The 68,159-nt window shown below is 44.3% G+C and overlaps 14 protein-coding genes across 24 annotated transcripts in view; 12 read left to right on the top strand and 2 right to left on the bottom strand.

Annotated features, from left to right (window-relative positions):
* Positions 1-354, bottom strand: part of LOC128707980 (translin-associated protein X) — a 1,282-nt gene extending 928 nt beyond the window's left edge. Inside the window, exon 1 of the mRNA XM_053802937.1 lies at positions 119-354. Coding sequence (XP_053658912.1) covers positions 119-354 — 236 coding nt within the window. The remainder of the gene's footprint in view (positions 1-118) is intronic.
* Positions 355-2,824: 2,470 nt separating this feature from the next.
* LOC128718126 (calcium permeable stress-gated cation channel 1) lies at positions 2,825-5,077 on the top strand. Its single transcript, XM_053811800.1, has one exon. The coding sequence runs from the start codon at positions 2,825-2,827 to the stop codon at positions 5,075-5,077; it is 2,253 nt and encodes a 750-aa protein (XP_053667775.1).
* Positions 5,078-6,348: 1,271 nt separating this feature from the next.
* LOC128709055 (heat shock protein 70 A1-like) lies at positions 6,349-8,274 on the top strand. 2 transcript variants are annotated; one of them, XM_053804040.1, is made up of 2 exons: positions 6,349-8,194; positions 8,225-8,274. In XM_053804040.1, the coding sequence occupies exons 1-2, from the start codon at positions 6,355-6,357 to the stop codon at positions 8,272-8,274; spliced, it is 1,890 nt and encodes a 629-aa protein (XP_053660015.1). In that variant the 5' UTR covers positions 6,349-6,354. The 2 variants fall into 2 exon arrangements, with proteins under 2 accessions (XP_053660015.1, XP_053660014.1); XM_053804039.1 differs by having other exon boundaries at positions 6,349-8,274.
* A 1,953-nt stretch (positions 8,275-10,227) lies between these two features.
* Positions 10,228-12,153, top strand: LOC128709189 (heat shock protein 70 A1-like). 2 transcript variants are annotated; one of them, XM_053804174.1, is made up of 2 exons: positions 10,228-12,073; positions 12,104-12,153. In XM_053804174.1, the coding sequence occupies exons 1-2, from the start codon at positions 10,234-10,236 to the stop codon at positions 12,151-12,153; spliced, it is 1,890 nt and encodes a 629-aa protein (XP_053660149.1). In that variant the 5' UTR covers positions 10,228-10,233. The 2 variants fall into 2 exon arrangements, with proteins under 2 accessions (XP_053660149.1, XP_053660148.1); XM_053804173.1 differs by having other exon boundaries at positions 10,228-12,153.
* A 1,963-nt stretch (positions 12,154-14,116) lies between these two features.
* On the top strand, positions 14,117-16,042 carry LOC128708844 (heat shock protein 70 A1-like). Of its 2 annotated transcripts, XM_053803826.1 has the most exons (2): positions 14,117-15,962; positions 15,993-16,042. In XM_053803826.1, exons 1-2 carry the CDS (start codon positions 14,123-14,125, stop codon positions 16,040-16,042), a joined length of 1,890 nt encoding a protein of 629 aa, XP_053659801.1. In that variant the 5' UTR covers positions 14,117-14,122. The 2 variants fall into 2 exon arrangements, with proteins under 2 accessions (XP_053659801.1, XP_053659800.1); XM_053803825.1 differs by having other exon boundaries at positions 14,117-16,042.
* A 1,962-nt stretch (positions 16,043-18,004) lies between these two features.
* LOC128708734 (heat shock protein 70 A1) lies at positions 18,005-19,930 on the top strand. Of its 2 annotated transcripts, XM_053803715.1 has the most exons (2): positions 18,005-19,850; positions 19,881-19,930. In XM_053803715.1, the coding sequence occupies exons 1-2, from the start codon at positions 18,011-18,013 to the stop codon at positions 19,928-19,930; spliced, it is 1,890 nt and encodes a 629-aa protein (XP_053659690.1). In that variant the 5' UTR covers positions 18,005-18,010. The 2 variants fall into 2 exon arrangements, with proteins under 2 accessions (XP_053659690.1, XP_053659689.1); XM_053803714.1 differs by having other exon boundaries at positions 18,005-19,930.
* A 1,953-nt stretch (positions 19,931-21,883) lies between these two features.
* On the top strand, positions 21,884-23,809 carry LOC128709323 (heat shock protein 70 A1-like). 2 transcript variants are annotated; one of them, XM_053804311.1, is made up of 2 exons: positions 21,884-23,729; positions 23,760-23,809. In XM_053804311.1, exons 1-2 carry the CDS (start codon positions 21,890-21,892, stop codon positions 23,807-23,809), a joined length of 1,890 nt encoding a protein of 629 aa, XP_053660286.1. In that variant the 5' UTR covers positions 21,884-21,889. The 2 variants fall into 2 exon arrangements, with proteins under 2 accessions (XP_053660286.1, XP_053660285.1); XM_053804310.1 differs by having other exon boundaries at positions 21,884-23,809.
* A 1,963-nt stretch (positions 23,810-25,772) lies between these two features.
* LOC128709274 (heat shock protein 70 A1-like) lies at positions 25,773-27,698 on the top strand. 2 transcript variants are annotated; one of them, XM_053804262.1, is made up of 2 exons: positions 25,773-27,618; positions 27,649-27,698. In XM_053804262.1, the coding sequence occupies exons 1-2, from the start codon at positions 25,779-25,781 to the stop codon at positions 27,696-27,698; spliced, it is 1,890 nt and encodes a 629-aa protein (XP_053660237.1). In that variant the 5' UTR covers positions 25,773-25,778. The 2 variants fall into 2 exon arrangements, with proteins under 2 accessions (XP_053660237.1, XP_053660236.1); XM_053804261.1 differs by having other exon boundaries at positions 25,773-27,698.
* A 1,962-nt stretch (positions 27,699-29,660) lies between these two features.
* Positions 29,661-31,586, top strand: LOC128708951 (heat shock protein 70 A1-like). 2 transcript variants are annotated; one of them, XM_053803933.1, is made up of 2 exons: positions 29,661-31,506; positions 31,537-31,586. In XM_053803933.1, the coding sequence occupies exons 1-2, from the start codon at positions 29,667-29,669 to the stop codon at positions 31,584-31,586; spliced, it is 1,890 nt and encodes a 629-aa protein (XP_053659908.1). In that variant the 5' UTR covers positions 29,661-29,666. The 2 variants fall into 2 exon arrangements, with proteins under 2 accessions (XP_053659908.1, XP_053659907.1); XM_053803932.1 differs by having other exon boundaries at positions 29,661-31,586.
* A 1,962-nt stretch (positions 31,587-33,548) lies between these two features.
* Positions 33,549-35,474, top strand: LOC128709354 (heat shock protein 70 A1-like). 2 transcript variants are annotated; one of them, XM_053804352.1, is made up of 2 exons: positions 33,549-35,394; positions 35,425-35,474. In XM_053804352.1, the coding sequence occupies exons 1-2, from the start codon at positions 33,555-33,557 to the stop codon at positions 35,472-35,474; spliced, it is 1,890 nt and encodes a 629-aa protein (XP_053660327.1). In that variant the 5' UTR covers positions 33,549-33,554. The 2 variants fall into 2 exon arrangements, with proteins under 2 accessions (XP_053660327.1, XP_053660326.1); XM_053804351.1 differs by having other exon boundaries at positions 33,549-35,474.
* Positions 35,475-37,436: 1,962 nt separating this feature from the next.
* Positions 37,437-39,362, top strand: LOC128709133 (heat shock protein 70 A1-like). Of its 2 annotated transcripts, XM_053804118.1 has the most exons (2): positions 37,437-39,282; positions 39,313-39,362. In XM_053804118.1, the coding sequence occupies exons 1-2, from the start codon at positions 37,443-37,445 to the stop codon at positions 39,360-39,362; spliced, it is 1,890 nt and encodes a 629-aa protein (XP_053660093.1). In that variant the 5' UTR covers positions 37,437-37,442. The 2 variants fall into 2 exon arrangements, with proteins under 2 accessions (XP_053660093.1, XP_053660092.1); XM_053804117.1 differs by having other exon boundaries at positions 37,437-39,362.
* A 1,962-nt stretch (positions 39,363-41,324) lies between these two features.
* Positions 41,325-43,250, top strand: LOC128708601 (heat shock protein 70 A1-like). Of its 2 annotated transcripts, XM_053803581.1 has the most exons (2): positions 41,325-43,170; positions 43,201-43,250. In XM_053803581.1, exons 1-2 carry the CDS (start codon positions 41,331-41,333, stop codon positions 43,248-43,250), a joined length of 1,890 nt encoding a protein of 629 aa, XP_053659556.1. In that variant the 5' UTR covers positions 41,325-41,330. The 2 variants fall into 2 exon arrangements, with proteins under 2 accessions (XP_053659556.1, XP_053659555.1); XM_053803580.1 differs by having other exon boundaries at positions 41,325-43,250.
* A 2,019-nt stretch (positions 43,251-45,269) lies between these two features.
* LOC128718125 (transcription factor E4F1-like) lies at positions 45,270-47,517 on the bottom strand. Its single transcript, XM_053811799.1, has 4 exons — positions 47,425-47,517; positions 46,992-47,328; positions 45,863-46,814; positions 45,270-45,687 (listed from the first exon to the last, which is right to left on the bottom strand). Exons 1-4 carry the CDS (start codon positions 47,515-47,517, stop codon positions 45,270-45,272), a joined length of 1,800 nt encoding a protein of 599 aa, XP_053667774.1.
* An 872-nt stretch (positions 47,518-48,389) lies between these two features.
* Positions 48,390-49,387, top strand: LOC128717978 (cyclin-dependent kinase 2). Its single transcript, XM_053811654.1, has 2 exons — positions 48,390-48,550; positions 48,619-49,387. The coding sequence occupies exons 1-2, from the start codon at positions 48,390-48,392 to the stop codon at positions 49,385-49,387; spliced, it is 930 nt and encodes a 309-aa protein (XP_053667629.1).
* Positions 49,388-68,159: the final 18,772 nt, after the last annotated feature.

Genomic DNA, 68,159 nt, shown 5'->3' with positions numbered 1-68,159 from the left:
ATATTACTGATGATACGTAACAGCATAATTGCAAAATTAGCAGTCTCCCTTAACCTTAGTTCAATGATGACACTAACCGGCGTTGCCGTTTTTTGACTATATCTGTACTTAAGCTTACCTAGGATCGATAGTGTGCAGAAGAAAGATGATTCGCTTGGATTCAATGGTGATGTCCCGGCCGATTTTCACAATGCGCTCATATTTATCGTGCTTCGCATCTAAAATGGTCGCGTATTCACGGAAACACTGAATTACGGGATTGTTTTCATCAACTGAAGCATTGTCGTGATCTTTTCCACGACGACCGCCTCCCTTCCCGAAATGTTGACGCTTGTTACCGCGATATGCACTCATTTTATACGAAGCTTTTGGTGAGACAAAAATGAAGTACAGAAACTCAAGATTCTTCCTAATGTTTTCTAAAAACGCACAAACGAGAGATAGCTTTCCCGGCAATTCGCAACCAACTTGTAGCTGTCACGACGGTAGCGGCATGAACAAATGACGATCACATAAACTGGTGATCGGACAAATGCATTGACGGATACGGTTTTTGATATGTGTGGGACAAAAACCAACTTTTTTATTGCCCAAGTTCTGACCGATAAAAAGCGCGAACAACATTTTCAGCTGTTTTGCAGAAAAAACCTTTCATAACATTTGAATCTCGAGTTAATAAGAAATCAGAAGCCGATTTTGTACGTCAATTGCATTAATTTCCCGAAATTATCGAAGTTTGACATCCGACGAACCGTACAATGTTTGAAACGCATTTTCATGCATTTAGGTACACAGAAAGGTGAAATGATGCAGGATGTGCATAATTTTGCATAAAATAAACAGTTTCATAACCGCGATAACCGCGATACCAGTGCAAAAAAACTGATTTATCTTCAACATGACATGCCGTTGACAGTTTTGATAGCGCTTGCGGTATCCTGACAGCCATCCCATTGTGCAGCTGAAAAGATTAGAAAGTCCAAAACAAGTGCTGCAAACAACGTCGGTCGAGCATCGTAACAAACAAAAGTGCCCAAGGGGAAAGTGTTTGGCCACCACCGTAATTACCATCAGCGTCTAGTGTAAATGTGCAGTGAACAGTGAAACCTTAATAATAACGAAGGCGTTAGTGTTATGAACTGGATATGATTTGTAATGCATTTGGTAGCTGCAAACAAAATACAGAACAAGTCTGAGTCCTCATTATTGTTGCCCGAACAACCAAATTCAATTGATGTGAGTGTCCATTCAAGCTAGGAGAAAATAATTAGGTAAAGTGAAATGCAATCATTGAAACGTGTCTTATTGACACACTCACACCGAGAGAGATGCACAATTGCTTGTTGTATTGTTGGCGATTGTTTCCTGACTTGAAAAGAACGTATTTTTTTTTACTTGTACTTCACAAGAGCAATCAACCTCCCTAGAACGGACTTTGGATGTGTGCGATAATCCGTGCCTATTGATGCGTGGCCTGTTCTACGTTTCTCAATCCTTCTTTAAATATTTCTATTGAAGTTAGTCAATGTTGACAAAAAATTAGTGTGATGAGACTATCATGCATTCGGTTGGCTTCAATAAGCAAACTTTGGAGCTCACATACTCGCAAGACACAAAAAGCCAACAACGTGAAGACATTCAAGCAAAAGATTGACGCAATGATTATTTTCACCAGCAATATGTTAGTTTGCATAGGTGACGGGCGCGATGGGAGCGAGAGGTCTAAGCAAATAGATTCGAGTGTCTATCGTGCGGTTAGGCTGATAATAATTCACAATAAATCTAACCAAAGCAATAACTCGTTTTTGGACATTGAGGTTTGTGGTGTCTTTCCAGCTCATCCAGCAAGAAGGAAACGATCGGTATCATTATTAACCTCTCCAAGAGGTTCATCGATTGTTCCGTTGAATAGTTCGTTTTGATGTTCCGTTACTGTGTAAGCTACTCACTGGCTATGGTCAATTGGAGCGTGATGACTCATGTTTGGTTCCGGTAATGTCCATTTATCAGCTTTCCACCATTCACTCGCAGGTGTATTACATTACGATATCGAAAAAGATGGAAACGTGTAATGCTGTGATATTTTGGCAATTCCCAATAAGGGGGAGAGAGTGTATCTGATAACTACTAGCTATCTTTCGTTGTCCAATGTCGATAAGGTGTTATTTATCGGCAAAGTGTAGTGCCTGTAGAGCGTATTGCTGAAATAGCAAAGATATTTTTCATTGAACTCGCCCAGATGCAGTCCGTTTTGGTTGTTAAAAACTCTACGCATTTAAAATTTTTGAAACGTATAAAAACAATCCCAACTTTAAAACATAGCATCTTTTGATAAACCTTTAAATTATTAGCTTCGTACCTTGAAGCAAAATTATCGTACATAAAGAAATTTTAATATCCAGTGGCAATGGTTAAAAACTCGTTAAAATTAATCTCAAACGATAACTAATGGGCTGCGTTATCACAATTTACATTTTTTTAGTAAGGTTCCTATCTCACTTGTACGATTTGGTGACTTTCTTGAAACATTCAAACACAGTTATCAGTGAACGAATGTCACGGTCGGTTGGAAGGCAATAAGCGAATAAACGAGTAAAACAGCACAACCACATAAGTGTTCGAAACATGTAACATATTAAGATTCGTACGTTGATTCAGATGAATCGTAAACATGCTAAAAGTGTTCTAGTAAGCTCATATTGTATATCTCATTTTATATGCTATTTTTTTGTTTTCTGGTTTTAGGTATATCGCAACACTTGCAGGACCTGTGAAACTTGACTAGCCAAATAGTGTGTGAGCACAGTTCTCTGGACAGACCAAAATGGATTATATAAATTTTCCCAACCTGACCAGCGTTTATTCGCCCAACCGTGAGGCGTGTCTAGTGCTAAATAAGACCAAAATCTTGATTAACCTTTACGAAGGTATCCCGGAGACGTTGCTGCTGAATGTGATAGCGTGGTTTTTCTTGATACTGCTGTTCACGCTGCTCCGTCAGCAAGCCTGGGATTATGGACGGCTAGCGCTAGTGAACAGTCACGGTGAGAACAAACGCTGGACGCAACTGTTTTATGCCCATGGTAATGTGCCCGGTGGTGGAGGGGCGATGGGCAGCTCGACGGAAACGTCAGACACACTCAACAGTCTCAGCATCGATCGGGGCTTCTTCTCCTGGATAGTTGCCACGTTTCGTTTAACGAAGGAGCAAATTCTTACACACAGTGGCCCGGATGCAGTGCACTATCTCTCATTTCAGCGACACCTAATCGTGGTGATGGGTATTATGACGGTGATTTCGATCGCTATTATACTTCCGATCAATTTTTCCGGCACGCTCAGTGGTGATAAGAACTCGTTTGGGCACACGACGATTTCGAACCTCGAACCAGATTCACCCTCGATGTGGGCCCACGTCGTGTTTGCTATTGCCTACGTACCGATGGTGGTGTTGGTTATGCGTCGTGCATCTGGTCGCAATGCTTTCAAAACCGCCCCGACGCGCACGATCATGGCGACTAATATATCGCAAGGCGATTGCAGCAAAACCATCATAAGAACTTACCTGCAGCAGCTCTTTCCGGACGTGTCGATCGAAGACATCCAACTGGCCTACAATATATCAAGTTTGATTAAAGCAGCTGAAGAATATGAGCGAACAGTCGAGGCACGCATCTACTGCGAAGCGCACCGAAATCGGGATGCAATCCAAGCTCAACCGTCTTGTTTCAGCTGTGAAAAGGTAGATGCATTGGAGTACTACAAAGATCACGAAGCACAATTGGCTGGAGAGGTTGCTCGGTTGCGTGCTTCGGCACTGAATGAACCGCTCGGTATTGCATTCGTGACGCTCAATTCTGCCCACGAGGCGCAACACGTTATGCTGCATTTTAAGCCGGGAACGTATCGCGAGTGGAATCTTTCGTTTGCCCCGGCTCCATCGGATATCTTCTGGGAAAATCTCAACATCGATACCGCCCAGTGGTACTGCAAGTGGGCAACGGTTAACTTTGCGCTATTTCTGTTTCTATTTTTCCTTACCACCCCCGTCATCATTGTGAATCAGCTGGACACGCTTTCGCTAACGAAAAACACCACCTCGCAGATCAGCAAGATCAGCCCGCTAGTTTCAGAATTCCTGCCCACGTTACTGCTGTGGTCCCTGTCCGCATTGATGCCAGTGATCGTCGCATACTCGGACACGTGGTTGTCGCACTGGACACGTTCGCGACAAAACTATCTGATAATGACAAAAACTTTTGGCTATCTGCTGTTCATGATATTAATCCTACCGTCCCTCGGTTTGACGAGCGCCCAGGCGCTACTGCAATGGACTATTGAGTCGAACGACACGTACCGGTGGGAATGTATCTTTCTGCCGGACAAAGGTGCGTTCTTTGTAAACTATATTATTACTGCGGCGTTCATCGGTACGGCGCTCGAGTTGATACGTTTTCCGGACCTTATTTGCTACATCTGGAAGCTGGCGACGGCAAAATCACGAGCCGAGACACCCTACATACGTAAATCTATCCTTATCACATTCCCGTTTGGTATACACTACGCCTGGATGGTGATGGTGTTTACGACTAGTACAGTTTACAGTTTGGCCTGTCCACTAATCATGCCCTTCGCCATGGTATACATCACGCTGAAACATTTCGTCGACAAGCATAATCTCTTTTTTGCATTCGCACCATCGAACATGATCAGCCAAGGCAGCGGGGGTAAGATTCACAGCACTGCCGTTACTATGACGAAATTTTCGGTTGTCCTGTTGCTGATCATCATGGCAGCGTTGGCAGTGGTGCGCACTGGTACGCTTGAGCTACGTGCGGGTGTACTAATCATGGCCTTGTGCGTAACGCTCGTCATGTTTGCATGCATGTCACCGATTAAACGGTGCACAACATCACCTCTACGCATCGTCGAAATGGATGGACCAGCTCCGATCTACGTAGCGGATGTGTTGATTAACCGACGCATGGTGTCGGACAGCCCGTCCCATCTTAGCTATGGGTCAGATACGACCATGAACATTGTGATGAATGATGCCGGTGTCAGTGTGACTGCATAGAGTACGTCCTCCACTTCCTTCCATACTTTACCCTGCACGCGTCTTATGCTCTCCTCACCCGTGATCGCAAGCATGATCCAAAGTGATATTAAATGTTAAGCCAACTCAATTGCTTACGATACAGTATTCCGCGTCTCAGCTGAATTCATAGAAACGGATCCTAATCAGGGTAGGTTTTCTGTAAGCTTTCTTTGTACATTCTGCGGTATGTAAAGTGGCTTATGCGGCCACACGGCTTTTCAGAACCATTGTGATGGTCTGGACAGGGCGGAAATTTTAAGCAAATGGTTATCACGCGTGAAGAAGTTTTGAGGATAGATGATTTCTTTCTGTTTTCGTTTTTTTGTGTTGTTTGATTCAGTTTCTATTATAAATGCTTTAGAATGTTTCACTTGAATAATGTTTGGAGCCAAACCAAGTAAGATGTAATTTTTACCTTTATAACAATCATGTGTAACAATTATTAGCAGAATTATTAGTCAATGACAATTCCAAGAAAATGTCACTATAAATTATTTAATCATAGCAGTTTGATTTTCCTGTATATCCAATAAATGGAGAGAAAAGAGCCTCCACTCCGTGTAGAAAATGTGATCATGTGCAAATAAACATTTCCTATCTCTTGCGATGGAGAACAATTGTACTGGAGAACAATATGTTTAAACCCGAATTGTGTGTTGTTTATAAGAGATTTATATAAACTTTAGGACCAATAAAATGTAAAATTAACACTGACAACAAAACGATTATTGAGAATTTTTTTTATGAATTTATTTCGTTTACAAAACTATTCAATCATTCGAAATACCTAGTAAATTCAAGTACTGCAAGCTCCAATAGAGCAAAGGTAGAACTGTTTGTTCATTAAATTATTCCTTCCGAGTAGTGGCCGCTTTCCATCAATTCAATTGGGGGTTTAAGCCAAGACACAACGTCAACTCACATCCATGACACACCAGTGGGATCGAGCACTGTCGCGTACGTTCGAGCAGCTGCTCGATTAGTTTCTGGTGGGTTCGAGAAGCTCGCCGATGATTCTAGAAATGGAAATGTTTCATACATATAGCCGCGTTTCGGGCAGCGAGCGTCATTCAAAGAACAACAATCGGAGAGTGAAAAGCAAACGAGCGCCAACGACAGCGTGAGAATCAAGTGTGCAACAATCGGAATTGTGAATTACACGAACTAGCAACACTAACGCGGACTTGTTTTTATCGAAGCGAACCGAAGTGGAAGTGAATTTGAAAATACAAACACCGTACAAGATTGTCGTAGAAATGCCGTCTGCAATTGGAATCGATTTGGGCACGACGTACTCGTGCGTAGGAGTGTTTCAGCATGGAAAGGTGGAAATCATTGCCAACGACCAGGGCAACCGAACGACACCGAGCTATGTTGCTTTCTCGGACACGGAGCGGCTTATTGGTGACGCAGCCAAGAATCAGGCGGCCATGAACCCGACAAACACAGTGTTCGATGCCAAACGATTGATTGGACGCCGGTATGACGACCCGAAGATTCAGACCGATCTTAAGCACTGGCCCTTCACGGTGGTGAACGACTGTGGAAAGCCAAAGATCCAGGCGGAATTCAAAGGAGAACGCAAAACGTTTGCGCCAGAGGAGATCAGTTCGATGGTGTTGACGAAAATGAAGGAAACGGCCGAAGCATACCTGGGACATTCGGTGAAGAACGCGGTCATCACAGTTCCAGCCTACTTCAACGATAGTCAGCGACAGGCTACGAAGGACGCCGGTGCCATCGCGGGTCTGAATGTGATGCGCATCATCAACGAACCGACGGCGGCCGCGCTGGCTTATGGTTTGGACAAGAACCTGAAAGGCGAACGCAACGTGTTGATATTCGATCTGGGCGGAGGGACGTTCGACGTGTCCATTCTGACCATCGACGAGGGCTCGCTGTTCGAGGTACGAGCTACAGCCGGCGATACACACCTGGGCGGGGAAGACTTCGACAACCGAATGGTGGCCCACTTCGTGGAGGAGTTCAAGCGCAAGTTCAAAAAGGACCTATCGAAGAACGCGCGGGCACTGCGGCGCCTGAGGACGGCTTGCGAGAGAGCGAAGCGTACGCTTTCCTCCAGCACGGAGGCAACGATCGAGATCGACGCTCTGATGGATGGCATCGACTACTACACGAAAATCAGCCGGGCGCGCTTCGAGGAGCTTTGCTCGGATCTGTTCCGCTCCACGCTGAACCCGGTGGAGAAAGCCCTCACGGATGCAAAGATGGACAAAGGCTCTATTCACGACATCGTGCTGGTGGGCGGCTCTACTCGCATTCCGAAGGTACAGTCGCTGTTGCAGAACTTCTTCAGCGGCAGATCCTTGAACTTGTCGATCAATCCCGACGAGGCGGTGGCCTATGGTGCGGCGGTCCAAGCAGCAATTCTTAGTGGCGATAAGGACGAGAAGATCCAGGACGTGTTGTTGGTCGATGTGGCTCCGCTTTCTCTGGGAATCGAGACCGCCGGAGGTGTGATGACGAAGCTGATCGAGCGCAACTCACGAATCCCGTGTAAGCAGACGCAGTCCTTTTCGACCTACGCGGACAACCAGCCGGGCGTGTCGATCCAGGTGTTCGAGGGCGAGAGAGCGATGACGAAGGACAACAATCTGCTGGGCCAGTTCGACCTTTCAGGCATTCCGCCGGCACCGCGCGGTGTGCCAAAGATCGAGGTCACGTTCGATCTGGACGCGAACGGCATCCTGAACGTATCGTCGAAGGAAATGAGCACTGGCAAGGAGAAAAACATCACGATCAAGAACGACAAGGGCCGCTTGTCGCAGGCTGACATCGATCGTATGCTGGCTGAGGCGGAAAAGTTCCGCGAGGACGATGAAAAGCAGCGAGAGCGCGTTGCAGCGCGCAACCAGTTGGAGGCGTACTGTTTCAGCCTGAAGCAATCGCTAGAGTCAGCCGGTTCAAAGATAAGCGAAAGCGATCGCAAAACAGTGGAGGACCGGTGCAGCGAGACCCTGCGCTGGATCGACGGTAACGGTATGGCAGAGAAGGAGGAGTACGATCACAAAATGCAGGAGCTATCGCGATCCTGCAGTCCGATCATGACGAAGCTGCATCAGCAGTCAGGAGCCGGTCCATCTCCGACCAGTTGTGGACAGCAAGCTGGCGGGTTCGGTGGACGAACGGGTCCGACAGTAGAGGAAGTAGATTAAGAAGCAGAAAAAGCGGTTAGCTTCAGGAGTAATGCTAGACGTACATGAAGACTGTGTTAATAGCTGTAAATAAATAGGAATAAGTCATTTGTAAGAAATATTGCTCGTTGAATAAAGGATTATATGTGAAAGTAGAACAAAACAGGCTGTATTGAATTTTCATCGTTCTTCATTTTCACATTAAATTTCCCCAAGAATGTGAAAGAATGGTTAGATTTCGAATTTTTGGCACTACAACCACCCGGCTTAAATAACTTGAAGCGGTAAAATAATTTCGAAAAGGTTTAGCTAGAATGCGTTTTTGCAATCGGAAGTAAATTATGTTTATACGACTTGAACCGAACCCTTGGAGCTGGCTAGTCGAGTTTATTGAGCGCTGTAGTATCAACATCCTGCTACCAAATTTGTCGATTAATTTATCTCTCGTTACAGTGTTAACAATGTTAACCCATTATGTCCCAGAGGTACGAAATCTTAATCCGAATTTCTTTCAAATCCATCTAGGAACTTCCTTAAACAGAGGCTGGGGCTTTACTTATTTGTGGGACATATGCAGAAGTGTAGACATCTGCAGAATGAAACATCAATTTTTCCATACAAAATCTTTGCTTTCTTTATTTTTTTCTTCTAATGTTGTGCAAAACACATTTTTACGGTTGTCTATTAACATTTTATCACAAAATAATGCTATATCGCGTCTTCAAACAAGCTAATTTTTAACAATTTTAAGGTTCAAATTACGACTCGAATTTCCCCGTACTTTGCACACTGCAAAACACAACATAATCGAACAGTGACAGTGGCATAATTTAAAACAAGCTGTGTCCTATGGTGTTATAAATACAGATTTTTAAAATAAATAAATATCCTTTGCTATGCATATTGTTATTGAGTGTACCAATGGGATGACGGTAAAGTGTGTAACAAAACTCATGAATGCTGTCAGGATATGGGAACATGCAATTTCTAGAATACCATGCCAATGTTCGAGCTATTTCCGACAATTGCTGAAATATTAATTGTACCTCTTTACCAAGTTTCGTTGAAAAACTTGAAAGAATACTTTTTGTTGTTAGACTAAAATTTGCCCCCAGTTCACATGTAAATGAACTTCGTGCTACCCGACGATAGTATAGGACAGCAATGCCGGCAATATTTTGCTGACAAATAATCGTTTAACTTGTTAGGATAGGACGCTCTTTTGGATAGAGATAGCGCAAATGAATAGCTCACAAAAGTTATTCATATCGTTAGGCCTTTATTCCGTCTTGCGACGGTCGTGCAGTTTTGATGATTGCTGTGTATTTTAGGCTACAATCTTCCAGCATTTCTCAACCCTTAGAATCTGAATTTAGCGTCGCACATGGGTTTGAAAATCGTCTCACCGACGAGACATGAGTAATGAGCAAAGCTATGAAACCTACGGATACTGTAGTATGAATAAACGGATTTTATAAAACGCTTCGCATATGTTTTCAGATCTCTCCTCCAAAACCATTCGCACGCCGGTCCATTCAAGCTACGTAATAGAGAAAACCGAAGAGTGCTGTACTGGCTCGTCTCACCGAAGGGGAAAAGTACATGACGTGCACCCAGATGGTGGATGGTCATCGCTCGCTACAGCCAAGACACAACGTCAACTCACATCGAGCACTGTCGCGTACGTTCGAGCAGCTGCTCGATTAGTTTCTGGTGGGTTCGAGAAGCTCGCCGATGATTCTAGAAATGGAAATGTTTCATACATATAGCCGCGTTTCGGGCAGCGAGCGTCATTCAAAGAACAACAATCGGAGAGTGAAAAGCAAACGAGCGCCAACGACAGCGTGAGAATCAAGTGTGCAACAATCGGAATTGTGAATTACACGAACTAGCAACACTAACGCGGACTTGTTTTTATCGAAGCGAACCGAAGTGGAAGTGAATTTGAAAATACAAACACCGTACAAGATTGTCGTAGAAATGCCGTCTGCAATTGGAATCGATTTGGGCACGACGTACTCGTGCGTAGGAGTGTTTCAGCATGGAAAGGTGGAAATCATTGCCAACGACCAGGGCAACCGAACGACACCGAGCTATGTTGCTTTCTCGGACACGGAGCGGCTTATTGGTGACGCAGCCAAGAATCAGGCGGCCATGAACCCGACAAACACAGTGTTCGATGCCAAACGATTGATTGGACGCCGGTATGACGACCCGAAGATTCAGACCGATCTTAAACACTGGCCCTTCACGGTGGTGAACGACTGTGGAAAGCCAAAGATCCAGGCGGAATTCAAAGGAGAACGCAAAACGTTTGCGCCAGAGGAGATCAGTTCGATGGTGTTGACGAAAATGAAGGAAACGGCCGAAGCATACCTGGGCCATTCGGTGAAGAACGCGGTCATCACAGTTCCAGCCTACTTCAACGATAGTCAGCGACAGGCTACGAAGGACGCCGGTGCCATCGCGGGTCTGAATGTGATGCGCATCATCAACGAACCGACGGCGGCCGCGCTGGCTTATGGTTTGGACAAGAACCTGAAAGGCGAACGCAACGTGTTGATATTCGATCTGGGCGGAGGGACGTTCGACGTGTCCATTCTGACCATCGACGAGGGCTCGCTGTTCGAGGTACGAGCTACAGCCGGCGATACACACCTCGGCGGGGAAGACTTCGACAACCGAATGGTGGCCCACTTCGTGGAGGAGTTCAAGCGCAAGTTCAAAAAGGACCTATCGAAGAACGCGCGGGCACTGCGGCGCCTGAGGACGGCTTGCGAGAGAGCGAAGCGTACGCTTTCCTCCAGCACGGAGGCAACGATCGAGATCGACGCTCTGATGGATGGCATCGACTACTACACGAAGATCAGCCGGGCGCGCTTCGAGGAGCTTTGCTCGGATCTGTTCCGCTCCACGCTGAACCCGGTGGAGAAAGCCCTCACGGATGCAAAGATGGACAAAGGTTCTATTCACGACATCGTGCTGGTGGGCGGCTCTACTCGCATTCCGAAGGTACAGTCGCTGTTGCAGAACTTCTTCAGCGGCAGATCCTTGAACTTGTCGATCAATCCCGACGAGGCGGTGGCCTACGGTGCGGCGGTCCAAGCAGCAATTCTTAGTGGCGATAAGGACGAGAAGATCCAGGACGTGTTGTTGGTCGATGTGGCTCCGCTTTCTCTGGGAATCGAAACCGCCGGAGGTGTGATGACGAAGCTGATCGAGCGCAACTCACGAATCCCGTGTAAGCAGACGCAGTCCTTTTCGACCTACGCGGACAACCAGCCGGGCGTGTCGATCCAGGTGTTCGAGGGCGAGAGAGCGATGACGAAGGACAACAATCTGCTGGGCCAGTTCGACCTTTCAGGCATTCCGCCGGCACCGCGCGGTGTGCCAAAGATCGAGGTCACGTTCGATCTGGACGCGAACGGCATCCTGAACGTATCGGCGAAGGAAATGAGCACTGGCAAGGAGAAAAACATCACGATCAAGAACGACAAGGGCCGCTTGTCGCAGGCTGACATCGATCGTATGCTGGCTGAGGCGGAAAAGTTCCGCGAGGACGATGAAAAGCAGCGAGAGCGCGTTGCAGCGCGCAACCAGTTGGAGGCGTACTGTTTCAGCCTGAAGCAATCGCTAGAGTCAGCCGGTTCGAGGCTAAGCGAAAGCGATCGCAAAACAGTGGAGGACCGGTGCAGCGAGACCCTGCGCTGGATCGACGGTAACGGTATGGCAGAGAAGGAGGAGTACGATCACAAAATGCAGGAGCTATCGCGATCCTGCAGTCCGATCATGACGAAGCTGCATCAGCAGTCAGGAGCCGGTCCATCTCCGACCAGTTGTGGACAGCAAGCTGGCGGGTTCGGTGGACGAACGGGTCCGACAGTAGAGGAAGTAGATTAAGAAGCAGAAAAAGCGGTTAGCTTCAGGAGTAATGCTAGACGTACATGAAGACTGTGTTAATAGCTGTAAATAAATAGGAATAAGTCATTTGCAAGAAATATTGCTCGTTGAATAAAGGATTATATGTGAAAGTAGAACAAAACAGGCTGTATTGAATTTTCATCGTTCTTCATTTTCACATTAAATTTCCCCAAGAATGTGAAAGAATGGTTAGATTTCGATTTTTTGACACTACAACCACCCGGCTTAAATAACTTGAAGCGGTAAAATAATTTCGAAAAGGTTTAGCTAGAATGCGTTTTTGCAATCGGAAGTAAATTATGTTTATACGACTTGAACCGAACCCTTGGAGCTGGCTAGTCGAGTTTATTGAGCGCTGTAGTATCAACATCCTGCTACCAAATTTGTCGATTAATTTATCTCTCGTTACAGTGTTAACAATGTTAACCCATTATGTCCCAGAGGTACGAAATCTTAATCCGAATTTCTTTCAAATCCATCTAGGAACTTCCTTAAACAGAGGCTGGGGCTTTACTTATTTGTGGGACATATGCAGAAGTGTAGACATCTGCAGAATGAAACATCAATTTTTCCATACAAAATCTTTGCTTTCTTTATTTTTTTCTTCTAATGTTGTGCAAAACACATTCTTACGGTTGTCTATTGTCATTTTATCACAAAATAATGCTATATCGCGTCTTCAAACAAGCTAATTTTTAACAATTTTAAGGCTCAAGTTACGACTCGAATTTCCCCGTACTTTGCACACTGCAAAACACAACATAATCGAACACGAAGTAGTGCTGACAGTGGCATAATTTAAAACAAGCTGTGTCCTATGGTGTTATAAATACAGATTTTTAAAATAAATAAAAATCCTTTGCTATGCATATTGTTACTGAGTGTACCAATGTGATGACGGTAAAGTGTGTAACAAAACTCACGAATGCTGTCAGGATATAGGAACATGCAATTTCTAGAATACCATGCCAATGTTCGAGCTATTTCCGACAATTGCTGAAATATTAATTGTACCTCTTTACCAAGTTTCGTTGAAAAACTTGAAAGAATACTTTTTGTTGTTAGACTAAAATTTGCCCCCAGTTCACATGTAAATGAACTTCGTGCTACCCGACGATAGTATAGGACAGCAATGCCAGCAATATTTTGCTGACAAATAATCGTTTAACTTGTTAGGATAGGACGCTCTTTTGGATAGAGATAGCGCAAATGAATAGCTCACAAAAGTTATTCATATCGTTAGGCCTTTATTCCGTCTTGCGACGGTCGTGCAGTTTTGATGATTGCTGTGTATTTTAGGCTACAATCTTCCAGCATTTCTCAACCCTTAGAATCTGAATTTAGCGTCGCACATGGGTTTGAAAATCGTCTCACCGACGAGACATGAGTAATGAGCAAAGCTATGAAACCTACGGATACTGTAGTATGAATAAACGGATTTAATAAAACGCTTCGCATATGTTTTCAGATCTCTCCTCCAAAACCATTCGCACGCCGGTCCATTCAAGCTACGTAATAGAGAAAACCGAAGAGTGCTGTACTGGCTCGTCTCACCGAAGGGGAAAAGTACATGACGTGCACCCAGATGGTGGATGGTCATCGCTCGCTACAGCCAAGACACAACGTCAACTCACATCGAGCACTGTCGCGTACGTTCGAGCAGCTGCTCGATTAGTTTCTGGTGGGTTCGAGAAGCTCGCCGATGATTCTAGAAATGGAAATGTTTCATACATATAGCCGCGTTTCGGGCAGCGAGCGTCATTCAAAGAACAACAATCGGAGAGTGAAAAGCAAACGAGCGCCAACGACAGCGTGAGAATCAAGTGTGCAACAATCGGAATTGTGAATTACACGAACTAGCAACACTAACGCGGACTTGTTTTTATCGAAGCGAACCGAAGTGGAAGTGAATTTGAAAATACAAACACCGTACAAGATTGTCGTAGAAATGCCGTCTGCAATTGGAATCGATTTGGGCACGACGTACTCGTGCGTAGGAGTGTTTCAGCATGGAAAGGTGGAAATCATTGCCAACGACCAGGGCAACCGAACGACACCGAGCTATGTTGCTTTCTCGGACACGGAGCGGCTTATTGGTGACGCAGCCAAGAATCAGGCGGCCATGAACCCGACAAACACAGTGTTCGATGCCAAACGATTGATTGGACGCCGGTATGACGACCCGAAGATTCAGACCGATCTTAAACACTGGCCCTTCACGGTGGTGAACGACTGTGGAAAGCCAAAGATCCAGGCGGAATTCAAAGGAGAACGCAAAACGTTTGCGCCAGAGGAGATCAGTTCGATGGTGTTGACGAAAATGAAGGAAACGGCCGAAGCATACCTGGGCCATTCGGTGAAGAACGCGGTCATCACAGTTCCAGCCTACTTCAACGATAGTCAGCGACAGGCTACGAAGGACGCCGGTGCCATCGCGGGTCTGAATGTGATGCGCATCATCAACGAACCGACGGCGGCCGCGCTGGCTTATGGTTTGGACAAGAACCTGAAAGGCGAACGCAACGTGTTGATATTCGATCTGGGCGGAGGGACGTTCGACGTGTCCATTCTGACCATCGACGAGGGCTCGCTGTTCGAGGTACGAGCTACAGCCGGCGATACACACCTGGGCGGGGAAGACTTCGACAACCGAATGGTGGCCCACTTCGTGGAGGAGTTCAAGCGCAAGTTCAAAAAGGACCTATCGAAGAACGCGCGGGCACTGCGGCGCCTGAGGACGGCTTGCGAGAGAGCGAAGCGTACGCTTTCCTCCAGCACGGAGGCAACGATCGAGATCGACGCTCTGATGGATGGCATCGACTACTACACGAAGATCAGCCGGGCGCGCTTCGAGGAGCTTTGCTCGGATCTGTTCCGCTCCACGCTGAACCCGGTGGAGAAAGCCCTCACGGATGCAAAGATGGACAAAGGTTCTATTCACGACATCGTGCTGGTGGGCGGCTCTACTCGCATTCCGAAGGTACAGTCGCTGTTGCAGAACTTCTTCAGCGGCAGATCCTTGAACTTGTCGATCAATCCCGACGAGGCGGTGGCCTACGGTGCGGCGGTCCAAGCAGCAATTCTTAGTGGCGATAAGGACGAGAAGATCCAGGACGTGTTGTTGGTCGATGTGGCTCCGCTTTCTCTGGGAATCGAGACCGCCGGAGGTGTGATGACGAAGCTGATCGAGCGCAACTCACGAATCCCGTGTAAGCAGACGCAGTCCTTTTCGACCTACGCGGACAACCAGCCGGGCGTGTCGATCCAGGTGTTCGAGGGCGAGAGAGCGATGACGAAGGACAACAATCTGCTGGGCCAGTTCCACCTTTCAGGCATTCCGCCGGCACCGCGCGGTGTGCCAAAGATCGAGGTCACGTTCGATCTGGACGCGAACGGCATCCTGAACGTATCGGCGAAGGAAATGAGCACTGGCAAGGAGAAAAACATCACGATCAAGAACGACAAGGGCCGCTTGTCGCAGGCTGACATCGATCGTATGCTGGCTGAGGCGGAAAAGTTCCGCGAGGACGATGAAAAGCAGCGAGAGCGCGTTGCAGCGCGCAACCAGTTGGAGGCGTACTGTTTCAGCCTGAAGCAATCGCTAGAGTCAGCCGGTTCAAAGATAAGCGAAAGCGATCGCAAAACAGTGGAGGACCGGTGCAGCGAGACCCTGCGCTGGATCGACGGTAACGGTATGGCAGAGAAGGAAGAGTACGATCACAAAATGCAGGAGCTATCGCGATCCTGCAGTCCGATCATGACGAAGCTGCATCAGCAGTCCGGAGCCGGTCCATCTCCGACCAGTTGTGGACAGCAAGCTGGCGGGTTCGGTGGACGAACGGGTCCGACAGTAGAGGAAGTAGATTAAGAAGCAGAAAAAGTGGTTAGCTTCAGGAGTAATGCTAGACGTACATGAAGACTGTGTTAATAGCTGTAAATAAATAGGAATAAGTCATTTGTAAGAAATATTGCTCGTTGAATAAAGGATTATATGTGAAAGTAGAACAAAACAGGCTGTATTGAATTTTCATCGTTCTTGATTTTCACATTAAATTTCCCCAAGAATGTGAAAGAATGGTTAGATTTCGAATTTTTGGCACTACAACCACCCGGCTTAAATAACTTGAAGCGGTAAAATAATTTCGAAAAGGTTTAGCTAGAATGCGTTTTTGGAATCGGAAGTAAATTATGTTTATACGACTTGAACCGAACCCTTGGAGCTGGCTAGTCGAGTTTATTGAGCGCTGTAGTATCAACATCCTGCTACCAAATTTGTCGATTAATTTATCTCTCGTTACAGTGTTAACAATGTTAACCCATTATGTCCCAGAGGTACGAAATCTTAATCCGAATTTCTTTCAAATCCATCTAGGAACTTCCTTAAACAGAGGCTGGGGCTTTACTTATTTGTGGGACATATGCAGAAGTGTAGACATCTGCAGAATGAAAATCAATTTTTCCATACAGAATCTTTGCTTTCTTAATTTTTTTCTTATAATGTTGTGCAAAACACATTCTTACGGTTGTCTATTGTCATTTTATCACAAAATAATGCTATATCGCGTCTTCAAACAAGCTAAATTTTAACAATTTTAAGGTTCAAGTTACGACTCGAATTTCCCCGTACTTTGCACACTGCAAAACACAACATAATCGAACACGAAGTAGTGCTGACAGTGGCATAATTTAAAACAAGCTGTGTCCTATGGTTTTATAAATACAGATTTTTAAAATAAATAAATATCCTTTGCTATGCATATTGTTATTGAGTGTACCAATGGGATGACGGTAAAGTGTGTAACAAAACTCATGAATGCTGTCAGGATATGGGAACATGCAATTTCTAGAATACCATGCCAATGTTCGAGCTATTTCCGACAATTGCTGAAATACTAATTGTACCTCTTTACCAAGTTTCGTTGGAAAACTTGAAAGAATACTTTTTGTTGTTAGACTAAAATTTGCCCCCAGTTCACATGTAAATGAACTTCGTGCTACCCGACGATAGTATAGGACAGCAATGCCAGCAATATTTTGCTGACAAATAATCGTTTAACTTGTTAGGATAGGACGCTCTTTTGGATAGAGATAGCGCAAATGAATAGCTCACAAAAGTTATTCATATCGTTAGGCCTTTATTCCGTCTTGCGACGGTCGTGCAGTTTTGATGATTGCTGTGTATTTTAGGCTACAATCTTCCAGCATTTCTCAACCCTAGGAATCTAAATTTAGCGTCGCACATGGGTTTGAAAATCGTCTCACCGACGAGACATGAGTAATGAGCAAAGCTATGAAACCTACGGATACTGTAGTATGAATAAACGGATTTAATAAAACGCTTCGCATATGTTTTCAGATCTCTCCTCCAAAACTATTCGCACGCCGGTCCATTCAAGCTACGTAATAGAGAAAACCGAAGAGTGCTGTACTGGCTCGTCTCACCGAAGGGGAAAAGTACATGACGTGCACCCAGATGGTGGATGGTCATCGCTCGCTACAGCCAAGACACAACGTCAACTCACATCGAGCACTGTCGCGTACGTTCGAGCAGCTGCTCGATTAGTTTCTGGTGGGTTCGAGAAGCTCGCCGATGATTCTAGAAATGGAAATGTTTCATACATATAGCCGCGTTTCGGGCAGCGAGCGTCATTCAAAGAACAACAATCGGAGAGTGAAAAGCAAACGAGCGCCAACGACAGCGTGAGAATCAAGTGTGCAACAATCGGAATTGTGAATTACACGAACTAGCAACACTAACGCGGACTTGTTTTTATCGAAGCGAACCGAAGTGGAAGTGAATTTGAAAATACAAACACCGTACAAGATTGTCGTAGAAATGCCGTCTGCAATTGGAATCGATTTGGGCACGACGTACTCGTGCGTAGGAGTGTTTCAGCATGGAAAGGTGGAAATCATTGCCAACGACCAGGGCAACCGAACGACACCGAGCTATGTTGCTTTCTCGGACACAGAGCGGCTTATTGGTGACGCAGCCAAGAATCAGGCGGCCATGAACCCGACAAACACAGTGTTCGATGCCAAACGATTGATTGGACGCCGGTATGACGACCCGAAGATTCAGACCGATCTTAAGCACTGGCCCTTCACGGTGGTGAACGACTGTGGAAAGCCAAAGATCCAGGCGGAATTCAAAGGAGAACGCAAAACGTTTGCGCCAGAGGAGATCAGTTCGATGGTGTTGACGAAAATGAAGGAAACGGCCGAAGCATACCTGGGCCATTCGGTGAAGAACGCGGTCATCACAGTTCCAGCCTACTTCAACGATAGTCAGCGACAGGCTACGAAGGACGCCGGTGCCATCGCGGGTCTGAATGTGATGCGCATCATCAACGAACCGACGGCGGCCGCGCTGGCTTATGGTTTGGACAAGAACCTGAAAGGCGAACGCAACGTGTTGATATTCGATCTGGGCGGAGGGACGTTCGACGTGTCCATTCTGACCATCGACGAGGGCTCGCTGTTCGAGGTACGAGCTACAGCCGGCGATACACACCTGGGCGGGGAAGACTTCGACAACCGAATGGTGGCCCACTTCGTGGAGGAGTTCAAGCGCAAGTTCAAAAAGGACCTATCGAAGAACGCGCGGGCACTGCGGCGCCTGAGGACGGCTTGCGAGAGAGCGAAGCGTACGCTTTCCTCCAGCACGGAGGCAACGATCGAGATCGACGCTCTGATGGATGGCATCGACTACTACACGAAGATCAGCCGGGCGCGCTTCGAGGAGCTTTGCTCGGATCTGTTCCGCTCCACGCTGAACCCGGTGGAGAAAGCCCTCACGGATGCAAAGATGGACAAAGGCTCTATTCACGACATCGTGCTGGTGGGCGGCTCTACTCGCATTCCGAAGGTACAGTCGCTGTTGCAGAACTTCTTCAGCGGCAGATCCTTGAACTTGTCGATCAATCCCGACGAGGCGGTGGCCTACGGTGCGGCGGTCCAAGCAGCAATTCTTAGTGGCGATAAGGACGAGAAGATCCAGGACGTGTTGTTGGTCGATGTGGCTCCGCTTTCTCTGGGAATCGAAACCGCCGGAGGTGTGATGACGAAGCTGATCGAGCGCAACTCACGAATCCCGTGTAAACAGACGCAGTCCTTTTCGACCTACGCGGATAACCAGCCGGGCGTGTCGATCCAGGTGTTCGAGGGCGAGAGAGCGATGACGAAGGACAACAATCTGCTGGGCCAGTTCGACCTTTCAGGCATTCCGCCGGCACCGCGCGGTGTGCCAAAGATCGAGGTCACGTTCGATCTGGACGCGAACGGCATCCTGAACGTATCGGCGAAGGAAATGAGCACTGGCAAGGAGAAAAACATCACGATCAAGAACGACAAGGGCCGCTTGTCGCAGGCTGACATCGATCGTATGCTGGCTGAGGCGGAAAAGTTCCGCGAGGACGATGAAAAGCAGCGAGAGCGCGTTGCAGCGCGCAACCAGTTGGAGGCGTACTGTTTCAGCCTGAAGCAATCGCTAGAGTCAGCCGGTTCAAAGATAAGCGAAAGCGATCGCAAAACAGTGGAGGACCGGTGCAGCGAGACCCTGCGCTGGATCGACGGTAACGGTATGGCAGAGAAGGAAGAGTACGATCACAAAATGCAGGAGCTATCGCGATCCTGCAGTCCGATCATGACGAAGCTGCATCAGCAGTCCGGAGCCGGTCCATCTCCGACCAGTTGTGGACAGCAAGCTGGCGGGTTCGGTGGACGAACGGGTCCGACAGTAGAGGAAGTAGATTAAGAAGCAGCAAAAGTGGTTAGCTTCAGGAGTAATGCTAGACGTACATGAAGACTGTGTTAATAGCTGTAAATAAATAGGAATAAGTCATTTGTAAGAAATATTGCTCGTTGAATAAAGGATTATATGTGAAAGTAGAACAAAACAGGCTGTATTGAATTTTCATCGTTCTTGATTTTCACATTAAATTTCCCCAAGAATGTGAAAGAATGGTTAGATTTCGAATTTTTGGCACTACAACCATCCGGCTTAAATAACTTGAAGCGGTAAAATAATTTCGAAAAGGTTTAGCTAGAATGCGTTTTTGGAATCGGAAGTAAATTAAGGTTTTACGACTTTAACCGAACCCTTGGAGGTGGCTAGTCGAGTTTATTGAGCGCTGTAGTATCAATATCCTGCTACCAAACTTGTCGATTAATTTATCTCTCGTTACAGTGTTAACAATGTTAACCCATTATGTCCCAGAGGTACGAAATCTTAATCCGAATTGCTTTGAAATCCATCTAGGAACTTCCTTAAACAGAGGCTGGGGCTTTACTTGTTTGTGGGACATATGCAGAAGTGTAGACATCTGCAGAATGAAACATCAATTTTTCCATACAAAATCTTTGCTTTCTTTATTTTTTTCTTCTAATGTTGTGCAAAACACATTTTTACGGTTGTCTATTAACATTTTATCACAAAATAATGCTATATCGCGTCTTCAAACAAGCTAATTTTTAACAATTTTAAGGTTCAAATTACGACTCGAATTTCCCCGTACTTTGCACACTGCAAAACACAACATAATCGAACAGTGACAGTGGCATAATTTAAAACAAGCTGTGTCCTATGGTTTTATAAATACAGATTTTTAAAATAAATAAATATCCTTTGCTATGCATATTGTTATTGAGTGTACCAATGGGATGACGGTAAAGTGTGTAACAAAACTCATGAATGCTGTCAGGATATGGGAACATGCAATTTCTAGAATACCATGCCAATGTTCGAGCTATTTCCGACAATTGCTGAAATATTAATTGTACCTCTTTACCAAGTTTCGTTGAAAAACTTGAAAGAATACTTTTTGTTGTTAGACTAAAATTTGCCCCCAGTTCACATGTAAATGAACTTCTTGCTACCCGACGATAGTACAGGACAGCAATGCCAGCAATATTTTGCTGACAAATAATCTTTTAACTTGTTAGGATAGGACGCTCGTTTGGATAGAGATAGCGCAAATGAATAGCTCACAAAAGTTATTCATATCGTTTGGCCTTTTATCCGTCTTGCGACGGCCGTGCAGTTTTGATGATTGCTGTGTATTTTAGGCTACAATCTTCCAGCATTTCTCAACCCTAGGAATCTGAATTTAGCGTCGCACATGGGTTTGAAAATCGTCTCACCGACGAGACATGAGTAATGAGCAAAGCTATGAAACCTACGGATACTGTAGTATGAATAAACGGATTTTATAAAACGCTTCGCATATGTTTTCAGATCTCTCCTCCAAAACCATTCGCACGCCGGTCCATTCAAGCTACGTAATAGAGAAAACCGAAGAGTGCTGTACTGGCTCGTCTCACCGAAGGGGAAAAGTACATGACGTGCACCCAGATGGTGGATGGTCATCGCTCGCTACAGCCAAGACACAACGTCAACTCACATCGAGCACTGTCGCGTACGTTCGAGCAGCTGCTCGATTAGTTTCTGGTGGGTTCGAGAAGCTCGCCGATGATTCTAGAAATGGAAATGTTTCATACATATAGCCGCGTTTCGGGCAGCGAGCGTCATTCAAAGAACAACAATCGGAGAGTGAAAAGCAAACGAGCGCCAACGACAGCGTGAGAATCAAGTGTGCAACAATCGGAATTGTGAATTACACGAACTAGCAACACTAACGCGGACTTGTTTTTATCGAAGCGAACCGAAGTGGAAGTGAATTTGAAAATACAAACACCGTACAAGATTGTCGTAGAAATGCCGTCTGCAATTGGAATCGATTTGGGCACGACGTACTCGTGCGTAGGAGTGTTTCAGCATGGAAAGGTGGAAATCATTGCCAACGACCAGGGCAACCGAACGACACCGAGCTATGTTGCTTTCTCGGACACAGAGCGGCTTATTGGTGACGCAGCCAAGAATCAGGCGGCCATGAACCCGACAAACACAGTGTTCGATGCCAAACGATTGATTGGACGCCGGTATGACGACCCGAAGATTCAGACCGATCTTAAGCACTGGCCCTTCACGGTGGTGAACGACTGTGGAAAGCCAAAGATCCAGGCGGAATTCAAAGGAGAACGCAAAACGTTTGCGCCAGAGGAGATCAGTTCGATGGTGTTGACGAAAATGAAGGAAACGGCCGAAGCATACCTGGGCCATTCGGTGAAGAACGCGGTCATCACAGTTCCAGCCTACTTCAACGATAGTCAGCGACAGGCTACGAAGGACGCCGGTGCCATCGCGGGTCTGAATGTGATGCGCATCATCAACGAACCGACGGCGGCCGCGCTGGCTTATGGTTTGGACAAGAACCTGAAAGGCGAACGCAACGTGTTGATATTCGATCTGGGCGGAGGGACGTTCGACGTGTCCATTCTGACCATCGACGAGGGCTCGCTGTTCGAGGTACGAGCTACAGCCGGCGATACACACCTGGGCGGGGAAGACTTCGACAACCGAATGGTGGCCCACTTCGTGGAGGAGTTCAAGCGCAAGTTCAAAAAGGACCTATCGAAGAACGCGCGGGCACTGCGGCGCCTGAGGACGGCTTGCGAGAGAGCGAAGCGTACGCTTTCCTCCAGCACGGAGGCAACGATCGAGATCGACGCTCTGATGGATGGCATCGACTACTACACGAAGATCAGCCGGGCGCGCTTCGAGGAGCTTTGCTCGGATCTGTTCCGCTCCACGCTGAACCCGGTGGAGAAAGCCCTCACGGATGCAAAGATGGACAAAGGCTCTATTCACGACATCGTGCTGGTGGGCGGCTCTACTCGCATTCCGAAGGTACAGTCGCTGTTGCAGAACTTCTTCAGCGGCAGATCCTTGAACTTGTCGATCAATCCCGACGAGGCGGTGGCCTACGGTGCGGCGGTCCAAGCAGCAATTCTTAGTGGCGATAAGGACGAGAAGATCCAGGACGTGTTGTTGGTCGATGTGGCTCCGCTTTCTCTGGGAATCGAGACCGCCGGAGGTGTGATGACGAAGCTGATCGAGCGCAACTCACGAATCCCGTGTAAACAGACGCAGTCCTTTTCGACCTACGCGGATAACCAGCCGGGCGTGTCGATCCAGGTGTTCGAGGGCGAGAGAGCGATGACGAAGGACAACAATCTGCTGGGCCAGTTCGACCTTTCAGGCATTCCGCCGGCACCGCGCGGTGTGCCAAAGATCGAGGTCACGTTCGATCTGGACGCGAACGGCATCCTGAACGTATCGGCGAAGGAAATGAGCACTGGCAAGGAGAAAAACATCACGATCAAGAACGACAAGGGCCGCTTGTCGCAGGCTGACATCGATCGTATGCTGGCTGAGGCGGAAAAGTTCCGCGAGGACGATGAAAAGCAGCGAGAGCGCGTTGCAGCGCGCAACCAGTTGGAGGCGTACTGTTTCAGTCTGAAGCAATCGCTAGAGTCAGCCGGTTCGAGGCTAAGCGAAAGCGATCGCAAAACAGTGGAGGACCGGTGCAGCGAGACCCTGCGCTGGATCGACGGTAACGGTATGGCAGAGAAGGAGGAGTACGATCACAAAATGCAGGAGCTATCGCGATCCTGCAGTCCGATCATGACGAAGCTGCATCAGCAGTCCGGAGCCGGTCCATCTCCGACCAGTTGTGGACAGCAAGCTGGCGGGTTCGGTGGACGAACGGGTCCGACAGTAGAGGAAGTAGATTAAGAAGCAGAAAAAGCGGTTAGCTTCAGGAGTAATGCTAGACGTACATGAAGACTGTGTTAATAGCTGTAAATAAATAGGAATAAGTCATTTGTAAGAAATATTGCTCGTTGAATAAAGGATTATATGTGAAAGTAGAACAAAACAGGCTGTATTGAATTTTCATCGTTCTTGATTTTCACATTAAATTTCCCCAAGAATGTGAAAGAATGGTTAGATTTCGAATTTTTGGCACTACAACCACCCGGCTTAAATAACTTGAAGCGGTAAAATAATTTCGAAAAGGTTTAGCTAGAATGCGTTTTTGGAATCGGAAGTAAATTATGTTTATACGACTTGAACCGAACCCTTGGAGCTGGCTAGTCGAGTTTATTGAGCGCTGTAGTATCAATATCCTGCTACCAAACTTGTCGATTAATTTATCTCTCGTTACAGTGTTAACAATGTTAACCCATTATGTCCCAGAGGTACGAAATCTTAATCCGAATTGCTTTGAAATCCATCTAGGAACTTCCTTAAACAGAGGCTGGGGCTTTACTTATTTGTGGGACATATGCAGAAGTGTAGACATCTGCAGAATGAAACATCAATTTTTCCATACAAAATCTTTGCTTTCTTAATTTTTTTCTTCTAATGTTGTGCAAAACACATTCTTACGGTTGTCTATTGTCATTTTATCACAAAATAATGCTATATCGCGTCTTCAAACAAGCTAATTTTTAACAATTTTAAGGCTCAAGTTACGACTCGAATTTTCCCGTACTTTGCACACTGCAAAACACAACATAATCGAACACGAAGTAGTGCTGACAGTGGCATAATTTAAAACAAGCTGTGTCCTATGGTTTTATAAATACAGATTTTTAAAATAAATAAATATCCTTTGCTATGCATATTGTTACTGAGTGTACCAATGGGATGACGGTAAAGTGTGTAACAAAACTCACGAATGCTGTCAGGATATAGGAACATGCAATTTCTAGAATACCATGCCAATGTTCGAGCTATTTCCGACAATTGCTGAATTATTAATTGTACCTCTTTACCAAGTTTCGTTGAAAAACTTGAAAGAATACTTTTTGTTGTTAGACTAAAATTTGCCCCCAGTTCACATGTAAATGAACTTCGTGCTACCCGACGATAGTACAGGACAGCAATGCCAGCAATATTTTGCTGACAAATAATCTTTTAACTTGTTAGGATAGGACGCTCGTTTGGATAGAGATAGCGCAAATGAATAGCTCACAAAAGTTATTCATATCGTTTGGCCTTTTATCCGTCTTGCGACGGCCGTGCAGTTTTGACGATTGCTGTGTATTTTAGGCTACAATCTTCCAGCATTTCTCAACCCTTAGAATCTAAATTTAGCGTCGCACATGGGTTTGAAAATCGGCTCACTGACGAGACATGAGTAATGCGCAAAGCTATGAAACGTACGGATACTGTAGTATGAATAAACGGATTTTATAAAACGCTTCGCATATGTTTTCAGATCTCTCCTCCAAAACCATTCGCACGCCGGTCCATTCAAGCTACGTAATAGAGAAAACCGAAGAGTGCTGTACTGGCTCGTCTCACCGAAGGGGAAAAGTACATGACGTGCACCCAGATGGTGGATGGTCATCGCTCGCTACAGCCAAGACACAACGTCAACTCACATCGAGCACTGTCGCGTACGTTCGAGCAGCTGCTCGATTAGTTTCTGGTGGGTTCGAGAAGCTCGCCGATGATTCTAGAAATTGAAATGTTTCATACATATAGCCGCGTTTCGGGCAGCGAGCGTCATTCAAAGAACAACAATCGGAGAGTGAAAAGCAAACGAGCGCCAACTACAGCGTGAGAATCAAGTGTGCAACAATCGGAATTGTGAATTACACGAACTAGCAACACTAACGCGGACTTGTTTTTATCGAAGCGAACCGAAGTGGAAGTGAATTTGAAAATACAAACACCGTACAAGATTGTCGTAGAAATGCCGTCTGCAATTGGAATCGATTTGGGCACGACGTACTCGTGCGTAGGAGTGTTTCAGCATGGAAAGGTGGAAATCATTGCCAACGACCAGGGCAACCGAACGACACCGAGCTATGTTGCTTTCTCGGACACAGAGCGGCTTATTGGTGACGCAGCCAAGAATCAGGCGGCCATGAACCCGACAAACACAGTGTTCGATGCCAAACGATTGATTGGACGCCGGTATGACGACCCGAAGATTCAGACCGATCTTAAACACTGGCCCTTCACGGTGGTGAACGACTGTGGAAAGCCAAAGATCCAGGCGGAATTCAAAGGAGAACGCAAAACGTTTGCGCCAGAGGAGATCAGTTCGATGGTGTTGACGAAAATGAAGGAAACGGCCGAAGCATACCTGGGCCATTCGGTGAAGAACGCGGTCATCACAGTTCCAGCCTACTTCAACGATAGTCAGCGACAGGCTACGAAGGACGCCGGTGCCATCGCGGGTCTGAATGTGATGCGCATCATCAACGAACCGACGGCGGCCGCGCTGGCTTATGGTTTGGACAAGAACCTGAAAGGCGAACGCAACGTGTTGATATTCGATCTGGGCGGAGGGACGTTCGACGTGTCCATTCTGACCATCGACGAGGGCTCGCTGTTCGAGGTACGAGCTACAGCCGGCGATACACACCTGGGCGGGGAAGACTTCGACAACCGAATGGTGGCCCACTTCGTGGAGGAGTTCAAGCGCAAGTTCAAAAAGGACCTATCGAAGAACGCGCGGGCACTGCGGCGCCTGAGGACGGCTTGCGAGAGAGCGAAGCGTACGCTTTCCTCCAGCACGGAGGCAACGATCGAGATCGACGCTCTGATGGATGGCATCGACTACTACACGAAGATCAGCCGGGCGCGCTTCGAGGAGCTTTGCTCGGATCTGTTCCGCTCCACGCTGCACCCGGTGGAGAAAGCCCTCACGGATGCAAAGATGGACAAAGGCTCTATTCACGACATCGTGCTGGTGGGCGGCTCTACTCGCATTCCGAAGGTACAGTCGCTGTTGCAGAACTTCTTCAGCGGCAGATCCTTGAACTTGTCGATCAATCCCGACGAGGCGGTGGCCTACGGTGCGGCGGTCCAAGCAGCAATTCTTAGTGGCGATAAGGACGAGAAGATCCAGGACGTGTTGTTGGTCGATGTGGCTCCGCTTTCTCTGGGAATCGAGACCGCCGGAGGTGTGATGACGAAGCTGATCGAGCGCAACTCACGAATCCCGTGTAAGCAGACGCAGTCCTTTTCGACCTACGCGGACAACCAGCCGGGCGTGTCGATCCAGGTGTTCGAGGGCGAGAGAGCGATGACGAAGGACAACAATCTGCTGGGCCAGTTCGACCTTTCAGGCATTCCGCCGGCACCGCGCGGTGTGCCAAAGATCGAGGTCACGTTCGATCTGGACGCGAACGGCATCCTGAACGTATCGGCGAAGGAAATGAGCACTGGCAAGGAGAAAAACATCACGATCAAGAACGACAAGGGCCGCTTGTCGCAGGCTGACATCGATCGTATGCTGGCTGAGGCGGAAAAGTTCCGCGAGGACGATGAAAAGCAGCGAGAACGCGTTGCAGCGCGCAACCAGTTGGAGGCGTACTGTTTCAGTCTGAAGCAATCGCTAGAGTCAGCCGGTTCGAGGCTAAGCGAAAGCGATCGCAAAACAGTGGAGGACCGGTGCAGCGAGACCCTGCGCTGGATCGACGGTAACGGTATGGCAGAGAAGGAAGAGTACGATCACAAAATGCAGGAGCTATCGCGATCCTGCAGTCCGATCATGACGAAGCTGCATCAGCAGTCAGGAGCCGGTCCATCTCCGACCAGTTGTGGACAGCAAGCTGGCGGGTTCGGTGGACGAACGGGTCCGACAGTAGAGGAAGTAGATTAAGAAGCAGAAAATGCGGTTAGCTTCAGGAGTAATGCTAGACGTACATGAAGACTGTGTTAATAGCTGTAAATAAATAGGAATAAGTCATTTGTAAGAAATATTGCTCGTTGAATAAAGGATTATATGTGAAAGTAGAACAAAACAGGCTGTATTGAATTTTCATCGTTCTTCATTTTCACATTAAATTTCCCCAAGAATGTGAAAGAATGGTTAGATTTCGATTTTTTGACACTACAACCACCCGGCTTAAATAACTTGAAGCGGTAAAATAATTTCGAAAAGGTTTAGCTAGAATGCGTTTTTGCAATCGGAAGTAAATTATGTTTATACGACTTGAACCGAACCCTTGGAGCTGGCTAGTCGAGTTTATTGAGCGCTGTAGTATCAACATCCTGCTACCAAATTTGTCGATTAATTTATCTCTCGTTACAGTGTTAACAATGTTAACCCATTATGTCCCAGAGGTACGAAATCTTAATCCGAATTTCTTTGAAATCCATCTAGGAACTTCCTTAAACAGAGGCTGGGGCTTTACTTATTTGTGGGACATATGCAGAAGTGTAGACATCTGCAGAATGAAAATCAATTTTTCCATACAGAATCTTTGCTTTCTTAATTTTTTTCTTCTAATGTTGTGCAAAACACATTCTTACGGTTGTCTATTGTCATTTTATCACAAAATAATGCTATATCGCGTCTTCAAACAAGCTAATTTTTAACAATTTTAAGGCTCAAGTTACGACTCGAATTTCCCCGTACTTTGCACACTGCAAAACACAACATAATCGAACACGAAGTAGTGCTGACAGTGGCATAATTTAAAACAAGCTGTGTCCTATGGTTTTATAAATACAGATTTTTAAAATAAATAAAGATCCTTTGCTATGCATATTGTTACTGAGTGTACCAATGGGATGACGGTAAAGTGTGTAACAAAACTCACGAATGCTGTCAGGATATAGGAACATGCAATTTCTAGAATACCATGCCAATGTTCGAGCTATTTCCGACAATTGCTGAATTATTAATTGTACCTCTTTACCAAGTTTCGTTGAAAAACTTGAAAGAATACTTTTTGTTGTTAGACTAAAATTTGCCCCCAGTTCACATGTAAATGAACTTCGTGCTACCCGACGATAGTACAGGACAGCAATGCCAGCAATATTTTGCTGACAAATAATCTTTTAACTTGTTAGGATAGGACGCTCGTTTGGATAGAGATAGCGCAAATGAATAGCTCACAAAAGTTATTCATATCGTTTGGCCTTTTATCCGTCTTGCGACGGCCGTGCAGTTTTGACGATTGCTGTGTATTTTAGGCTACAATCTTCCAGCATTTCTCAACCCTTAGAATCTAAATTTAGCGTCGCACATGGGTTTGAAAATCGGCTCACTGACGAGACATGAGTAATGAGCAAAGCTATGAAACGTACGGATACTGTAGTATGAATAAACGGATTTTATAAAACGCTTCGCATATGTTTTCAGATCTCTCCTCCAAAACCATTCGCACGCCGGTCCATTCAAGCTACGTAATAGAGAAAACCGAAGAGTGCTGTACTGGCTCGTCTCACCGAAGGGGAAAAGTACATGACGTGCACCCAGATGGTGGATGGTCATCGCTCGCTACAGCCAAGACACAACGTCAACTCACATCGAGCACTGTCGCGTACGTTCGAGCAGCTGCTCGATTAGTTTCTGGTGGGTTCGAGAAGCTCGCCGATGATTCTAGAAATTGAAATGTTTCATACATATAGCCGCGTTTCGGGCAGCGAGCGTCATTCAAAGAACAACAATCGGAGAGTGAAAAGCAAACGAGCGCCAACTACAGCGTGAGAATCAAGTGTGCAACAATCGGAATTGTGAATTACACGAACTAGCAACACTAACGCGGACTTGTTTTTATCGAAGCGAACTGAAGTGGAAGTGAATTTGAAAATACAAACACCGTACAAGATTGTCGTAGAAATGCCGTCTGCAATTGGAATCGATTTGGGCACGACGTACTCGTGCGTAGGAGTGTTTCAGCATGGAAAGGTGGAAATCATTGCCAACGACCAGGGCAACCGAACGACACCGAGCTATGTTGCTTTCTCGGACACGGAGCGGCTTATTGGTGACGCAGCCAAGAATCAGGCGGCCATGAACCCGACAAACACAGTGTTCGATGCCAAACGATTGATTGGACGCCGGTATGACGACCCGAAGATTCAGACCGATCTTAAACACTGGCCCTTCACGGTGGTGAACGACTGTGGAAAGCCAAAGATCCAGGCGGAATTCAAAGGAGAACGCAAAACGTTTGCGCCAGAGGAGATCAGTTCGATGGTGTTGACGAAAATGAAGGAAACGGCCGAAGCATACCTGGGCCATTCGGTGAAGAACGCGGTCATCACAGTTCCAGCCTACTTCAACGATAGTCAGCGACAGGCTACGAAGGACGCCGGTGCCATCGCGGGTCTGAACGTGATGCGCATCATCAACGAACCGACGGCGGCCGCGCTGGCTTATGGTTTGGACAAGAACCTGAAAGGCGAACGCAACGTGTTGATATTCGATCTGGGCGGAGGGACGTTCGACGTGTCCATTCTGACCATCGACGAGGGCTCGTTGTTCGAGGTACGAGCTACAGCCGGCGATACACACCTGGGCGGGGAAGACTTCGACAACCGAATGGTGGCCCACTTCGTGGAGGAGTTCAAGCGCAAGTTCAAAAAGGACCTATCGAAGAACGCGCGGGCACTGCGGCGCCTGAGGACGGCTTGCGAGAGAGCGAAGCGTACGCTTTCCTCCAGCACGGAGGCAACGATCGAGATCGACGCTCTGATGGATGGCATCGACTACTACACGAAGATCAGCCGGGCGCGCTTCGAGGAGCTTTGCTCGGATCTGTTCCGCTCCACGCTGCACCCGGTGGAGAAAGCCCTCACGGATGCAAAGATGGACAAAGGCTCTATTCACGACATCGTGCTGGTGGGCGGCTCTACTCGCATTCCGAAGGTACAGTCGCTGTTGCAGAACTTCTTCAGCGGCAGATCCTTGAACTTGTCGATCAATCCCGACGAGGCGGTGGCCTACGGTGCGGCGGTCCAAGCAGCAATTCTTAGTGGCGATAAGGACGAGAAGATCCAGGACGTGTTGTTGGTCGATGTGGCTCCGCTTTCTCTGGGAATCGAAACCGCCGGAGGTGTGATGACGAAGCTGATCGAGCGCAACTCACGAATCCCGTGTAAACAGACGCAATCCTTTTCGACCTACGCGGACAACCAGCCGGGCGTGTCGATCCAGGTGTTCGAGGGCGAGAGAGCGATGACGAAGGACAACAATCTGCTGGGCCAGTTCGACCTTTCAGGCATTCCGCCGGCACCGCGCGGTGTGCCAAAGATCGAGGTCACGTTCGATCTGGACGCGAACGGCATCCTGAACGTATCGGCGAAGGAAATGAGCACTGGCAAGGAGAAAAACATCACGATCAAGAACGACAAGGGCCGCTTGTCGCAGGCTGACATCGATCGTATGCTGGCTGAGGCGGAAAAGTTCCGCGAGGACGATGAAAAGCAGCGAGAACGCGTTGCAGCGCGCAACCAGTTGGAGGCGTACTGTTTCAGTCTGAAGCAATCGCTAGAGTCAGCCGGTTCGAGGCTAAGCGAAAGCGATCGCAAAACAGTGGAGGACCGGTGCAGCGAGACCCTGCGCTGGATCGACGGTAACGGTATGGCAGAGAAGGAGGAGTACGATCACAAAATGCAGGAGCTATCGCGATCCTGCAGTCCGATCATGACGAAGCTGCATCAGCAGTCAGGAGCCGGTCCATCTCCGACCAGTTGTGGACAGCAAGCTGGCGGGTTCGGTGGACGAACGGGTCCGACAGTAGAGGAAGTAGATTAAGAAGCAGAAAAAGCGGTTAGCTTCAGGAGTAATGCTAGACGTACATGAAGACTGTGTTAATAGCTGTAAATAAATAGGAATAAGTCATTTGCAAGAAATATTGCTCGTTGAATAAAGGATTATATGTGAAAGTAGAACAAAACAGGCTGTATTGAATTTTCATCGTTCTTCATTTTCACATTAAATTTCCCCAAGAATGTGAAAGAATGGTTAGATTTCGATTTTTTGACACTACAACCACCCGGCTTAAATAACTTGAAGCGGTAAAATAATTTCGAAAAGGTTTAGCTAGAATGCGTTTTTGGAATCGGAAGTAAATTAAGTTTATACGACTTGACCCGAACCCTTGGAGCTGGCTAGTCGAGTTTATTGAGCGCTGTAGTATCAACATCCTGCTACCAAATTTGTCGATTAATTTATCTCTCGTTACAGTGTTAACAATGTTAACCCATTATGTCCCAGAGGTACGAAATCTTAATCCGAATTTCTTTGAAATCCATCTAGGAACTTTCTTAAACAGAGGCTGGGGCTTTACTTATTTGTGGGACATATGCAGAAGTGTAGACATCTGCAGAATGAAACATCAATTTTTCCATACAAAATCTTTGCTTTCTTAATTTTTTTCTTCTAATGTTGTGCAAAACACATTCTTACGGTTGTTTATTGTCATTTTATCACAAAATAATGCTATATCGCGTCTTCAAACAAGCTAATTTTTAACAATTTTAAGGCTCAAGTTACGACTCGAATTTTCCCGTACTTTGCACACTGCAAAACACAACATAATCGAACACGAAGTAGTGCTGACAGTGGCATAATTTAAAACAAGCTGTGTCCTATGGTTTTATAAATACAGATTTTTAAATAAATAAATATCCTTTGCTATGCATATTGTTACTGAGTGTACCAATGGGATGACGGTAAAGTGTGTAACAAAACTCACGAATGCTGTCAGGATATAGGAACATGCAATTTCTAGAATACCATGCCAATGTTCGAGCTATTTCCGACAATTGCTGAATTATTAATTGTACCTCTTTACCAAGTTTCGTTGAAAAACTTGAAAGAATACTTTTTGTTGTTAGACTAAAATTTGCCCCCAGTTCACATGTAAATGAACTTCGTGCTACCCGACGATAGTACAGGACAGCAATGCCAGCAATATTTTGCTGACAAATAATCTTTTAACTTGTTAGGATAGGACGCTCTTTTGGATAGAGATAGCGCAAATGAATAGCTCACAAAAGTTATTCATATCGTTTGGCCTTTTATCCGTCTTGCGACGGTCGTGCAGTTTTGACGATTGCTGTGTATTTTAGGCTACAATCTTCCAGCATTTCTCAACCCTTAGAATCTAAATTTAGCGTCGCACATGGGTTTGAAAATCGGCTCACTGACGAGACATGAGTAATGAGCAAAGCTATGAAACGTACGGATACTGTAGTATGAATAAACGGATTTTATAAAACGCTTCGCATATGTTTTCAGATCTCTCCTCCAAAACCATTCGCACGCCGGTCCATTCAAGCTACGTAATAGAGAAAACCGAAGAGTGCTGTACTGGCTCGTCTCACCGAAGGGGAAAAGTACATGACGTGCACCCAGATGGTGGATGGTCATCGCTCGCTACAGCCAAGACACAACGTCAACTCACATCGAGCACTGTCGCGTACGTTCGAGCAGCTGCTCGATTAGTTTCTGGTGGGTTCGAGAAGCTCGCCGATGATTCTAGAAATTGAAATGTTTCATACATATAGCCGCGTTTCGGGCAGCGAGCGTCATTCAAAGAACAACAATCGGAGAGTGAAAAGCAAACGAGCGCCAACGACAGCGTGAGAATCAAGTGTGCAACAATCGGAATTGTGAATTACACGAACTAGCAACACTAACGCGGACTTGTTTTTATCGAAGCGAACCGAAGTGGAAGTGAATTTGAAAATACAAACACCGTACAAGATTGTCGTAGAAATGCCGTCTGCAATTGGAATCGATTTGGGCACGACGTACTCGTGCGTAGGAGTGTTTCAGCATGGAAAGGTGGAAATCATTGCCAACGACCAGGGCAACCGAACGACACCGAGCTATGTTGCTTTCTCGGACACGGAGCGGCTTATTGGTGACGCAGCCAAGAATCAGGCGGCCATGAACCCGACAAACACAGTGTTCGATGCCAAACGATTGATTGGACGCCGGTATGACGACCCGAAGATTCAGACCGATCTTAAACACTGGCCCTTCACGGTGGTGAACGACTGTGGAAAGCCAAAGATCCAGGCGGAATTCAAAGGAGAACGCAAAACGTTTGCGCCAGAGGAGATCAGTTCGATGGTGTTGACGAAAATGAAGGAAACGGCCGAAGCATACCTGGGCCATTCGGTGAAGAACGCGGTCATCACAGTTCCAGCCTACTTCAACGATAGTCAGCGACAGGCTACGAAGGACGCCGGTGCCATCGCGGGTCTGAACGTGATGCGCATCATCAACGAACCGACGGCGGCCGCGCTGGCTTATGGTTTGGACAAGAACCTGAAAGGCGAACGCAACGTGTTGATATTCGATCTGGGCGGAGGGACGTTCGACGTGTCCATTCTGACCATCGACGAGGGCTCGTTGTTCGAGGTACGAGCTACAGCCGGCGATACACACCTGGGCGGGGAAGACTTCGACAACCGAATGGTGGCCCACTTCGTGGAGGAGTTCAAGCGCAAGTTCAAAAAGGACCTATCGAAGAACGCGCGGGCACTGCGGCGCCTGAGGACGGCTTGCGAGAGAGCGAAGCGTACGCTTTCCTCCAGCACGGAGGCAACGATCGAGATCGACGCTCTGATGGATGGCATCGACTACTACACGAAGATCAGCCGGGCGCGCTTCGAGGAGCTTTGCTCGGATCTGTTCCGCTCCACGCTGAACCCGGTGGAGAAAGCCCTCACGGATGCAAAGATGGACAAAGGCTCTATTCACGACATCGTGCTGGTGGGCGGCTCTACTCGCATTCCGAAGGTACAGTCGCTGTTGCAGAACTTCTTCAGCGGCAGATCCTTGAACTTGTCGATCAATCCCGACGAGGCGGTGGCCTACGGTGCGGCGGTCCAAGCAGCAATTCTTAGTGGCGATAAGGACGAGAAGATCCAGGACGTGTTGTTGGTCGATGTGGCTCCGCTTTCTCTGGGAATCGAAACCGCCGGAGGTGTGATGACGAAGCTGATCGAGCGCAACTCACGAATCCCGTGTAAACAGACGCAGTCCTTTTCGACCTACGCGGACAACCAGCCGGGCGTGTCGATCCAGGTGTTCGAGGGCGAGAGAGCGATGACGAAGGACAACAATCTGCTGGGCCAGTTCGACCTTTCAGGCATTCCGCCGGCACCGCGCGGTGTGCCAAAGATCGAGGTCACGTTCGATCTGGACGCGAACGGCATCTTGAACGTATCGGCGAAGGAAATGAGCACTGGCAAGGAGAAAAACATCACGATCAAGAACGACAAGGGCCGCTTGTCGCAGGCTGACATCGATCGTATGCTGGCTGAGGCGGAAAAGTTCCGCGAGGACGATGAAAAGCAGCGAGAACGCGTTGCAGCGCGCAACCAGTTGGAGGCGTACTGTTTCAGTCTGAAGCAATCGCTAGAGTCAGCCGGTTCGAGGCTAAGCGAAAGCGATCGCAAAACAGTGGAGGACCGGTGCAGCGAGACCCTGCGCTGGATCGACGGTAACGGTATGGCAGAGAAGGAGGAGTACGATCACAAAATGCAGGAGCTATCGCGATCCTGCAGTCCGATCATGACGAAGCTGCATCAGCAGTCAGGAGCCGGTCCATCTCCGACCAGTTGTGGACAGCAAGCTGGCGGGTTCGGTGGACGAACGGGTCCGACAGTAGAGGAAGTAGATTAAGAAGCAGAAAAAGCGGTTAGCTTCAGGAGTAATGCTAGACGTACATGAAGACTGTGTTAATAGCTGTAAATAAATAGGAATAAGTCATTTGCAAGAAATATTGCTCGTTGAATAAAGGATTATATGTGAAAGTAGAACAAAACAGGCTGTATTGAATTTTCATCGTTCTTCATTTTCACATTAAATTTCCCCAAGAATGTGAAAGAATGGTTAGATTTCGATTTTTTGACACTACAACCACCCGGCTTAAATAACTTGAAGCGGTAAAATAATTTCGAAAAGGTTTAGCTAGAATGCGTTTTTGGAATCGGAAGTAAATTAAGTTTATACGACTTGACCCGAACCCTTGGAGCTGGCTAGTCGAGTTTATTGAGCGCTGTAGTATCAACATCCTGCTACCAAATTTGTCGATTAATTTATCTCTCGTTACAGTGTTAACAATGTTAACCCATTATGTCCCAGAGGTACGAAATCTTAATCCGAATTTCTTTGAAATCCATCTAGGAACTTCCTTAAACAGAGGCTGGGGCTTTACTTATTTGTGGGACATATGCAGAAGTGTAGACATCTGCAGAATGAAACATCAATTTTTCCATACAAAATCTTTGCTTTCTTAATTTTTTTCTTCTAATGTTGTGCAAAACACATTCTTACGGTTGTTTATTGTCATTTTATCACAAAATAATGCTATATCGCGTCTTCAAACAAGCTAATTTTTAACAATTTTAAGGCTCAAGTTACGACTCGAATTTTCCCGTACTTTGCACACTGCAAAACACAACATAATCGAACACGAAGTAGTGCTGACAGTGGCATAATTTAAAACAAGCTGTGTCCTATGGTTTTATAAATACAGATTTTTAAATAAATAAATATCCTTTGCTATGCATATTGTTACTGAGTGTACCAATGGGATGACGGTAAAGTGTGTAACAAAACTCACGAATGCTGTCAGGATATAGGAACATGCAATTTCTAGAATACCATGCCAATGTTCGAGCTATTTCCGACAATTGCTGAATTATTAATTGTACCTCTTTACCAAGTTTCGTTGAAAAACTTGAAAGAATACTTTTTGTTGTTAGACTAAAATTTGCCCCCAGTTCACATGTAAATGAACTTCGTGCTACCCGACGATAGTACAGGACAGCAATGCCAGCAATATTTTGCTGACAAATAATCTTTTAACTTGTTAGGATAGGACGCTCGTTTGGATAGAGATAGCGCAAATGAATAGCTCACAAAAGTTATTCATATCGTTTGGCCTTTTATCCGTCTTGCGACGGCCGTGCAGTTTTGACGATTGCTGTGTATTTTAGGCTACAATCTTCCAGCATTTCTCAACCCTTAGAATCTAAATTTAGCGTCGCACATGGGTTTGAAAATCGGCTCACTGACGAGACATGAGTAATGAGCAAAGCTATGAAACGTACGGATACTGTAGTATGAATAAACGGATTTTATAAAACGCTTCGCATATGTTTTCAGATCTCTCCTCCAAAACCATTCGCACGCCGGTCCATTCAAGCTACGTAATAGAGAAAACCGAAGAGTGCTGTACTGGCTCGTCTCACCGAAGGGGAAAAGTACATGACGTGCACCCAGATGGTGGATGGTCATCGCTCGCTACAGCCAAGACACAACGTCAACTCACATCGAGCACTGTCGCGTACGTTCGAGCAGCTGCTCGATTAGTTTCTGGTGGGTTCGAGAAGCTCGCCGATGATTCTAGAAATTGAAATGTTTCATACATATAGCCGCGTTTCGGGCAGCGAGCGTCATTCAAAGAACAACAATCGGAGAGTGAAAAGCAAACGAGCGCCAACTACAGCGTGAGAATCAAGTGTGCAACAATCGGAATTGTGAATTACACGAACTAGCAACACTAACGCGGACTTGTTTTTATCGAAGCGAACTGAAGTGGAAGTGAATTTGAAAATACAAACACCGTACAAGATTGTCGTAGAAATGCCGTCTGCAATTGGAATCGATTTGGGCACGACGTACTCGTGCGTAGGAGTGTTTCAGCATGGAAAGGTGGAAATCATTGCCAACGACCAGGGCAACCGAACGACACCGAGCTATGTTGCTTTCTCGGACACGGAGCGGCTTATTGGTGACGCAGCCAAGAATCAGGCGGCCATGAACCCGACAAACACAGTGTTCGATGCCAAACGATTGATTGGACGCCGGTATGACGACCCGAAGATTCAGACCGATCTTAAACACTGGCCCTTCACGGTGGTGAACGACTGTGGAAAGCCAAAGATCCAGGCGGAATTCAAAGGAGAACGCAAAACGTTTGCGCCAGAGGAGATCAGTTCTATGGTGTTGACGAAAATGAAGGAAACGGCCGAAGCATACCTGGGCCATTCGGTGAAGAACGCGGTCATCACAGTTCCAGCCTACTTCAACGATAGTCAGCGACAGGCTACGAAGGACGCCGGTGCCATCGCGGGTCTGAACGTGATGCGCATCATCAACGAACCGACGGCGGCCGCGCTGGCTTATGGTTTGGACAAGAACCTGAAAGGCGAACGCAACGTGTTGATATTCGATCTGGGCGGAGGGACGTTCGACGTGTCCATTCTGACCATCGACGAGGGCTCGTTGTTCGAGGTACGAGCTACAGCCGGCGATACACACCTGGGCGGGGAAGACTTCGACAACCGAATGGTGGCCCACTTCGTGGAGGAGTTCAAGCGCAAGTTCAAAAAGGACCTATCGAAGAACGCGCGGGCACTGCGGCGCCTGAGGACGGCTTGCGAGAGAGCGAAGCGTACGCTTTCCTCCAGCACGGAGGCAACGATCGAGATCGACGCTCTGATGGATGGCATCGACTACTACACGAAGATCAGCCGGGCGCGCTTCGAGGAGCTTTGCTCGGATCTGTTCCGCTCCACGCTGAACCCGGTGGAGAAAGCCCTCACGGATGCAAAGATGGACAAAGGCTCTATTCACGACATCGTGCTGGTGGGCGGCTCTACTCGCATTCCGAAGGTACAGTCGCTGTTGCAGAACTTCTTCAGCGGCAGATCCTTGAACTTGTCGATCAATCCCGACGAGGCGGTGGCCTACGGTGCGGCGGTCCAAGCAGCAATTCTTAGTGGCGATAAGGACGAGAAGATCCAGGACGTGTTGTTGGTCGATGTGGCTCCGCTTTCTCTGGGAATCGAAACCGCCGGAGGTGTGATGACGAAGCTGATCGAGCGCAACTCACGAATCCCGTGTAAACAGACGCAGTCCTTTTCGACCTACGCGGACAACCAGCCGGGCGTGTCGATCCAGGTGTTCGAGGGCGAGAGAGCGATGACGAAGGACAACAATCTGCTGGGCCAGTTCGACCTTTCAGGCATTCCGCCGGCACCGCGCGGTGTGCCAAAGATCGAGGTCACGTTCGATCTGGACGCGAACGGCATCCTGAACGTATCGGCGAAGGAAATGAGCACTGGCAAGGAGAAAAACATCACGATCAAGAACGACAAGGGCCGCTTGTCGCAGGCTGACATCGATCGTATGCTGGCTGAGGCGGAAAAGTTCCGCGAGGACGATGAAAAGCAGCGAGAACGCGTTGCAGCGCGCAACCAGTTGGAGGCGTACTGTTTCAGTCTGAAGCAATCGCTAGAGTCAGCCGGTTCGAGGCTAAGCGAAAGCGATCGCAAAACAGTGGAGGACCGGTGCAGCGAGACCCTGCGCTGGATCGACGGTAACGGTATGGCAGAGAAGGAGGAGTACGATCACAAAATGCAGGAGCTATCGCGATCCTGCAGTCCGATCATGACGAAGCTGCATCAGCAGTCAGGAGCCGGTCCATCTCCGACCAGTTGTGGACAGCAAGCTGGCGGGTTCGGTGGACGAACGGGTCCGACAGTAGAGGAAGTAGATTAAGAAGCAGAAAAAGCGGTTAGCTTCAGGAGTAATGCTAGACGTACATGAAGACTGTGTTAATAGCTGTAAATAAATAGGAATAAGTCATTTGCAAGAAATATTGCTCGTTGAATAAAGGATTATATGTGAAAGTAGAACAAAACAGGCTGTATTGAATTTTCATCGTTCTTCATTTTCACATTAAATTTCCCCAAGAATGTGAAAGAATGGTTAGATTTCGATTTTTTGACACTACAACCACCCGGCTTAAATAACTTGAAGCGGTAAAATAATTTCGAAAAGGTTTAGCTAGAATGCGTTTTTGGAATCGGAAGTAAATTAAGTTTATACGACTTGACCCGAACCCTTGGAGCTGGCTAGTCGAGTTTATTGAGCGCTGTAGTATCAACATCCTGCTACCAAATTTGTCGATTAATTTATCTCTCGTTACAGTGTTAACAATGTTAACCCATTATGTCCCAGAGGTACGAAATCTTAATCCGAATTTCTTTGAAATCCATCTAGGAACTTTCTTAAACAGAGGCTGGGGCTTTACTTATTTGTGGGACATATGCAGAAGTGTAGACATCTGCAGAATGAAACATCAATTTTTCCATACAAAATCTTTGCTTTCTTAATTTTTTTCTTCTAATGTTGTGCAAAACACATTCTTACGGTTGTTTATTGTCATTTTATCATAAAATAATGCTATATCGCGTCTTCAAACAAGCTAATTTTTAACAATTTTAAGGCTCAAGTTACGACTCGAATTTTCCCGTACTTTGCACACTGCAAAACACAACATAATCGAACACGAAGTAGTGCTGACAGTGGCATAATTTAAAACAAGCTGTGTCCTATGGTTTTATAAATACAGATTTTTAAATAAATAAATATCCTTTGCTATGCATATTGTTACTGAGTGTACCAATGGGATGACGGTAAAGTGTGTAACAAAACTCACGAATGCTGTCAGGATATAGGAACATGCAATTTCTAGAATACCATGCCAATGTTCGAGCTATTTCCGACAATTGCTGAATTATTAATTGTACCTCTTTACCAAGTTTCGTTGAAAAACTTGAAAGAATACTTTTTGTTGTTAGACTAAAATTTGCCCCCAGTTCACATGTAAATGAACTTCGTGCTACCCGACGATAGTACAGGACAGCAATGCCAGCAATATTTTGCTGACAAATAATCTTTTAACTTGTTAGGATAGGACGCTCGTTTGGATAGAGATAGCGCAAATGAATAGCTCACAAAAGTTATTCATATCGTTTGGCCTTTTATCCGTCTTGCGACGGCCGTGCAGTTTTGACGATTGCTGTGTATTTTAGGCTACAATCTTCCAGCATTTCTCAACCCTTAGAATCTAAATTTAGCGTCGCACATGGGTTTGAAAATCGGCTCACTGACGAGACATGAGTAATGCGCAAAGCTATGAAACGTACGGATACTGTAGTATGAATAAACGGATTTTATAAAACGCTTCGCATATGTTTTCAGATCTCTCCTCCAAAACCATTCGCACGCCGGTCCATTCAAGCTACGTAATAGAGAAAACCGAAGAGTGCTGTACTGGCTCGTCTCACCGAAGGGGAAAAGTACATGACGTGCACCCAGATGGTGGATGGTCATCGCTCGCTACAGCCAAGACACAACGTCAACTCACATCGAGCACTGTCGCGTACGTTCGAGCAGCTGCTCGATTAGTTTCTGGTGGGTTCGAGAAGCTCGCCGATGATTCTAGAAATTGAAACGTTTCATACATATAGCCGCGTTTCGGGCAGCGAGCGTCATTCAAAGAACAACAATCGGAGAGTGAAAAGCAAACGAGCGCCAACTACAGCGTGAGAATCAAGTGTGCAACAATCGGAATTGTGAATTACACGAACTAGCAACACTAACGCGGACTTGTTTTTATCGAAGCGAACCGAAGTGGAAGTGAATTTGAAAATACAAACACCGTACAAGATTGTCGTAGAAATGCCGTCTGCAATTGGAATCGATTTGGGCACGACGTACTCGTGCGTAGGAGTGTTTCAGCATGGAAAGGTGGAAATCATTGCCAACGACCAGGGCAACCGAACGACACCGAGCTATGTTGCTTTCTCGGACACGGAGCGGCTTATTGGTGACGCAGCCAAGAATCAGGCGGCCATGAACCCGACAAACACAGTGTTCGATGCCAAACGATTGATTGGACGCCGGTATGACGACCCGAAGATTCAGACCGATCTTAAACACTGGCCCTTCACGGTGGTGAACGACTGTGGAAAGCCAAAGATCCAGGCGGAATTCAAAGGAGAACGCAAAACGTTTGCGCCAGAGGAGATCAGTTCGATGGTGTTGACGAAAATGAAGGAAACGGCCGAAGCATACCTGGGCCATTCGGTGAAGAACGCGGTCATCACAGTTCCAGCCTACTTCAACGATAGTCAGCGACAGGCTACGAAGGACGCCGGTGCCATCGCGGGTCTGAACGTGATGCGCATCATCAACGAACCGACGGCGGCCGCGCTGGCTTATGGTTTGGACAAGAACCTGAAAGGCGAACGCAACGTGTTGATATTCGATCTGGGCGGAGGGACGTTCGACGTGTCCATTCTGACCATCGACGAGGGCTCGCTGTTCGAGGTACGAGCTACAGCCGGCGATACACACCTGGGCGGGGAAGACTTCGACAACCGAATGGTGGCCCACTTCGTGGAGGAGTTCAAGCGCAAGTTCAAAAAGGACCTATCGAAGAACGCGCGGGCACTGCGGCGCCTGAGGACGGCTTGCGAGAGAGCGAAGCGTACGCTTTCCTCCAGCACGGAGGCAACGATCGAGATCGACGCTCTGATGGATGGCATCGACTACTACACGAAGATCAGCCGGGCGCGCTTCGAGGAGCTTTGCTCGGATCTGTTCCGCTCCACGCTGAACCCGGTGGAGAAAGCCCTCACGGATGCAAAGATGGACAAAGGCTCTATTCACGACATCGTGCTGGTGGGCGGCTCTACTCGCATTCCGAAGGTACAGTCGCTGTTGCAGAACTTCTTCAGCGGCAGATCCTTGAACTTGTCGATCAATCCCGACGAGGCGGTGGCCTACGGTGCGGCGGTCCAAGCAGCAATTCTTAGTGGCGATAAGGACGAGAAGATCCAGGACGTGTTGTTGGTCGATGTGGCTCCGCTTTCTCTGGGAATCGAAACCGCCGGAGGTGTGATGACGAAGCTGATCGAGCGCAACTCACGAATCCCGTGTAAACAGACGCAGTCCTTTTCGACCTACGCGGACAACCAGCCGGGCGTGTCGATCCAGGTGTTCGAGGGCGAGAGAGCGATGACGAAGGACAACAATCTGCTGGGCCAGTTCGACCTTTCAGGCATTCCGCCGGCACCGCGCGGTGTGCCAAAGATCGAGGTCACGTTCGATCTGGACGCGAACGGCATCCTGAACGTATCGGCGAAGGAAATGAGCACTGGCAAGGAGAAAAACATCACGATCAAGAACGACAAGGGCCGCTTGTCGCAGGCTGACATCGATCGTATGCTGGCAGAGGCGGAAAAGTTCCGCGAGGACGATGAAAAGCAGCGAGAGCGCGTTGCAGCGCGCAACCAGTTGGAGGCGTACTGTTTCAGCCTGAAGCAATCGCTAGAGTCAGCCGGTTCGAGGCTAAGCGAAAGCGATCGCAAAACAGTGGAGGACCGGTGCAGCGAGACCCTGCGCTGGATCGACGGTAACGGTATGGCAGAGAAGGAGGAGTACGATCACAAAATGCAGGAGCTATCGCGATCCTGCAGTCCGATCATGACGAAGCTGCATCAGCAGTCCGGAGCCGGTCCATCTCCGACCAGTTGTGGACAGCAAGCTGGCGGGTTCGGTGGACGAACGGGTCCGACAGTAGAGGAAGTAGATTAAGAAGCAGAAAAAGCGGTTAGCTTCAGGAGTAATGCTAGACGTACATGAAGACTGTGTTAATAGCTGTAAATAAATAGGAATAAGTCATTTGCAAGAAATATTGCTCGTTGAATAAAGGATTATATGTGAAAGTGGAACTTGTACCAAAAGAATTAAAATAATAAAATAATCTCGTAAAAATAAAACAATTGCTTTGGAGTGATTTAAACAGTTGTATATATATATTTGCTTCTAGTACTTAATTTGAATTTGGCAGCCCGGTGGCATGATGGTAGCGGCGCCGGTCTTCACACGAACCGACCGGACCAATCCTCCGTGCGCTGGACTGACTATACAGCTACGGGTAAATAAAGTCACAGAAAGCCTGCAAAGGCAGGTGTAGACCTCTTGAGGTTGTTGTGCCGATGAAGAATTTGTGCCGACTTAATTTGAAAGAAATTTTAACCATTTTCTGGTCTTGGTCTATTGCCTTGTAATCCGAAACTACTTTGTTATCTTCAAATAATTTTTCCCAGTGATCTGATGGCATCTTATGCGTCAAGAAAATAATTTGTAGTTGATAAAAAAGCTTAAAATAATTATAAATGATTAATGATAAACTTATCATTTTAAAATAAATCCATTCGATTTGAATTTGTTTTCAAGGCAGTATATTAATAATACTAGAGGAAAAACATTATTTCAGAGATAAGATTGTTTTTAAAGAATAAGGAAAATATTAATAAATGAGTATGGAATTACCCATAAGGTAATTCCATACTAACATACAATACTTGTAAGAAATGTGTTGTTAACAGGATGCAAATAAATGATTATATAAATAGGAACTGGTGAAAGGTGAATAATTAAATAAATCGGTTTAGACTTACAGAAGCATCAGCCCGTAGCAGAGAGCAAAAATCATAAAGTGGGGAAAATAAAATGTAACAAACTAGAGATGGGAAATTTGATTCATTTCAAGAATTTTAATCGAGTTAAAGAGTAAGAATGAAGATTTAACTCTCAAACCCGCTCTTCAAGATTTTCATAAAATCAATTTAGCGCCATGGAGTGGGGGATCTATGCGGCGACCTTAAACTCACGACTTCAATTGTGAGTTAACTCTTATGGAAGTTAACAAGCGATTTAAAGGACGCCTTGAAGAACTCTTGTGTAAGTTAACTCGCGGATTAAATAGTGAGTTCAAGGTCGCCGTGAAGAGTTAAATCCTAATCATTTTAAATGCAGTCGATACCCTAGATACGCGGATAATGCGTTCCAGAGAAATCCGCATAGCTCGAGTTTCCTCTAAAACGTCGTCTTTCTTAATCTTAATCGTATGTCTTAATACATAGTAAGGGATCGAATAGTTATTCCCCCTTAACAGGGCACATTCAAAATTTATATTAATATGTTTATTTCAAGAATAACAGTAAAATGTAATAAAAATGTAATTTTATACTGAGGAAATGTAACATAGTTTTGTAATTAGTAATTTAAAAATTTAATTTTGCATGCAAAACTCAGTGAAATGTAAAGTTTTTAAAATCTGCGTATCTCCGCGTAAGTCGAGAGCCGCGTAACTCGGGTATTGACTGTATGTTAATTCTTTGTGAATGAGTTAAATGTGAAAGAGGCAAAAATACTCTTAAGGGAGATTTGAATTAACTCACTCCCTATGGAGATTTAAATCATTCATTCATTCTGAATCATTGCGTACATCACTAATACAAACCTAAATAAGTTTTTGATTGTTATTGTGGTTAATGGCTTGGTCATGTTCTTACGATATATTAATGCAATGAAAACAAGTAGTTAATTCTTAGAAAAGGATAACATAAGGATAAATTCAACTTATCTCATGCTTGGAAGAAAAATTGCAAATTATTGCATGTTGTGTTGCCACAATCTATTCCATCTTGACTCCGTCCGTTGGTGTATTGGTTCCCATCCAGGCCGTTCCCCCGTAGCAAGGACTTGACCATCCGGCTAAGTGGTCAAATAAATCGATACGGCCTGGCCGTAATGAAGAGAAAAAATCTATTCCATCTCGAGATGCTCCTGTTGTTCTGTTTGATGTTCAGCCATTGTCACACCTTCTCCGCCTTCCTCCAATTCGTCTTTCTCTTCTGATTCCTCGAGACGTTGGATGTTATAACGCACGATGTTCCGCTCGGTGTTCACCACCTCCACTTCCTCCGGATCCGGTTCCGGATACTGTATTACCCACTCTTTTTGCAGGGTGTTATCGATACCATGGTCCTTGACGACATGTTCCTTTGCCATATGACGGTAGCGGAAACACTTATTACAAACAGAACACACGAACGGGAACGACTTTGTGTGCGTTCTCATGTGAACCTTCAGCTGAAAGTTGCTATAAAAGCGCATTTCGCACACATGACACGGGAAGTTTCGCTCCCCAGTGTGATAGAAGCGATGCTGCTTCAACCGAGACCTGTTGTATATAGAAAGGGTACACAAAATAGTAATTATGCGTTAATGCGTAACAGACGAGATATTCTATTTTACTGACAATTACAGGAATTGCCAAACTGAAACTTTTTTTTAACAAATGGGCCACCCAAGGCGAGTGTTCATAAATAGTACATTTTTCTGGGTTCTATGCTTACCTTGTGGTGAATAATTTTCCGCATATGTCACAATTAAATCTAGGCTCTACGTGAGTTTCTCTGATGTGTCCCAGAAGGTCGCGACGTGCCTTGTACTGTTTGCCACACGTTCCGCAAGCGAACGTTTCCGATCCATGACGACAGCGAACGTGTAAACGGCATGCATGTTTGCAATGGAATCGCGAGGGACATCCTTCAATCGGACAACCGTACGGGCGACGCCCCGAATGACGATTAATATGTCCCTCCAAGCGGTTGCGTTCGACCTTCTTACCGCAGACGTTGCACTCGGTCAGAAGCGATTTGTAGAGTTCTCTGCCGGAGATTTTATTCCGTCGTCGTCGTCGTGTATCCTGAGCAGGTCGTGTAGGATTTTGGTCAACAACATTGTCAACGATTTCCCCGTTCTCAGTCGTTTCGACGTTTTCTATAGCGTTCGTATCACGTTCCTGATAATAGACATCGTTATCAACCGAATCCAATACTTCTGCATCTTCGAACTCGTTTTGATGTGTATCGTCGGCAGGTATCAAATCGGCAGTTTCCTGTACATCGACATTCTGTTGTTCTTGCAGATTCGTTAAATCTTCCAAGCTTTCCGGTTCACCTTGTGATTGTACGTCGGTTTCAAGTACTTCCAATTCCATGTTTTCCATCGCGGCAAACATAGGTCCGTTCTCTTCCGACAACGACACCTCCGTTTGTTCGACCGCTTCAAGCTCTTCTCCACCTGGGGTTTCATTTGACAGCTCGCTTTTAACATCCACAGATGATGTTACGGTATGCCATAACACTGATGGACCAGCAACTTCAGAAGATGGGCGACGATCTGCTACTGGAGAAAGCGATGCACGTTGGCGGGGAACAGTTGGTTCCGCAGATGGTCGATTGTAAGGTGGTCCACGGGGAGAATGCGTTACACGACGAACAGTAACAATATGGGGATCTGCTACTGGAGAAGGTGATGTGCGTCGTCGGCGAACAGTTGGTTCTGCAGATTGTCGATTGTAAGCAGGTGCACGGGGAGAGTGCGTTACACGACGAACAGAAGGTGACGTACGGCGCCGGGGAACAGTTGATTCTGCAGATGGTTGATTGTAAGGTGGTCCACGGGGAGAACGCGTTACACGACGAACAGCAACAATACGAGGATCAGTTGGCTGAGCTCTGCGATCTAAACTGACGTTTTCGCTATCGGAACTCGACGAATCAGTGCTACTTCTACGTCGTCTTGCGATTTCACGTCTGGGTTGGGTACGTGGATAAATGTATCGTGGCGTTTCATGCTGGGATAGAATAACTTGTACCAATGGTTGCATGTCTATGCGAAGAAAACGGCTTGGACGTCTGATGAAAAGTTTAGCTTGTACAGCTAAATAAAAGTCCCGGTACTGTTTGAACTTGTTTACTCTTTTTGTACACCGCCGGCATATGTTTCTCGGCAAGGTGCTATCTGCGAGATTGATCTGAAACGATGAGGTGAGAAAAAAAAAACAGAAACATTGCCGGTCGTTCTTTGCACGATGCATATAGAACAGATTTATTGCAATCGTTCAACTTACATGTATTCCAAAACAAACTTCAATTTTACGCACTATCGCCGCATTCATGGGTTTAACCCCTCTAGGCTTCATGCACAAGCGACAACTATTCATTATTGCAAAACAATAAATTTGATTCTGTTTAACTCACAAATTACCACGTCGTCGATTAATGGCGTACCACGAAAAAGGAAGCGTCGGTCGGTGCTCGAGTAATTTTTCGAGTAGTTTATTATGATTGAGCTAAAGCGGTGTTTACAAGGACGTAATAATACGGCCAAAAAATTAAAGTGATTGTCCTGAACACGCGAAGAGGACAGAAAAAGCAGAATAACAGAAGCAGAATAACGCAAATGCAGTACAGAAGTACACAAATTGTTGTCCTTGCAACAACACAGAAGAGAGTAATTTATTTTCATATGACATTTGCGCACACCGTACCATCCGAGGACATGTTTCGGGTTTGACGTCTCTATAACCACCTATGGTATGACCCGTGGTCAAATACCAAATGGAGTAGTTACTTATTACAATACATATTTAGTACGTGTACGAATTATGCGAGTGAGAAAAATCACCAAAGATCCTCTGGCTACATGAGCCGAATTTTCTCGATAAAAACGTTTTGCTGCGTCATGCCGAAATTAGTGATGTAAAAATCAACCTTTTTTATTCTGACGCAAGCGTTGATAAAAGCGCGTGTGTTAAAATCCACGCATTCTCAGAAAAGGTTGCGCTTGACGCACGAGCGATAACCGCTTGAAGCTGCTTGAATCAAATAACAACTGTCATCTATATGTTTTGAATCTGATGATGCTTTTCCTTTGTGCATGACTGTCATTTTTGGCGCGCAATCTGAGTCCAAAACAAAAGAAACGTTTAAAAATCAAAAGTTCAACATTGTAGATTTATGCGGTTTTTCGATGTCACATGCGCGTATTAATTGCTGTATTTTCGATTAAATTGGTTATCTTTTCGATCGTGTAATGCTACTGAAGTACAGTTCGGAGGAAGTTCAAAGGATGCAACGAGTAGGAGTGTATGATCGCGTGGACAAAATCGGTGAAGGTACATACGGTGTCGTATACAAAGCGAAAGATATACGAAACCAAAAGAATGTCGCTTTGAAACGCATACGACTTGAAAGGTAAATGAATTTGGTTAGGTAAAGCGACACACTAGCATAACCAATGTCTTGGATCTTTTTTATTGCAGCGAAACTGAAGGTATACCGTCAACGGCCATGCGCGAAATATCACTGCTGCGCGATCTGAAGCATCACTCAATAGTGGAATTGATCGATGTAATCATCTCAGAAAACAGCATTTACATGGTGTTCGAGTATCTGGATATGGATTTAAAGAAAATGCTGGATCGCCACAAAAGCAGTTTTACGCCGATGCTTGTAAAAAGCTATATGCATCAAATGCTGGACGCTATCGCGTACTGTCATTTGAATCGCATCCTTCATCGTGATCTTAAGCCGCAAAATTTACTCATCGATCGGGAAGGTCATATAAAGCTGGCCGATTTTGGATTAGCGCGTGCAGTCAACCTTCCTATAAGAATATATACGCACGAGGTGGTCACCTTGTGGTATCGGGCACCGGAGATATTGCTTGGAACCAAGTTTTACAGTGTGGGCGTTGACACCTGGAGTTTGGGTTGCATTTTTGCTGAAATGATTCTGAAACGACCGCTTTTTCCTGGGGACAGTGAGATTGATCAATTGTTCAAGATATTTCGGCAAATGGGAACGCCGGATGAATCAAGATGGCCCGGCGTTTCACATCTATCGGATTACAAAGAATCATTTCCTTATTGGGAAGCGCAACCCCTACCGAATGAAATGCAACATGACCTCGACGCACATACGCTGTTTTGTGAATTGATGCATTATGATCCTACAAAACGGCTTGCTCCAAAAAGTGCCATGATGCACCCGTATTTTGATAACGTGTGTTTGGTACCGCCAGAACTATAAGCTTCTCGTCGTGTTTATTGACTATTATACAATTGCTTACTGGCAGAATATTGCAACACAAGATCTCACATTTGCGTCTCTGTATTTGAAATGATTCTGTTGTATAGCGCCGGAGTTGGGTTTGAATTATCGTATTGGGACTGATAAAAAATGAGACTTAACTCTTGATTGGTGCTGTACCAGAATACCGCACAATTGACACCAGAGAGAATACAATCAATTTCAATATTGATAGAAAGTGCGTTTGGTTAGCAACTGTCATAAAAAATACATACTTTTTAGGTAAGTTAGGTTCACTTTAATGTGTAAACAGTTTTTACGTGTTTGCAAAATAATTGAACAATGTAGCTGAAATGACCATGGATTTTAAAATTTTTTTTTTGTTTATGATTTCGAATAATATCCCAAAATATTTAGATGGTTAAAGATCCAAGAGCTGAACCTGGCGCTTTTTTAATTATAAGCGGACACATGCACGAAAAAAGCATGAAAGCAGAGTCATTATAAACACACGGTGCGTATAGTTAGTAGAAACAGAAAGTGTTGGAACAATGCGCCATGTGGAAAAAAGTCCGAGCTCTGCTAGCAGTTTAAGGTTGTGGTTGATAAATGTTCATAGAGGTTTTGGATCTCCTGGGTCTTCCACATTCACCTGAGGAGCTGTTTAAGATCTTCAGACAACAACGACGAGACAACGAGCAATCTTCAGGACCCATGAGGAAAATAAATATTATCGAAATGACTGTAGTTTAACATAAACAATCCCAATAAAAGTAGATCAAAGGCTATCCCTCCAAAGGCAGGAAATCTTGTTGTTTGACAGCTCGTTAAATATTATGTCCGTACTCGGTGGTGGTTAGGCTTAGAATATATTTTAAGTTTATTCATGTACAAATACAAATACATTGATTTCTTAATCCTATCCCGCATACTATCTGTGTTAACACTAATGCTTGTAACCAGTGATGTACCATTGGGTAAATACCTTTTTACCCGGTATTTATTTTTTAGGTTTGTATCGAGTTTTTACAAATTTCATATTTACCAGTGGAAAAAAATTGATTTCTTCTGTTTTTTTAAAGGATTTGAACAAAAACTGTATTTCAATACAAAATATCTTAGTCTAAAAATCTATTCTTAACAATTCTTAACTTGTTTCTACATCGGGATGTTGACTAACTTTATTTATGTAATTTGTGAAATGTTTGAAAACCTCGTTAAAGTCAGGGGGAAAAAATCGTTAAAGCTATGAATTTTTATGCTATTCAATTGTTTGGTTAACTTAAAAAAATACTTAAATTAATTCGGGTTTCATCATGTTACAGGTTGCGTAGTTCAATGTTTAATTTGTATCCAATAGGTTTGGAGGTTTGTAGGCTATCATATATTTTATTGGTATGGATATTAGAGCACTGTGTATCATGGAATTAGTGTAGTTTTGTATTTGCGGTATAAACACTGATCGCATCCGGGAGAGCAGTCCTTACTCGTGGGCAGTTGTTCGCAGACTAGCTGATTTGTGTGCAGAACTGCTTTACACAGGAATGTGTGTGTGCCCTGTATCCCTGAATACAATCCCGGGCATTGTCACCACGATGTCCCTCACAGCCCACTGGCGTATAGTGGAGCGTGCCATCAGCAAAGCAGCGGAACGACATGTCGGCTACGTGACACGCAGCCAGAGAAAGGAGTGGTTCGATGAAGAGTGCAGGCGAGCACTATCCGAGAAGAATGCAGCACGCGCCCGAATGCTGCAACGGGAAACTCGTCAGAACGTGGAGAACTACAGACGACTGAGGAGGCAGCAGACCCGACTGTTTCAGGAGAAGAAGCGTCTTCTGGGGGAGTCGGAAGAGCAGCAGATGGAGCGGCTTACTCAGTCGGGGGAAACTCGTAAGTTCTACAGGATGCTGAACGCGGCGCGGAGCGGTGATGTCCGCAACATCACAATGTGCCGCGATGCAGAGGGGAGTATTCTGGCGGACGAACGAGAGGTCCCCCCGGAAGACGCTTCTTTTTGTTTCCCCCCCGGGGAAAGAGGTCCCCCCGGAAGCCGGTTTTGTTGGAGGAAAATCGACGACCGACCAAATCTTTACTCTCAGGCAGATCCTCCAAAAATGCCGAGAGCACCAAATCCCCACGCACCACCTGTTCATCGACTTTAAGGCGGCCTACGACACCATAGATCGGATGCAGCTATGGAACACCATGCAGCGGTACGGCTTTCCGGGAAAGCTGGTGCGGCTGTTGAGGGCCACCATGGACAGGGTGCAGTGCAAGGTGAGAGTATCGAGCATGCTGTCGGATGCGTTCGAGTCTCATCGGGGATTGAGGCAAGGTGACGGACTCTCCTGTCTGCTGTTCAACATCGCTCTGGAAGGTGTCATGAGAAGCGCGGGCTTCGATATGCGGGGCACGATTTTCACCCGTTCCATCCAATTCCTTGGCTTCGCGGATGACATCGACATCATCGGAAGGACATCTGCGGCGGTGTGCGAGGCGTACACCCGACTGAAGCGCGAAGCCTCAAGGATTGGATTGCTGATCAATGCGACGAAGACAAAGTACCTGCTTGCCGGAGGCTCTGACCGTAATAGGGCCATGCTGGGAAGCAGCGTATCGGTTGACGGCGATGATCTCGAGGTAGTAGAGGAGTTCTGCTACCTCGGTACGATCATAACTTCGGACAACAACATAAGCAGCGAAATCCGAAGGCGCATTGTTCAGGGGAATTGTGCCTACTACGGGCTCCACAAACTCCTACGATCCAGAAACCTTCTCCTGCGCACGAAATGCACGATATACCGTACATTGATTCGGCCGGCTGTCGTCTATGGTCATGAGTCTTGGACCATGCTCACAGAGGATACCAATGCACTCGGTGTTTTCGAACGCCGTGTGCTAAGGACGATCTTTGGCGGTATCTTGGAGCACGACGGGTGGAGGAGGAGAATGAACCACGAGCTTGCTGAGCTGTTTGGGGGACCTGACATCCTGACGGTGGCGAAGGCCGGAAGGATACGCTGGTTGGGGCACGTCATGAGGATGCCGGACTCGTGCCCCACCAAAAAGGTCCTCGTCGGCGACCCGTTCGGCACGAGACGCAAAGGAGCGCAGCGAGCCCGTTGGCTGGATCAGGTGGAGCAGAACCTGTCGGAGATCTGGTGCAGCAGAGGATGGAGAGCGTCAGCCCTGGATCGAGTCTCCTGGAAACGTATTGGTGACCAGGCCATGTCAGCACGACGTGCTCAACATTAAGAGCGGGCCAAAGAAGAAGAAGCATTGTCTTCAGCGCAACTGCTTGCAGCTGAAAGCCTTGCAGGACGGGGAACTGAATTCAGGGAATTGCTGTTGGAATGGCTATTGATGCGCTGATGGATTTCCTGCGAAGTCGCAGTGTTGTTGCTGTTGGCTCTGATGATGCTCGGCCGTGCGTTGCAGTTGTTGTTGTGGTAGTGTTTGTGGTCGGTTCGCCACAATTTATTTGAGTTGTTGTTGTTAATTGTTTATAGAGGTTTTGGAACTCCTGTGTCACTTTCACCTCTGGCTTTGTTTGATTGCTTCAATGTTGTGTACCTGTGTGTGTTATGTGTGTCCATGAATTAAATAGTAGTACAGGTTTTTCTGCTTACATGTCATACTATTTTTGGGTAAGTTAATTCATATTTTCTTCCAATTTACAGCTGGGTATTGCACACATATTTTCGCTTTGTGTAATTGTCTCAAATCGTGTGTGTAAATGTTCTTGCTGGACGCATTTTCTATTATTTCTCTCGAAAGATATGCTGTTTCTTGGATTACTAATTTTATACAAGGAAAGTTTAAAGTTGTAATAATTGGTGGATTTTCTATTGTGGAAAGTGCAGCAATATCCCACACCTTCGGCAGAATAAACGTGTTACAAATTTTTATTTTTTTAATTGAATTCAGATTTTTTTTTAACTATTTCATCCCAGTTATTTTTTTTTCCTTAAGCCGTTTAGCGATTATGAATGTTATTCTATGTATTGGTTAATGTGCCATTAATTAAAATTTTGGATGTTGCTTTGTCTTCTATTGTTTTTAGTATATGGGTTATATGTTTGTTTATTCCTATTTCGTCCATCGTCTTATATAGGAAACTTCGATTTACTCTATCTAAAGCTTGGTTCAAATCGAAAGAAATAAGTTTCCCTGCAACCTGTTTCTGTTTCAGTAAAGTTTTTTTTTTCTTTTAATAACATGAAGTCTTGGAAAATATTGTAGTTTCTGTTATGGCAGTTTTGAGTTCAAGACAAAAGTTGATGCGTATTCGTATTATCCTGCTGATAATGTTATAATCGGCATTTAGCAACGTGACGTGTCTGAACGATTTTAATCCTGCAGTTTTCTTCCAACTTCCACTTCCAACTCGGTTATCCTGTCATTTATTTGACTTTGTTTACCCGTAGCTGGATAGTCAGTCCTGGTCCGAATGGGATTTTGGTCCGGTCCGTTCGTGCGAAGACCGGTACCGTTACCATCATGTCACAGGCCAGCCCCAAAACATTAACAATACTAGTGAAAACAACTAGATTTATACGTCGGTATCAAAGAGAAAGAAGAAAAGATGTTTTCTGATTGCTGAATTTACAAATTGATTTGCGTAATATTACTGAATTTGATTAAAAATTAAAATAGGGCAATATCCGGTAAATGTCAATTAGATATTTGGAAAAAGCTAAATTGATTCCAGTTGTGTGAATAGTACTTGAGTTGTTTCAGCAGTAACTAGCATAGAATGCCTCGAACATAATCGAACAGGGTGATAGGAAATATTGCGTATCCAATCGGATCGATTAAAGTAAAATTTTGCAATTAATTTGCTAGTTTAGCGATTGTTTAAAATTATGGGCGCGCCATTTCATTGCTTAGCTCAGAAGCAATATAGCCCAAAAACATCCCACCGTATCGAAAAACACACGGTACAATGCAGTGACCGCAAAAATCCGCAACAAAAACCCTAATTAACAGCATGTACGAACACAAACCTCCTGGTCTTCCGCTCACCGGCAAGCACCGTTACCAGGTCTTGAAAACCGTGGCTACAAAACAGAGGCATCGGGACGGTGCCCTATAATGTGGGACGAGAATCAGCTAGCACAGCGTGTTGTACGTTGTGTAAGAGGGGGAAATCACAGTTTGTCAGACAACTGCTGGGAAACTAGTTTTTACTCATCCTGTCGCTCACAATTAACCTTTCACTAGATATGGTTCTGATCAGCGGCATTGAAGTAGCCGAATATGGCGACGTGAGGTATAACGTGACCGATTGTTCACCTCAGAAACAGGTAAGTTAATTTAATAAACATTATTTCTAGCAATTAGCTCCGAAACAAAAACTGGATGGGCACTAGGAGAGTATCGGTATGTTAGATTGGAGTTGTCAAAAGTTAACAGAATTCGTTTATACGAGCTCATTGACAATATTTTGGTAGCGGTTGCAATGCGCATAGAAATCAGCTAAAATATTGCTTGTAATTTACAAGATACCAATAAATTATTGTTATTATAATCGACATGGAAAATAGTAATATTTTCGTCTACTGATCGTCTTTTACTCAACACTGGACGTCACTACACTGTATACTGGACAGTTGCGGTCCTCTCACTACTGAAAGGTGCTCTTTATATCTCTGCCGAGAAATTTTAGATGCCTGGTAGACATAATGTATTGCGAGCCTGCCAGCATCGTAGCTTAGTGACCTTTTTGTGGCTGCTGTTGAGAATTAATTTCGTCTTCACGAGTTCTATCTCCAACTTCACTGATCTCATCCACCAATCGATTCTAATGACTGCATCAATCGCCAGTATCTCAATCGCCTCGATTGTTTAGCCTGTAACCGTTAGAGCGATATCATCGGCGAAACTAGTAAGTTTTGTTCCTGGAGGCAGTGAGAGAGTACCACGTCGTACATGACATTCCACAAAGTGATTCAGAGAACTGATCTCTGTGGAATGTCATCCCTGATGTGGGTTGTCTGCCTTCGTATCGTATTGCAGTACACGATCGTCGAAAAAACTGCTCATAAGTCTACACAAGTACGGGGAACCTCCATGCACTCCAGTGCTGCAGCCCAACTGGCACCGTTGAACGCGATTTTTATCGCGTTGTTATCAGCGAACAGTAGAGAGCTCCGTTTCTTTTCCGCCTAAACGCAGCATACCCTTCTCCAGAACGAAGGATATTGCGTCGATCGTTGAACGTTTCTTTCGGAAGGCAAACTGCTGCTCGGAAATACCGTGCGGATCATCCGCGTATGCTGTCAGTCTTTTCAGAATTGACACTTTCTGCACTTTAGCCAACGAGTCAGTGAATCCCAAGGGTCATAGAGCTAATGGGTCGTCTGGCTTCTTACATGCCTTCGGTATCAGAACGAGCTTTTGCTGCTTCCACGTTGACGGGAACTGACCCAACGTGAAAGTGTCCTGGGGCTTCTTGGAATACTGCCGGAATATGCTTTCAGTGCGGCCTTTACTGCATAATTTGGGTTACCACCTGAGGGAGCTTTGATCTGTCGGTACATAAGCAGTCGGTTCTAATGCTGCCAAAAATTGTGATGCTTTCCGATATAGACAGAAATAAGTTATGAAATTTTTAAGATGATTAATACGCCCATTGTGGATACTATTTGTGTCACTTGTAGTAGTTTTTTATTTAAATTGGCAAAAAAGCAGCTATTGAAGTTAGTGTTTTGGGTGCAATTGTAGAATACGATGAGTAGAATACTAAAGTCAAACTTAAGCAGGATCAGAATGTTTGAAGCATACTTGAACTGCTCTTATGTAGGAATTTTGATCAATTCAAAATTGGTTTAGATAGACATAAATTGCAATTCATGTACACGGTGAAAATAATACGTACATGTGAGGAACCAGTTCGTCCTCTTTTTCGCGTTAATAAGGCTTAATGTGATAAGGTTAGATGTGTCAGGTGTTTCAGGGTCAAATAGCAATGTTTTGAATTATGTTGAATCACCTCCAAATTCATTCATTCATAGTAGTAAGTTTTTTAAATTTCAATGTAACCTAACAACTTGCTCATTTGTTATCAAGTATTGGTATTGAAGGGATTTGTTTAGGTCTGCAGTAAAAAAAATCTACCCACGAACAGCTAACAGAAAGTAATAAACTCCTCCATTAAATCGTTTCTGTACCAAAATTAGTCCACATTTTGGATCATCACAATCCTCATGTCAACCGGACTGCCGTTCATCTGGCAGTATATAGAAATTTGTCAAACTTTCGTGAGATGTATATGACTATGACGGTAAGCAGTGAAACTAATTTACAATGCCTTTGCATCTAATTCGTAGTACATATGCTTCATTGTTAGATGTTTGGAAATTGCGTGGAAGGAGATGGATGGTTCTTTGCTAGTAAACTTCGTTTTGTCTATGATGTTAGACGCATTTGGTACTATTTTGCTTCCATCTAGCCTATAAAAATAGAAAACGGGTGATTGTGGTGCAGGAACCTTAACCGTAGGACTAGATTGGATTGGAGAGCTTATGTAGGATAAACAAAAACCGGCGGTCGCAGACAGACTAATCGTACCGGAACATTTACATTTAAAGAAATAGCAGAAACAACTTGCAAATGTATGTATAATGCAAATGTAGAAAAAAACTATATAAATCTATGTATATGTAAACTAGGTGTCAACAGGAATACCTATCTGTAGCTACAAACTTATGCAGCTGACAGATCACGTTGTGTCTTAAATGAGATGTAACAGGATAGGTATTGCTTTGTAAAAAAGAAAACCCAACGCAGCAAAAACTAACATTATCTTTTCGCATCCGCAATGAGGTACAGTAGCAACAAGGTTTAGTACAAACCGCTGGAAGCAAACATGGGCAAGCGCTAGAGCTTGAAAATCAGCATGTGAGCAGAGGTGCTGAGACCATCAGGAAGAGTAAAAGAAGAGAGTCTCGATGTTTTCATTATTTAGGCCATTTGTTTATGAATCCTTCTTTATGTTGCTTACGAACAAATCTTGATATCGTGGCAAGCAATTGTAAATGAAAGTACATTTTTTTAAATATTGTATTTTAAAAATGATAGTTATAAAAAAACAACAACTCAAAATACTATTAGCTGGCCTAAGGAGACAAATAAATTATGTATATTATTATATCGGTTATTTCAATTGATTTTGTTGAAGCTGTGTTGTTTTTTTAACATTGTTTAACTCATCTAGGTTTAACAATACCTATATATTCATTTTAGTTTATAATGCTACGAAAGTAATGGAATAAAGAGGATTTGGATATCGTATTTAGTAGATAGCTATATTGTTTCTGAATTGATTTTTTGACTATCCCTATCCAAGGGTACTCCGCCTAAATGCCTGGAGGCGCCCAGTACTTTACGTGCAGTACAGCACGTTACAACTACAAGCAACAACAAATAAACGGTGCAGAACTAATGGATGGGTTAAGAATTAAAAAAGGAAAAATCTTTTAAAAACCTTATCTTTTATTTTTTTTATCTTTTTTTCAAATCCCACAAAAATACTAATAATAATAATTAAGTAAATATGTCGATACGGTCGTTCTAACGAAAAAAAAACGTAGATGAGAGTACATGAGTAAATTAATCCTATTTTATTTTTAATTATATATTACATGCATATTACAAATATATTTAACAATATTTAACGTAGCTTCCAATGAATATAACTTTATTGTATTATTTTATATTATTTAAACTGCTATTAAAAATAATGAAACATTGTAAAATATTTCACAAACATTATCTATTTTTAAATAAATGGGAATGATTTTGACAAAACATTAATAATTGCCCATTTTCATACGCACTATTCCATGATTTCATATTATGTTTCGCATTAAAATACAGTTTGAAATTAATTTATCAAACGTATTTGCGTGATTTGCTATTTTTTTATGGTCGTCATAGCTCAGGGTCGTGCGTAAAATTCATTAAGTCAAAAATGCACATATTTTGCGTGTTTTAAACATACGTGTAGTATGATACGTTTTTAGTGTAATTACAATGTGGTATGTTGATTTTTGTTTCGTCGTAGTTTGTATTTGCACGTTCTCCGGAACTGGGTTCCGACATTGGATGTTTTTAGATGCTCTTTTTTAACTCGGTCTCATGCTCATAGAAATTGCGTAAGTTCTCGGACTAGTAAGCTATTAAAACTTTGGAATTAACTTCTTCTACAACCTAACTCGCTATGTGATTGTAGTCAGGACTATTTTTTTATGCTGTCGTTTTCCAATGTTACGTAGGTTCTCGATGAAGTAGTCCCGTTTATCTGATGTGTGTTGCTTTTTCGTTTTTATTTTTGTACTATGAACTCATTAGATCCATCCGTACCGGAGTGGAAACACGAAATGAGTGAAAAATTGCGTAATTAGTTTTATTACATCGTTGGCAATGTTTTGCTTCTTCTTTTTGCAATGTTTTTTTTTTAATGTGCTAGGGGTTTATTTATTCTCCAGGAATTTTATCACGCGAATGAAGGCCTCAACCACCCATGGTCAGCATAGTTGTAGCTGTAGGTTTTTAGAGTGTTTTTTTAGCTTTAAAGATGATTTCGCCGGAATGTGACTGATGATACTTTCATTCAATTAGCAGGAGTTCTGGTGCGCTAGTGCTTTTAATTTGCGTGGTTACAGTTTCAGATAGCTTTCCAAGGTGTGTCGGTAATGGTGATGGCGTGCTGAAATTTGTTAGAAGGATCAAGTTTTGCAAAGTTTCAAAAGGTCGGTGAAAGTGAATGGTTTTATGATGGGTACAGCGTGGCGTATGATTTAATTAATTAAACTGTGGCATTCCACGAAGCTCACATAACATAGACAAATAAAGTGAATATGTATTTTTTTCTTCGAAAACGCATGAAACTGATGACGAATACGCATTTTGATCAAAAGCAATAATATTATTTTTTTTTGGTAGTTTGAACGGAATGAGCAATGATGATGAATGGAATGATTTAGTTTTCTGTTAAATTATTGTACCCTTTTTATTGATACACTTGTACCATATTCCCATCGAGTCAGTCTCGAAGAACAGTTTGACTAAAATATGCAGTATAAAGAATATTAATAGAATAATATGTACTGTAGAACAAATGGATAGTGGTCAAAAGAATTGTGTTAGCGTTCGAACAAATGCATAGTCTAGTATAAACGAGTGGAAGAGAAAAGAAAACGTTTGCAAAAGTAAAATGAATAATGAAGCCATGCGTTCTTCATGGTGGAATAATAAACAAAGAAAAAACTAGTGTAAACGATGTAAGAAGTAAACGACAAGATAAAGTAAATGAGGGTGAGAAGGGGGCCAGCTGTGTTATGATCACAACAGAACACGATGCATACAATATGACTAGATCGTTGAACGCTAGATGAAACCACACCGAGGACAACCATTGCGTTTCACCGTCGAATCGTCACAGAAGGCAGGGTTTGCTTTTATCCTAATTACTAAATAAAATGCAAATTAACTATAAGGGTAATTCATGAGCCGTGGTGCTTTACCCGTTTCGTTCCCATTAGTCTCTTACGTTTCAGTTTTATCCTTGACGCCGTTTTTAGATATACGTTTAGGCCGGTAGTTGCAGAGGTTGGTACGGCCTGTGGAAGCACTACGAATGCTTTGTACACTCGTTGCGCAGGAAAGTCAGAAAATGGCAGGCATAGCGGTCGCTGTGTGTTGAGATCGGTGGCGGACCTTGAGGCCGCTTTCCGACAGGCTGGCTGGAAGATCACTTTGACTGGCTCGCTGTAGATCCCTTTCCGGCTAGCACACACTTTGCGCTTCCGTCGCGTTGAAACGGCCACGACTGCCAGCGATGGGCTCAGAGTGTGGCTGTGTGGATTATGTTGTGGTGCTGTCGTGTCGCCAAGGGAAGTGTCACGAGTGGGTGGCTTTAGCTCGGTTTGTCATTTTCCCGTACACAAACATATAAGGTTGGGGCATGTCCATAAATACGCTCACATCGTCGGCATCACGCCATGTGAGCGTACATTTTCGCGTAGCTGCTAGAATCTTTACCGCCTGTAGCACAGACGTGGGCCGGGTATGAAAGGGCGAATGTGATGGTGCGACTCATGGAAGTGGGAAGGATTTTAGCACCCAACGTGTGATGGCTGTTGATGATGAGTAAAGTATGAATAATTAAATTAATTAAGTTTTATGCGTGTGGTGGCAGCATGGAATGCGTTGGGCAGGGAATGTAGCATCGCGATATGAAAGACGGCGATAGTTAAAGTGGGAAGCGTATGGATTTGTGTATGATTTATCGTGGTCATGCAATATGAATAGAAGGAGGCGCTTAAAAGCTACTCTCATTACGTTACCATTGCTGTGGTTAATCGTTTCTTGGCAAAGTGTTTTGCTGTTTGGAAATGATTCGACAGCCAAGAGGATGTAATACGAGTCAAAAGGCTTTTTCACTCGTAGCATTGATTCTGTCTTTTTTTTTTCAATAGTTTTATTGCAAACAGTCATTGAAATTGTGCGATAATAAAACTGCAGTCATAAAGTTATCTTTTGATTGCTAGTGCAATTCCTAGTGGTATTCAATATGGAAAACTAGTAGGCTTTGATTTACTGTTTAACTATTTTAATACATAAAAACCAATATTCAACTCGTTTGTCGATTTATGCGTCTACTCTTAGCAAGATATGTTGTATATACATTGGAAAATATTACACCTATCTTGCATAAGTGCTAGCAGATTAATATGATCACTTCTTACCATTAAAAGTATGTTAGGAATTCAAATTTTAAGCTAAAAATGTAAAAGAAAGTTATATTCATAAGTTTACGATTGATTGATGATCTTTATTCGGAGCTAAATAATCAAATGCAGCAAACGAATGTTTCTATTTCATTTATAATGAACTGAATTTCTGACCGTCATTAACCAAAAAAATGAAGACTACACTGCTGAATCTATTTCTAAATGGGCGTGTACGTCCGGAATGAATGAGGTCTCTCAACACAGTTCCTAGAAGGTAATATATTTCCTTTTGCGAATACAACAAAAGCCGTCTCTTGTAACGAGAACAAGAATAACAAGAATGAAATATTTTAAACATAAGAATATATACATTTTTTTCGAGTTCGAGAACAATGGCCAGGCCAAATCGCTACGAACTATGAATATTTCATTAATTAATCGAGCTTCGAAATATTACAAAACATTTCGTCCAAAAGCATGTTTTTCCTCATCGTTTATGGTTAGTTTAATTCCATGTTTGACAAACTGCTCAGTTACAGTTCGGCTACAACACTTAATTGCCTAAGTTTAAGTATACCCAAATCATACTATTCTTCACCTTTTCTAAAACTGTCTGCTATATTTGCATCATTAAAGATGTTATTTTTGTCATGCTTATGTAACGACTTTGTACGAAAATATGCATATGGCACAAATTGTTGCATGCCAACATCCAAAAAACCTAGACTGGAAAATGTACGGGCAATATTCGGCACTCAATCCATCAGACAATAGCGTTTCGAATTTCAAGGCACAAACTAATCCTCTAGAAAAGCTCAAGCTGTTTTGCCGCTTTTCCGTCTTTTTTATTCCTAAGTTTGCTAGCTTTACCAGCCAAATGGAACCGTTCAGGTACGCTAACCAGCGGGTAACGCAATGGGTTTGAGTTCTGTAACTAAGTCCAGCGTGGTGTTGGTTACAGTGGTACACCCCGACGGTACGATTGATGCTCATGTTTTGCCTCCGTAGTGCCACAAAGCCCGTTGCTCAGTCTTACTGATTGTCCCGGTTCGTGTAGGTTGCCCATTAGAGGCCTGGTTAACGGGGACGGGCTTTCGCATCCGTTAGGAAACAACTTTGCTCTAATCCCGAACAATGGTCGTTGTGTTTGCGCTTTGGGGATGGGTTCCGGCTAGAGTCAGCATTGGTCTGATCTCAGCGATCAGTGTTGAACGTGTCCTTTCTTTCATCCGAACGCCTGTTACCGACTGTACACACTTACAATCACAATCCCACACATGCATCGCATTCCCGCGTGGATCCCGGTACAGATGGTTTGAATTAATAGAATGAGGAGCGTACCATTTTACGTACGAGAGCTGAGTTCCGGGTTCTTGGACCATCCTGTCAACAAGCAGCACTACCTTAAGGAGCCGGGAGATATGTTTCACAAATGTCAATTTGGCTAGTATTCCTGTTCGAATCTTCGGACGTTCCGGCTGGGCGTCTCCATTTGAAAGTGAATAGCGGTACTGGGAACCATCCATTCCCCAACGGATTAGATTATCGTCGTTATTCGCGTTATGTCGCACATAATTTAAGTTCAAAGCTAGATGAACTGTTTGATCTATTCGTCGCTTCGAGATACGTTCAACAAAACGAAGAAAGAAACACAAAATCAAACGTTAATCATTCGTCCAAAGCTCGCCCTTAGCTATTCTAAAGAGAGTTTATCGTGCATTAAAGCAGGGCAAATCATCGATCAACTAAGCAATGATACATCCTCACTTATATTTTGATAAAATAGAGGAATAATAAAAAATAAGATAAGAAAAAGAATAAAAGATACTGGCACTGAATAGCAATATTGGATATTAGATGCATAAGAAAAAAAAAATGGGTACTGGTATTTAGCTCAAATTAACATTTCAATAAGATGTGACCTGTACGAGAGCTATCTCTAAGTCTATTTTTCTCGTTTCTCTTTCTGTTGCGTTATTCTCGACTTACAGTATGGTTAAAAAGACATGTGTGGAATTGAATATAAATGTACATAGTGCCGGTTATAGTTGTATTTGACTTCTTCTCTGATTGTTTGCGCACAGTATAATCACAGTATCCATAGTTTATACAGCGAAATATTTAATTAATAATTTTTTTTATAAATTACACACTTTGCAATAAATTATTATCCATCTGCTGTATATGTAGACCCGGATTTCTGAAAAGAAACATTAGGGAAAAATGGAAAGTAAGCTTGTTAATAGCTGAGCTAAAATCACAACAATTCACGGAAGGACAACCGATAGCACGGAATTCATCCCAACGGAGACAACAGCTATCTGCCCGGTCACGAAACAAAACAAACAGTGTATGAGAGGATCGGTGTTAGTCTTGCTCATCGGTCTCTTTTTCGGGGAAATTTCTCTCCAGCCTTGAATCAGATTCGGAGTGGCGAAAAGGGAAATCTTCGTCGGATCGCACTCGGGTCCTTCGTGCTCGAAGGGGATGCTACGAGCATCGGTTTACGTGTCCACTCCGTGCACTCTGTTCACTCCGACGGCTAGCATGCAGGATTAGTGTGTGAATATCCACCGTGCTACAAGGACGTACATTTTTTCCGTCGGAAGCTCCCTCGATCGGGTCGTGTTTGTGATTGGTATTTGCGATTTTGTGTCCACATTCCACTGGCAGTCGAGGTTCCACGAACCACATCTAGGCGATTGCGTTGCGATCTCGGGCTGCCAGCTTTATGGGTGCCACATTCAGTCAGACACGTTTAGCAATGTCTGTCAGTGAAGATGGTCGTGTGTTTGTTTAGCGTCGAGTGCCGGTGTTTGAGTTTGTCTGGTACTGTATGCAAGACCATGCATTCCGCAGTCGACAGCTAGGAGCCGGATGATTGACAGAAGGAAATAAAGTTGAGCAGCCACAGAATTAAGCGCAAGGGAATAGTAGGTTACGGATAACGAGAGGGAACCGAAATACGGCTTCATCTTCTCATTTCCTTTTCTAGTACAGAGAAGGTTGTGTCGGAAGATTCGACTTGTGCTTCATGAGGTCTGTTTAAACCGTGCTTACAACATGCCGATTGGCAGATGACGAATGTTTTTTTTTGTATAATTGTTCTGTAAGCTGTTCTGTTAACTAAAGTCGATATTGGGTGTATCTAGTTGAGTATTATAAATTATATACATATTAATAACAGTGTAAGTGAACACAAGTGAGTGCAATTTGAACGGGAATTGTCAAATTCTAAGTGCACTCCACGACGTCACACACTATGACACCTGTCAAAGGTATCTTTTGAAGTGATTTAAGTGTTACGAAAGAATCGAAAGCATCTGCGTCATTATTAAAAACGTTATTATGTGGAAAATAAAAAAAAATGTTTCCGTTACATCCAGTGTTTTTGAATAGTGAAAAATAAAAATATGCTGTATCAAAAATATCACGCTAGCAGCTGTGAATGATTAATGTGTTGTTAAGTCATAACAGTCTTTATTGAATTTGTTTTTACACTTGGATAACAAAGGTGTTTTTTTTTCATTAATTTATGCAACATGAGTGAAGAATACAATCCATCATAATGAGAGTAGTTGCAGCGCATATTGATACGCTGATATAAGATGTATGTGTGTTTAGAAAGTGTATAAATAAGCTGGTCACCGCAGAGTATCTCAATGACAAGCAGAATGCATGTTTCTAAGTTCAGTGTTTAGTGCTATTAATACTTTGTGTAATAGTTTGTAGGCTGAACAACATTTTTAAACATATACACAATTCCGTATAATATTTAAAACACCATCAAGCATCATCCATTAGCCTGGGATTCTTCTCTTTTAGCGAATACGAGTGAAACGGGACATCCCGTACAAGTGAGTAACTAAATGATATCTTTATTCTGTTGAATAAAGCAACGTCCGGTTTCTTAGTTTTTTTTCTTTCTTGTTAGTGCTATGATTGGGATTGATGTGTTTTGATTTGAGCATGCATTTTGTTTGATTTTATTGTACATTTTATTTCTAAGTTACTTGTTTTGTATAGTATTCTAAGAAGAACTAGTTACATTATTGCATAACAATGTAGTCGATTACATGTTTTAATGTTTAGTTTGCTATTTACTGGTAGAAAACGCAATGTGTATTTTTTTTTTAAATAGGTTTCCTATAAAAGCACAGTAATTTGATGAATATTTTTATATTAACTATTAAAATTTGGCATTGCACTACTCAGTTCGCTTTTCCAGGCTGTTTGCTCCTCTTTTCTAGTGTAGAGAAGGCATTAAAGGTTAAATTGGTAGCGTTCTGAATATGCAGACATTCTAACTTGATTAATCGTTATATTTATGTTTGGAGGATATTTGATAATGGTGATTTAAAAACACGTCCCATCTCAAATTGAGCATATTTTTATCAGTGTGTATTCATTTGATCTTCTACACGCCACAAAAGTGAATAATTTGACAGGAATGGAGGATTTAGATGAAACATCTGCAGTAAGATTAGAATGTGAAATAAGGTTAAAACAACTGTATTGATTAATATAATAAAGTTAGTTTGATTAAGTTAAACTTTTTTGCAATGTAACGAGCAATCGGTAATGAGATGATTGTTGCATAAAACAGAAGAATTAGAAAAAATAAGTTTAAAGGTTTCGTGAGTATGATGCACCTTTATGTCATAATTTGGTGTCTCATAACAGAGTGACATTCAGATGTCACGTTATTCAGTATATAGTGGACGACCTTCTTTACGCGGAGACGGAATTCTATGATAATGAAAGATATTCCTGAGGCATTTTGGAAATTTGCTGATGTATCTAATGAGAGTAAAGAGAAACATCCCTTCACGTGTATGACATATAATAGATCTTGTTTAAATTTTGTTTTGTTTCGTATAGCAAAACAAGTTGATGGCCTGTCCATTCAACAAGCCATCAACATATTTTGCCACATAGCCAAGTAGTTGTTCTTAGTTACGGAGGAATGTTACGGATGAGAATTTGTCTCGGTCCTGTCGTCTGGAATCGGCGCCGTTACCATATACTCCACCGGGTCGCGCTCTTATTGTTTTGTTTGTTGGTGGTTACTTATTGTTGTTGTTATTACTTATTAAAAAAAACATTTCAGAACTTTTACCATAAAAATACACGTTACTCGTGCATAATACACGACAGTATATTTTATATAGGATAAAAAAAGTTAATTCAAGTCCGACTAAGATTATCTTATTAAAGTTTTCGATTTTAAGATTAAATGCTTCCAACTACATTTTACCCGAAAAAATCTTAAAATTCTTGAATATGGTATGTAAAAAGTCTAATAGAAACAGGTACATTTTTTTTGGTAAGGACTATCAGAACCGGTCGATTGATAAGTTTATAACGTACGATAGAGGACAAACCTTAACCCCTACGGCCGAGCACGGACGTGGGTCGTTGACCATATCCCTTTTCGAGTGGTTCGAGAGATGCTGCATCATGGTCCCAATTTCGAAACGTCACTTACGGTCTGTTTGATCATTTATTCGATCGCCTGGCCCTGTGGGAAATATTCCATATCGGTCCATTATTTTATGTCACCTTGAGAACATACCTTATCTGGTATGGTATCTTGCTGCACAACCAGGATGCAATCGGAAAATTTAACACTTCGCCTTATCGCTTTTCGACCTTGGATGTCTTATGAACAAGATTATAACGCTTGCTAGAAACATATTCCGGCCACAGCATAGTGGTGAGCAAGTTCAACATTGTATAACTGTTAGCCAGTGGAATGTTTCTGCATGAGTGTCGAAACACACCATTTGTGGCAGTGCATGTTGTTGTTGTTGTTAAAAATATTAAAGAGACTTTGAAACATGAGAGTTTCTTTCGTCTCTAAAGTGTGGCAGTGCATGATATTGTTTCCATTCCTAAAGCACACATTGTCATTAGTTACTGCTACAGCTGGTGTATAAAAGACGACTGCACTGCAAACAATAGCCGTTCTCCGACTGAACTGTTCGCGTACAGTTAATATATGTACCGAATCGTTCGTGAATGTAAGAAGATTCTTACAAAAACATTGTAATACCTTTTTATTTCCCACCGCATGTAAAGGATTGGTTGGGGATTATTTTAAAAGACAGGTCGTTTAGTCACGAAGAAGAACTAGATTGTTTAATCTCTGTAGAATATGCACCAGGGTTTGTAAACCACTGATTTTGCTTTTTTTAATGGAAATATGGCTTGTCTCTCGGCTTTGTTGCCATTCTACAAATTTTTTATATGGATATTCACGAAGATACATATTCACGCATTTGACTTAAACCCCATGTGTCGCAAAATGTTGATTTTCTATCGAAGCACGCGGTTAAACAAAAACGTAAAAAAAACCAGTTCTTCATCATTTCTATAGAAAGTTTTTCGCCAGCTTCAAAAACAAAATGCTATCGGACAAATGTTTCCATTGTCTGAAATTATTCGAGCTATTAGTAAGTACACATTGGAAGTATATTGTTGCACAACAGCATCATATTGTTTAAAATGTTTATCAGTTTTGCAACCCCATGTTTCACAAGCTAATGAGTGTGAATGCAGTATAAATTGCACAATGTTCGAAGCTACATATTGAACGTGTTGTTGAACTTGTAAACACAGTGTTGGATTCTCAACATGTGATATTTGAAATATTATCAGTTGCAGTATCATCATTTGATTCGGTTAGCAGCAATTTGCTCTTCGCTCTTAGTGAATGGTAAGAGGTTTTTGGTTTGAAGTTTGTCATTGAGCGTGTAATTAGTAAGTTTGGCTTAAAGAGGCCATTGATGATTGGCATACTGTGAAATGAAAAATGTTGCGGCATAAACAGACCGTATTGTGCTGTTTCAGGATACAGTGTACATTTGTGTTTTGTAGCATGCATCATACTCTCCATAGAGGTTACGAAACAGTACATGAACGGACATGAGGTTTATTGATGTGTTGCAGCTCACGTAACCGTTTTTTTCCGGCATATTTGCGTCCTCGATATTTTTCGTTCGCTCCCCTGGCTCAGTTATACATGTTCA

The sequence above is a fragment of the Anopheles marshallii genome, chromosome 2 (assembly GCF_943734725.1).
Source record: "Anopheles marshallii chromosome 2, idAnoMarsDA_429_01, whole genome shotgun sequence".
NCBI lineage: Eukaryota > Metazoa > Arthropoda > Insecta > Diptera > Culicidae > Anopheles > Anopheles marshallii.
The sequence above is the reverse complement of the archived record's forward strand: the minus strand, read 5'-3'. Positions and strand labels throughout refer to the sequence as shown.

Bases quoted from the DNA above. Each gene is read 5' to 3' on its own strand.
- LOC128718126 (XM_053811800.1), top strand. From the start codon at position 2,825: ATGGATTATATAAATTTTCCCAACCTGACCAGCGTTTATTCGCCCAAC.
- LOC128709055 (XM_053804039.1), top strand. From the start codon at position 6,355: ATGCCGTCTGCAATTGGAATCGATTTGGGCACGACGTACTCGTGCGTA.
- LOC128709189 (XM_053804173.1), top strand. From the start codon at position 10,234: ATGCCGTCTGCAATTGGAATCGATTTGGGCACGACGTACTCGTGCGTA.
- LOC128708844 (XM_053803825.1), top strand. From the start codon at position 14,123: ATGCCGTCTGCAATTGGAATCGATTTGGGCACGACGTACTCGTGCGTA.
- LOC128708734 (XM_053803714.1), top strand. From the start codon at position 18,011: ATGCCGTCTGCAATTGGAATCGATTTGGGCACGACGTACTCGTGCGTA.
- LOC128709323 (XM_053804310.1), top strand. From the start codon at position 21,890: ATGCCGTCTGCAATTGGAATCGATTTGGGCACGACGTACTCGTGCGTA.
- LOC128709274 (XM_053804261.1), top strand. From the start codon at position 25,779: ATGCCGTCTGCAATTGGAATCGATTTGGGCACGACGTACTCGTGCGTA.
- LOC128708951 (XM_053803932.1), top strand. From the start codon at position 29,667: ATGCCGTCTGCAATTGGAATCGATTTGGGCACGACGTACTCGTGCGTA.
- LOC128709354 (XM_053804351.1), top strand. From the start codon at position 33,555: ATGCCGTCTGCAATTGGAATCGATTTGGGCACGACGTACTCGTGCGTA.
- LOC128709133 (XM_053804117.1), top strand. From the start codon at position 37,443: ATGCCGTCTGCAATTGGAATCGATTTGGGCACGACGTACTCGTGCGTA.
- LOC128708601 (XM_053803580.1), top strand. From the start codon at position 41,331: ATGCCGTCTGCAATTGGAATCGATTTGGGCACGACGTACTCGTGCGTA.
- LOC128718125 (XM_053811799.1), bottom strand. From the start codon at position 47,517: ATGAATAGTTGTCGCTTGTGCATGAAGCCTAGAGGGGTTAAACCCATG. The intron at 47,329-47,424 runs GTAAGTTGAACG...TCATCGTTTCAG, and splicing joins AAGTTTGTTTTGGAATACAT to ATCAATCTCGCAGATAGCAC. The intron at 45,688-45,862 runs GTAAGCATAGAA...TATATACAACAG, and splicing joins GGAAAATTATTCACCACAAG to GTCTCGGTTGAAGCAGCATC.
- LOC128717978 (XM_053811654.1), top strand. From the start codon at position 48,390: ATGCTACTGAAGTACAGTTCGGAGGAAGTTCAAAGGATGCAACGAGTA. The intron at 48,551-48,618 runs GTAAATGAATTT...TTTTTATTGCAG, and splicing joins AAACGCATACGACTTGAAAG to CGAAACTGAAGGTATACCGT.